General features: G+C 36.0%; 1 long non-coding RNA gene across 1 annotated transcript; it reads right to left on the bottom strand.

The window, feature by feature from the left end:
- Positions 1-6,552: 6,552 nt before the first annotated feature.
- Positions 6,553-16,822, bottom strand: LOC140848181 (uncharacterized). The gene is made up of 3 exons (XR_012128733.1): positions 16,683-16,822; positions 14,806-14,924; positions 6,553-6,952 (listed from the first exon to the last, which is right to left on the bottom strand). It is a non-coding gene; the product is annotated as an uncharacterized lncRNA (long non-coding RNA).
- Positions 16,823-60,948: the final 44,126 nt, after the last annotated feature.

Raw genomic sequence — 60,948 nt, 5'->3', positions numbered from 1 at the left:
TTCTGTACTTCTTTATCTGGCTTTTGATTTGTATCCTTTAATATCCTTTATAATATGCTCATAATCTAGTGAAAACATTGGTTTCCTGAGTTCTCCAAGCTGCTCTAGAAAATTAATCAAACACAAGGCAGTGGGTCATGGAAATCTTTGATTTATAGCCAGTCAGTCAGAAGCACAGATGACAACCTGAGCTTGTGATTGGCTCTGAGGTGGGGCACATCTTATGGGACTGAGCCTTTGGCCTGTGGGATGTGTTGCTGTCTCAAGGTCAATAGTGTCAGATTTGAGTTGAATTGTTGGACCCCCAACTGGTGTTGGAGAACTTCCTGGTGTGGGGAAAAAACTCACACATCAGAATTGAGTGCAGAATCATAAAAGAAGAAAACTAACATTCTGGACTATGTTCCAAAAATTCATACCGTTTCTTTTAATTATCACACTCACTTTTCCAACTTGTGAATCTTTCAAAGCAGGCAATCAATAACAGTAATTTGTTTCTTCCAAGAGAAACCACAGTAAAACTCAAGTTGTTAGAACTCCGGTGTCTCAGACTCTGAAAGTCACATGCTTTAGTATCTCCGTACTGAACAGAGGAGAAAAAGGACTCTTCTGCAACCAGGGAAGGAAAATATTCAATCAGAAAAATCTGTTAACTTTAAACTGCAAAGGTAAAAAAGGTAGCAAAACCTCAACTCAAGACTAGTGACATGAGTAGCTAGGACATACGCTTAGTGACACAGTAACATATAGTTGCTATGAATATCTGACCAAAAATCTCCCTCATGATCCCCAAATCATGTGCACAGCTGCATTTAATGAGTTACATGAATCATTAATATCAAGCTCAACAAAGATCTTGTCTAAATAGTAAGAAAATTATATTATACAGATGACTGTATTCCTCAGGCAGTCTGGTTAAGAATTCAGCTTCCTCAGCGTTAGAAAATATGGCACTGAAAAAATTATGGAAGTTCTTCTAACTTTATGCTCAATGCCATTGGTCATACTTCTTGAGAACCAAATGGGCAGATACTCTGTCAAAGATTTTTGCTCTTCCCCAATTTCCATTTCTGGTTAGATCTGGAATGGGAAAGGCTCAGATAAAATAGCATTTTTTTTTCAGTTTAAAATTTTAAGTCAAAATGGAAGTAATTTTTAAGAAATTTTAAAAATCCAAATCCTAGGATTACAGAATCCTAACTGATAAATTCAATTATCTCTCCCTCATCTATTGGCAATTTTTGTATGTTTCAATTTAGCTCTCTCCCATATACTCCTGTCTTAATTCTACTTGATATCAACCGTGTTTTATCATAGGTGATCCTCTGTATATCCTGACCCCTCAGTTCCTTGATGCCTCTTCTCTTGTGACAGTGCTTTCCACCTGAACTGTTTCTATCCACAACACTTTTGACACCAGATGTTTGTTTTTTTCTCAACCAATGAATTCTCCACTCTCCACACATCAAATGGATGTACGTACTAAAATTCAATTCAATCTTGAAACTATTTACCTTGCAGTTTGTGTCGTATCCCACAAGTGACACAGTCCCACAAGACTGTTCTCCATTCCAGACACCAATGGCAAGTTCAGGGTTTCCTGTACTTCTAACCCATGGGTTGTAAATCAGAGTTCCCGCAAATGCCTCCTGCAGGTTTAATAATGCCCAACCTGGGTGTGTCCTTTTACAGTCATAATGTAGGCATGATTGAGTGAATTGACAATGGCAAAATGATTTGATCTCTGCCCCTCTCTTCCCTCCCCAAAGGTCAGGGTACATGGATGAAAATTCCAGCCCTCTGTTGGTGCCTTGGTCTTTCTGGTGGCCAGCACCCATCCTGAAGCTATATTGGGGCCCTTCGTCACATCAGTCATCATTAGCATAAAGTCATGTACAGCTGAAAAGGGGGGGCTTATTCTGAATAACAAAAGATGTTCCCCTCACTCTTGTCCCTCAGGAAATTATAAGGTTTTAGGAGCTCTGTGACAGGCTCTGGGGACAAAGACCAAGTATCTATTTCTTATGTCACAGTATCACACCACTCTTACCTTGTTCATGTTCTCCTAGAGGACACACGCTAGACCCATGGTTCTAATTACTATGTACAGCAAAAAAACACCTGAAAGTGTGGTAAAATAGAGATGGCTGGGCCCTGCCTTCCTCTGAGTCAGTAACTTGGGGATGCAGCCTAAGGATGTGCAAGCCTAACAGATTTCCAGGTAATGCTCAGGCCACGCTTTCTGGATGACTGAATGAGACACTGTCATTACTTATAACAGCAACTCCTCTGTGCTCACAATTTCATGTACCGCATTCTCTGAGCCACTCCTTTAATCATTTCCTTTAATTTTCTGACTTTACAATCTTTCAGTCTCTCTGGGACCTCCAAACTGTTATCTTCTTACATTAACATTGACCCATACTTTGTTGATGTCCTCATTTTCCTGTTTTCTTGTATTCTGTTGCCAGTCATTCCCTTGCATATATCCTCAACTTCCTTGTTCCCTTTTGCTTTGAAATAATTAACCCTGGTTAGATCCAAATTTCCATCTAAATTTTGTTTATTCCTGAGTAACTGGATGTATGGAGCAAGTGGACTCAAAACATGCTGTCTTCTCCTGCTTTAAAACTGTGACTGAGAATCTCAGTCTGTTTATCAGTTATACTATCTACGCCCCAATCCATTTACTCCCTAAACCATTGAAATTATAATTTTGCATTTTCTCCTGTCTGTTAAACCTTTAACATCTCCCCAGAAATCATTCTCTTTGGTTCCTACTTCCCTGAGGATACCGAATCAACTAGAGGAGAACTTTCAGACTCCTAAAACTATTCATACTCACTTAACAGTATTTGCACCCATGTAGTCTGCCTTTTCTCTTTTACTACCCATAAACTACCTGGCTCCCATCTGTATATTCTCTAATAATCCTTGTTTTATAGGTGAAGAAAAAGAGAATGGAGTTAAAGTTGCTTGCTTCTTATAACATAGTTTAGATTTAAGCCCACAGTCTGTTTCTAGAGCTGGGGCTTGAAATTGCACATTTGGAGTTGAGGGAGCCCAGTAGAAAACCAGGACTGGAAAGATCCTAGATGAAGCTGCTGACTGAATAGATCCATTTATTATTATGAGCCCTTTAAAATAGTTGTTCAGCATTCTCACTTGGACCAAAATCATTCATTTGAGAGAGCTGACTTGGGTTTGAGATTTTGGAAGTCTATGAACAAATACTCTCATGCACCAACTAGAGATAAAAGGCTTAAAGACAAATTATCTTAAGGACATTTAATTGAAAACATTTAATTGGTCAAATGCAACTTTAATAATTGTCTGTTATCTGATCATTTCCAATCTACATGAGTTGGAGCAGTAGGGAGAACCCAGAGCTTTCCCAGATATCTGAACTTAGGGAAGATTTTATATCCCAGAGAAGAAAAGGGCTCAGAAAGGGAAGGTTGGATACATATAAAATAAACCTCAAAAATTTTACCTTTTGGATAAAATATTAATTCTCTGCAAGAAAAACTGTCTCACATCTGTCAGTGTGTTCAGCAATATTTCATGTAATGTGTAAGTTCTTTTTTAGCAGTCAATAGTTCAATAAAAAGGTTAGTTCCTGAGGATTTTTTTTTATCAGAATCTCTAAAAGCATCTGCAAATGCTAAAACTGTCAATTTAAATATCCAGACAATGCTACATAAAATAGCTTTATACAAATGTACATGCTTTGTGACAGCATTGACACTATAGCTATTGGCTGGTGGCTTTGGTCTTATTTCATTTCATAATGACAAATCTAGTAAAATGAAAATTCTGAAATGAATTTCAGGGTAAGTTTCTCAAAGAGATCAATTTCTATGTAATTTAATCTTTAAAAACAAAATCTTCCCTAGTCGCTTCTTAAAATACTACCCATGCTCTGACTTTCACTAAACCCTGAAAAAGTATCTTTATTTATGTGCAGCTATTGCAAAGTGGATGCTCTGAATGTCTACTCTGTTTGGGTGACTCTTTAGTCTAATTGCTATAAAATATTAAATAAAATAGATTGGTGGACAAATGGAAAATTTGAACTTTATGCACTAGATTTTTACTTTGTATTACCAACTTGAAAACTAGATGCATATAGTAGAAGTGACATTCATTTTACTACATCATAATATATTTCAGGCTTTTTATCTTCAGCTACAAAATTACCCCATCCTTTTAATTATGTTAACAGCCCTTTGTCACCCAGCATTGCCTATCCACCTCCACTAATTCACAACTCTATTTTATTTCTCCAGGGGATACATTTCTGTTAGGTAGAAAGATAGACAGGAGCAGCTGGAAAAGGGAAGATAAGATTCAAAGAAAAAGCCCCCCAAAGAGATCCCATTGGGGTACAACCAAATGGAACTAAGGACTGCCCAAATCCAACCTCAGCATGGGGAAGGGCCATGCTCACTGAGAGGGAGGACTGTACAGATGGACCTGTAAATCAAATAACCCCACCTTGTCAGTCAAAGAGGTGCCTCCTAACCAGAATGCTGTATATAGGCCTCCCATCTCAAAGTTACGGGCCTTTGTCTACCTTGACTCTGGCCCACTCCTCCCTTGGATTTATTTATTCAAATAAATATTCAAATAAAACTTTCCCTTTGCTTTACTACCGTGTCTCAGCCTTTTAATTTTTTGTTGCAGGGGGTACAAGAACCAAGGAGAACAAACTCAACCCATAACATATTCATAGTCCTGCCTTGTTACAGGTTTATTTTTTTCTTCCATTTTTTTTTTTGACTGACATCCAAATTTTTTGGCTTTATCTGAGATTTTCACTTTATTGTTTGTCACTTCCCTTTTTCCTAGCTTTTCATAATTTACTGTGGTTCTATCTGCCTAGGCTTTTAGTTCCCTTACAGATTTGTTTTCAAGGCTTTAAACTTTTTCATTTTATTTTTAGCTCATGATACTTGCAAAAGTCTGTACCCTTTTGATTTTCACTTGCTTCATTGACACATTCTTGTATTTTGTTTTCATTTTAAAATACCAGAAAGTAAAATGTCTCAGCAGCTTGGTGAGTGGAAAAGTTTATTTATAATTCAAAAAATTTTACTTTTTGTGAGATATTTGCTAATACATTAAAATCTTGTGTATAAATTGTGGAAAAAAATCTTAAAATTTCTAGGGAGTTGATTGATATTCTTTTATCATTCTATGTAACTGTTGGTACAATATTTTTATTCCCTCATTCAGGGGAAATAATTAACATCTAAATGGTAATGTATTACATATTATTAAAATACTATTAAGCAACTGGACATGAAAAGCATTAAAACAACAAAGTATATAATTTATTTTATTCATATTAGACATTTTTCTTCTCCTGAAAATAAAGAGTAACTAGTGGTATGCTGGCAGACTGACTAGGTAAGAGGGTGGGGAAAAGATAAAAATACCTGATTTGTAGAGCTTTCCAGTTTCTATGGTGTGAATACTATCACCATGGCCAATTTCAGGATATCAACAATTTTAACAACCAGCTCACAAAATTTCTGAAAACTCATATTTTTATATTTCTAATTACTAGTTATCTAGTACGGGACTTCTTTTTTTATTCTATGTTATTTCTATCGTATAGTGTGAATAAAGAACAACTTTTACTTGCTAGTAACTCAAAAAAGCAGGATTTTCTTTTGCTATTTTGATAATTTTGCCAAAGTATAAAACCTTAAGTTAAATTTAGTGAATATCTGAAATTTTCTATTCTATTGTTATAAAAACTTTAGAATTGTCCTTGTAAAGAATAGCAGAAAGAGAATAAGATGATTCTTAATTGCTGTCTCAATCATTCTTGGTTTATAGTGTACCTAAATCAGAGGCAAAACTCTCAATTTCAAGTTTATATATATATCAGTTGTCTGATAGAAACTAAATTCTCTAACGCGTATAATATGAAGTTAAGAAACTTAAAAAAATTACTTTAATTTCATTGCTGGAAAGTTTGTGAATTTAAATCTCAGCTTACTGTGGTGGGCCTATTTACTTTCTGCTGACAGGACAGTATCTTGGGGCTTGTTTTCCAAGTCAGTTCTAAATATGCAGTGTATAAAAGTCTCCTCATTATGCTTGGACGTTATGGTAGATAAATGGTATCTTCACAAAAATACATTCATTCTGATATTGAAAATGCCTACTTAAAATTCTGCATGAATAGTTTTATTGAAAAAAATATGTAGACAAGTCATTAATTATACACGCAGACTTGGAACAAATTCTTATAAGAAGTATAGCATTCCTTCCATTAAATGTGTATATTTTATACAAAAGTTAGTGAAAGTCTTCCTGAGGTTAGAAAATAAATCTTAGAAATATAACCACTCTGCTATCCTAAAGGTAATTTCTTACACTATGACATGCACATACGTTTAGATATTAGCTTAAATAACTAGACAGTATTTCAGTGCATTTTTCTGTTTTTTAAAACTCTAGTCATTAGGAGTAAGTTGCTCAATTATCTTCCTAAATTTCTTTTTGTTTATTTATAATTATTATTCTATTTTGGTTCTCCTTTGGGATTGTGAAATATCTTGAGTCAGAAAATGCAGAGAATATTTAGATGAGTGAGAGTGCATCCCTTCATATATACAAATCTGTAAAGTACTTTGTTGTAGATTTTACCTTGATTTGAAGTACAAATTTTATTCAAAGCACCTGAAGCATTTTCTAGCTCATATATTTCACAGTAGTGTAGGGTTTATTGTTCTTTTGTTTGGAAGGAGATGGCAAACAAATAATTATTTTATTTCTTACAATTTTAACTTTGGTATTGTAAACTTGCCAATTTATGTGGACTAATAAAGAGTCTTTACAGGTAAACTCATAATCCTTTTTTTCTTTTTCCAGTTTCAAAGTACAAACAGGAGATGGGTCCAAGATGGCAGCCGAGAAAAAGCCTGAGAAATTCATCCTGAGGAAGAACAGAAGTCTGAGTGAATACCTTCTGTGTAACAAGGGATGTAATAAAGACAACATAAAAATAAAAATAGTAACTACATATACACAAACAGGTAAAGGAAACTTTAAAAAATACAATTAATTGGCCAAAAAGAAACTCATAAACATGCCATAAAGTCCTTAATATCTTCAGGACCAAAATGGATTGAAAACAAACATTTATAGGAAAAAACTAAAAAGCTAAAATATGTGACAAGTGAATTCTTCTTGCTATCAAATATATGACTAGCATGGCTTTTCAATTAAGTGCTAAATTTTTCTGAAAATGTATTAGATGAAAAAACTTCCAAAGAGCTCTTTCTGCATGTCATTCTTGTGACTGGAATGAGAGAAATGTCCTGTTAATTTATTAGTGGACTCAAATTAAGAAATCAGAGTTAAATCCTTATCAAGAAACATTACAGTAGCTTGTCATATATAAAAATATGAGCCATATTGCTTATTCAAATTCTAATTAGAAAATTCTCTTTACTCCTTTTTCCAACATGAAAAATGCACAGGCAATCTGCAATCTAGTCACATAAATCTTATTTACTATCACTGCAAATACCCAAGACCAGGAATACAGGATTCCCTAGCCAAAATCCTAAAGAAGTTTCTCAGTACAAAGGAATGGACATGAACTGTTTATTGGGGCTGGTACTTTGGATGTATTCTTTTGGCCATTTTACTCTGCCACTGACAAACAAAAGTTAGAGAGCTGTATTAATCACTTACCCTAATTCAGATAGATAGAAAAATGAGTAATCCACAATCTTGACTTCAGTTTGCCTGGAGTTGATCCTTTCTGTCCTGTAGCTAAATCGTTGGTAATTCAGGGGACAGTCCCGACTGACATGAACATTGTCGTCAATATGCCTAGTGCCTGCCTGACTTAATTCTTGGTTCCATTTGTTTACAAACTTGAACTTGTTTTTTTTTAAGTAAATGAACATTGGCTACTCATTAATATTCTCTCATTTTTAAGTTTCTGTGTGGTACCATTTTGCTTGGCTTTTTATGCCTCTAAAGTCACACATTATTCTTTGTAGCTTTCTCTTTCCTCATATTCTCTTTAAATTAATTCTGGTTGCCACCCACCACCTCCGCCAGGAGCTGACCCTTCATTCTTTACTTCTCTATAGTACATTTGAGTGATTTTTATTTACAATCATGGTTCAAAAATAACTGTAATTTATGGCTCTTGAATCTGTGCCCATATAATCAACATCACTTCTCAGCTAGAAACCCATGTGTGACTCCCTCTTGCTCTCAAACTCAGCATGCGCATTACTGAGCTCATCCCCACTTTTTGGCCCATTCATACCCACTGATCCAACTTGCTGCTCTTCTGGTCTTCTTTATGCTGTTATTAAGATCACACACATGGTCATCAGAACCAGACAGTCCAGTGTCATTGTCACCTACCCAGTCATCCCCCACTTGCCCCATTTGCATCTGTCACCCCCTCTTGATCTTACCTCTGAAATCTTTTACCCCTGTGTATCCTCATTTCTCTTGCTATTGGTACATCTTTTATGGCCTCTCACTTGGGCTGTATTATATACTCTTTTAACTGGTCTTCCCTTTAGAATTGTAAAAAATCAAAACTCTTCTTCTGAAAACCAATAGAAAACCAAGGTTCTTATTCTGAAATGCAAGCTCTTTAGGATGTAGGTAGAGCAGCTGTCAGCCTTGGCTTTTCATTGAAAACACCTGAGAAACTTTGTGAAAACACATGCTCCCAGGTTACTCTCCTTGAAATTCTGACTTAATTGGTCTGCGGTAGGATCTATGTGAAAGTATTTCTAAAACACTCAAGGCAATCCAGGTATGCAGGAAGAGCTGAGAAGCTCTGTTTCAGTCTTTTTGTAATCTTTCTTACCTGCTCTTTTTTGGAGCCTGAATGCTCCTCCTCCATTTGCTCAGGTCCCTGTGACTTTGCACACCTGATTTTTGGCTAATTCACTCTTTCTTTTCAGTTATTTCCCACTTCTATTCCCACTTGCTCAGCAATCTGCTTAAACTGTGTTCAAAGCATCTGAACAGTCAGTGCCACTAACACACCTTCAAATGAATGCCTTTGACTTCTGTTTTTTTAAATGTTGAAGCATGCACACTTTGTTGTAGTTGCATTTGTTCTGTCTCCTCTGCTAGGCTTTTAGCTATTTTAACAGGGGAATGTATATTATTTTGCTTGAAGTTCTCACTCTATCCCATTGCTTGGGACAGATGAGGCACTCATTAAAAGAGTCTAAAATTGATGTATTATGTACAAAAGGATTCTATATCTGGTATTATTTAGGGTCAGATGACATCAAAATTATTCAAAGTTCCAACCCATCCTTTACCACCTCCCACCCTCCCTTTCATCTGCCACAGACTTATAACCAGTCTGCTTTCGTATTCTTGTCTCTGCAATCTTTTGACACTGTGGCAGAGTGATCCTTTAAAATGAAACATTACAGAGATGTCCCATAAAGACAGTAAGACTCTACTTTGGCTACTTCCCAAGAGGATTGCCCTTGTTCTTTGAGCTGCAGCCACATTAGCCTCCAATTCTTCATTCTCCCTGTGCTGATTTCACTCCAGGGGCCCTTCTCCCTCCCCCACACATTACATTTTTCTTCCATCTCTTCTGTTGCCTGTGCTTCATTTCTAATCACCTGGTCTCCTTTGCCCTCTGGTTTTCTGTTGAGTTCAGCAAATAAGGGTCAGGGCAAGAGACTGGAGGACTGGTAAGAAGGATCCTGGAGTATCTATCCTCCACCCTTTCTCCCTAATGTTTTTCTGGTATGGTTGGTTTCTTTACAGGCACACCTCCTGGAGGGAACTCTTCTAACACTAATTCTCTCACCAGGTTCCACGACACAGTTTCTTCTTTTTGCCCCATTGGATTTAGGGATGTTAAGTGTTTCTCATGGTTTCTAGTTCCTGGGTGTCCCTTACCAAGTCTTGTTACTTCCAGATAGCCTTTTTATTAAATTCTTTTAAGCTAACCATTTTCTTTTGGTGCCACTTGGTTTCTGCCAGCACATACCAAGTGTGCTTCCTTCTCAATGCCTTTGTACTTGCTGTTCAGGTATCTAAAAGTTGCTGTTCCTAAATATTTTAACTCATCATTTATATCTCTTTTCAGGTGTAATTTCCTCAGAGATGCCTTCCCTGGTCACCCTACTGAAAGTAGCCCCTTAGTCCAACCCCTTTCACTTTATCTCTATTCCGGCACTATTTCCTCTCTGGAATATCTGACTTTATCATCTTATTTGCGTTGTTTGCTTACTTGCTCATTCATTCATTGACTTTACTCTAGAATGTAAGCTGCTTGAGAATGATGCTGACCCCAAAAGAGGTGGCTCAAAAAGTCATTACAAATTCTTTTTTATTAAATCAATAAAACTTGCTTGTATTACTGAAACTTCTGGTACTCAGTCCTTTCACAATTCTAATCAAGTTCCCTATTCAGATTAGTAAGTTCTTCACTCATTTTTATTTGTACTACATTCATTATAATTTTTTTCACTAGCTGGTAAGATTTATATGTTAATATTTGATTTGAAGCAAACAATATTCACATAAATATCAATTGTCTATAGCTCTATTTTTTCAAAATCTATTTCAATGTATTTCATGACACTCAAGGATTAAACACCTTTAACTCCTACAATGTGTCCTTGGGAGGCAGTCATGTTACTTCTTTAGTAGAATAGAAAAAAAATCACAGGTGGAAATAGAATAATTTATGCCATGTGCCTTGTATGATTAACTCCTTTCTTTTGGAAATCCTTAACCTCTGCTTCCTAAGTATTGCATTTTCCTTGTTCTGCACCCTGCTTCCACACATCTATTTTTTTGACAAAACTCTGAGCCATCTTGTTTTGCTACCTCTGAGGATGCTATTGACTTGCATTCACTGTCATCATTTTACAAAATCCTCATCTCTGCTTCCTGAAAAATTCAGTGTCACTCATACCTAGGCACTTTCAATGATACCTAGTAAGTGGATGACTTTTTTCAACCTGAGACTGTCCCACTTGTTGATTCTCACACTTTCTCTGCATTCACTTCACCACCCTTGTGTGCATGGGTTCTGGCGCTGTGGATGCTGAACAAGAACATTGTGTCCGTTTCACCACTTGTTAGTGGCACTGCCACTGTTCTGATTTTTCTGCTTCCTTAGTTAGGTTGCGTGTGTTTGTTTTATTGTTTTTAGTTTTCTTTTCTCTCTTAAACCACAACTTTCAATCATTTTCCTGTTTTCTTTACAGATAGTGTCATTTCTCTTTTTTGTTTCCATGGTCACTATTCACATCTATAGCTTGGTCACCTCTTTTCTGAAGCACAATATTGGTAAGGACAACTAATACTTTATTGAGTACTTACTGTATACCATACAGTAACCTAATAATTTTCCATGTCATTTCAGACTCAATAAAAACTTCATACATTTCTGACCATCTTAAACCAATGAAACTTATCTGCCCTTATTGGGCCTTTAGAAGACCCATGACTTTCCAAAAGCTCCTCCCAACAGCTTTTTAATCACTTTCTCTTACTACATTCATGCTGACTACCTATTGTATCTTCTTTTCACATTTAAGTGCCAAAATTAACCATAGACTGTAGACTGAATTCATTAGGATTCTATATAATTATTCAGATCACAAAATCACATAACTATGAACATCGATTTGGGAGGCCCTTAGAGATCATTCAGTAGAAAACAGATCTACTCTCTGACATTTATAAAAGGTGGTCTACTGGAATTCTATTAAACAAAAAGTACAAAACTTTGTGAAAGAACTGATGTAATTACTGCTAATATTTTTATGAACTGGCATTCTTTGAGGTTCTTTTTATAAAATTTGTAGATCTCTGTAAAAAAAATCTAACATCTGTTCTGGCAGCTTTTATTTTTTCCTTTGAATTAAACATGGAATATCCTAAAGTTATCTACATTTTTCATGAATTCAAAGCACTCTTCATATTTCAAAGTGTATTCTTGAAGTTCTGTATTGTGTTAGCATCTGCCTTGAAATGAGAGGCCCAAATAACAATCATACTGTTCAGCTTGTGGCCTGACAGTATATTATATTAATGTTTTAATTACTCTTTTTATGATGTAATGCTTTTGTCAATCTTACTATAATTTTTACTTGTGTGTTTAGTGTTAACAGAAATTAAGCTTATAGTAGATGAATTCATTCTGATCTTTGCAAAATAAAATTCTTTTAAGTTTCTTGTCCTATATTAATTTATTTCATTAATCCATCTAACATTTACTATTGAACAAATTCTAGGTATGCATTCTATTATAGCTGCTAAAGATAATGAAAAAGACATAAAAATCTTATTATATATAGAGAGAGCAAAACAAATAAACCAAAACTTATATACACATCATGACATGTGTTTCAAGTTTGGGTATCTTAAAAAAAAAGGTTTCATAAGCCTAAATATAGAACTTGATACTTATTTCTACTATATTTGATTTTATTACTTAGGCATTTTACTTTTGAATCTTGGAATAAATAATTCAACAGTTTGCAGTCCGTATCTTTATCCATGTCATTGGTAAAAGTAATGAGTAAGCAAAGTCTAAAGGAAAGTGGCACCCTGAGATATTACTAGAAACCTCTCTCCAAGGTGGAAAAAGGATAAGAACAAGGGTATTAAATACAGATGTCCTCAATAAATAAGAGTTCTCCAGAAAAAATACAAACAATAGGATAAATAAAATAGAATATATTAGATTTATTATGAAGAATTCACTCATATAGTTATGAAAGCTTAGAAGTCCCACCATCTATTGTGTGCAAGCTGGTGATCAAGGAAAACCAGTGGTATAATTCCAGTCTGAGTCTGACGGCCTGAGAAACAGGCACACTGGTGATGTAAATCCCAGTCCAAGTCAGCTCAACCAGACAGGCAGGAAGGGAATTGATCCTCTCTTCCTCTGTTGTTCATTCTGTGGGCCTTCAAGTGTTTGGATGGTGCCCATACACACTGAGGAGGGCAGTCTACTGAGCCCACCCATTTGAATGTTAATCTCATGCAAAAATGACCTCATAGACTCACACAGAAATAATGTTTTAATCTGGGCATCCCATGGCCCAATCAAACTGACACAGAAAATTAATAATCACAGCAGGTAAAATCAGGATGAGCTTGAAATCCTTTCTCTCTGCATAGACCACTTACATCATTCTGCTGCATAGACAAAACCCAAAAATTCCTCTTCAAAACAATATTTACCAAATTTTCCTTTATTATGTTTATGTGATAAAATTATGCCATCTCTCTCCAATCCTGCCTGATATTCAAGGCAATCTGGTATAGTAAACAAGACCGTAAGCCATATTTTGGGGACCCACTAACCTGATAGTTGCCAAGCCAAGTTTTTGGGACACAAAATAAGACAAACAAGACAGCAATAGTTGACCCTGAGAGATAAACATTCAGAATCAATGTGTACCTGAAAGCAAGTTCACAAGTCACAGTTCAAAAACCTGATTCTTTGTCTGCCAATCTGAATTTGGAAAGTAAGGGACACATGAAATTTTACCATCCTCTCTTGACCAGGCACCAAAGATGAGATATGGGAGAATTGACTTTGATAAGAATTCTGAACTTCTGCTGGCTTCTGCCGGTTTTCCCAGGATCCCATCTGTAGGCTGTGGGGCAAGGGGAATGTCCCAGTGTTAGGAATGTTAGGTAGGAAGATAAGACATGAGCAGCCAGGGAAGAGGAAGATAAAGTTCCAGGAAAAAAACTGCCCAAACTGTGTAGATTGGGGTCCCACAAGAAGACGACAAAGGCCTTGCTGGGAGATAATTTATTGCTTATCAGGACCAGGCCAAACCTGTCCCAACCAGGTCTCAACACAGGTGCAATGGGACAAAACTAAGAACAGCTCAAACCTCACCTCATCATAATCTCAGTAAAATAAAATTGTGGTTTTGCTCTCTCACCATGAGCTTTTCTTTGTGCATTTTGGTAAAACATGAGGAGTGGGTAACTAGAGTTGTCAATCAAATAACCTGACCCTGTCAATCAAAGAAGTGCCTCCCAGCTAGGTCGCAATAAATAGCCCTCTTCTAAAAGTTCGGGGCCTTTGTTTACCTTGACTCTGGCCCAAACCTCCTTTGGAATGTATTTAGGTAAAACTTTCGTTCTGTTTTATTACTGTGTCTCTACCGTTCAATTCTTTGTTGCAGGGGAGACAAGAACAGAGAAAAAACTCAGCCCCTAATAACAGTAGGGCCTCATCCTAGTCACCAAAAACTATAGACGAAGAAAAATAATTTTCCCTCTATCCTTGAGTGTGTGGCTAGACAGTTTTTCTCCAGGGCACCTGATTCAATGGGTAAGCCTGCTTAGGTTTAGAGTTTCCTCAGTGGTCACTGTAATTCAAGATTATTTTTGGTAATGTTAACCTGCTGGTACAGCCTTTCAACGGAATTTTATTCACCTCTGTCTTTACACCAGAACCAGTCCAATCCCAGATCCAGTCCGGTTTCTACGCTAGACCCAGAGCGACCCTGGACGTGGTCTGGTTTCCAAGTTGACCCATTCTGACACCAGACTGGTAAGCTTTTCAGACAGATCCATTCTGACGCAGTTCGATTTCTAAGTCAGACCCATTCCACCCTCGACCCAGTTTGGTTTATAAGTCGGACCCCTTGCGTCCCTCGATCTGGTCTGGTTTCTTAATTGCACTTAGTCCTAGTCCAGTGGATTTCCAGACTCAGTCAAAAGAATGCTCAAATTAAGTCTGGAAGCTCGTAACGCGAAAGCTGGGGAGCTGCCATCCACGAGGTTACCCACCTCTTCCAGTCAGTCGGAAAGCAGCGGCAAGCTCCGGGGGCTCGCAGGTATCCGCCTGATGGCTCACTTCTCCTGGAGCCTATCGCGTTTCTTCTCAGTTCCCTCTTCTGAAACCAGAACTGTTCAAAGAAAAACTGAGGCATTTTAAAAATTAAAAGTTTATTTGAGCAAAAAATCAATTCAAACAGGGCAGCATTCAATCTAGCAGATAGCAAGGAGCTCTGAGTTGCTCACAAAGTGAAAGCCAGAACAAGGTTATACTAAACAAAAAAGCAGGTTGGTTATTTACAAGATTCCTTCAGGGGATGGCAGGAGTCTGTCAAGCAGACTACTTAATTAATGCTCATCAGTTGATTACTTATCGACTGGTTTAAGATTCCATTTCTGGGAAAGCTGAAACTCAAACTGAATTATATCTTGGTTTGGTGACATGAGACTTATCAGTATAAGTGTCTCTTATTTGTCTTGTTCTGTGTGTGTATGTGTGTTTTAACAATTATTACTTGCTTAGTCCCTTCAGTGAAGACAAAGCATAGGATAAGTTGAAAGAACAAAAGGCTAGAATGTTGGTGAAGTTCGGTCCTGTGAGGTTAAAGGAAAGAGTCATGATAATTCCTTTGACAAATGAGATCCAAAAGTAGAATCTGGGTCCTCAAAACCTATTTCCAGATCAGAGAGATAATGAAAGCTGGAAATGGCATAAAATGATCCAGGAAGGCAGATGAGTTTTCTAAGTCCATAACTTAAAAATAAAAGGAATTAGTTCTTTTCTTTTTAGGGGTATCTAACTTTGAAGTCAAGCCATTCTGAGTGCAAATTCCTTTGAATTTTGAAGTGATCACCATGATATTTACTCAGTTTGCCTCCAGTTTGACAAAGGCGATTGCTATTCCTCAGACTAAAATCCATGTCAGGAAATATAAAGCAATGTGTTTTTGGTTGCTCAAAAACTAATTTTCAGCATTAAGGAATAAGTAATTGCATATGTGGTCCTCCATATACTTGCTCTTTTGAGTAAAATACCTCATAGTTTGCTTTCTTTTACTTTTCAATCTACTGAAAATTTCCAGCTGCTATCACTGGGTCATGCATAATCAATCAAATAGACCAAAAAGCTATTTGCTGTAATTTTCTATCACTAAGCTGCCTTTTGGGAACTGTGTACTTGGTCTGCTTCACTAAGTAGTCAAATGCATGCAAATGTGTTTGGTGCTCATGACTTTCTTTTAGGTAGTCCCTCAGGTTCAACGACCAATTTTTTTTTGCTTTTGTAGGTAGGTGACTTTATGTCTTTTTAGGCTTTCATTGTAATATTAGAGACAAGAAAAATAAAATTCACCAAGGAGTCAAAGATAATTGCCAGGACAATATTTTAAGTGATAATTAACCACAGGACTCTACTGTCTGGGGTGAGTAGAAAAAATATTTTGAATAATTCCTTTTTCTTTAAGATCACTTTGAAGAGTTGAATGTATTTTTTCATAAGTATCTGTTAAAGTGTATTTTGCATTCCCTCTGATCTTGGGGTTTTTATGTTGTGTTCAATGAACTGAAGCATTGCATTACAAAAATAAATTTTTACACAGTTGACAGTTTGTAGGTCTCTGAGGAACCTATTCGATTAGTGTCATGTCCTGGTTCCCCATAGTATTCAAATTCACACAGAATTGCAGATGTCTTAGAAATTGTATGTAATAAACCAGGAAAAGCATCATAAAATTCTTGAAAGAAGGGGGGAAAAAAAACAGGTTCCTGTATGATCTTATAAAAGTAGCCTAGAACCTGGCATTTAGTTGATTCTCAATGAAGGTGTATTATCTGAATCAGCTAACCTAAGATCACAGGGCTATACTTTTAATTAGATTACCAAAACCTACCTATGACGGACTCGGACAAAGTTACGTTTTTCTTCAAGGACAGCTGGGAAAATCTCACTTCTAGGGAAAGAGAGCTCATCAGTTAGATATTATAGAGCCCAGGATTGTGGTCACTGAGGGGAAGTTGGGGTTCCTATGGCCAGGATCCTCACGGAACTTAAACCACTTGATGATGTAACTGGTCTGTTGCTAGGCTACCACTTTCACACCCGTAGGCAATAAGCTATTATTGCGTTGTGTAGAGAGCTCCGCCCAGTGCTCTGGGCAGAGGCAGAGATGCTAGTGCTCCACCTCCCGCTGGGAGAACAAGCTGGATAATAAGCCCTTTCGCCCCAAGAGCATTTCACTGTCGTTTCTTTGGTGACATTGAATCCATAGTGAGCTTGCCCGGGGCTGAAACCCATTGGCAACACAATTGGCAACAGTTGGCAGGGTTCACTGGTGACCAAGAAAAGAAAAGGCTGTCCTCATGGGAGGGGTGTTTCAGCAGGCTGCACCTATGGACAGGGAGACACTCGAGTGTTCCCCCCCCCGCCCCCGTGGACATGTATTATTGTGAAGGGGTGGAGGACTGGGGTCCACCGCCAAGAGAAAGAAAATTTGCTGATGAAATGGCATCACTAAAAAGCACTGTGGAAATAGTAAAGGATGTTGTGGTGGCCTGAGAGGAAGCAGCGCAGAAAGGAGCAGCGGCACGAGAAAGAGCGGCACGAGAGCGCAGGCTGCCATGTGCCTTGGTGCGGGTGAAGGACGTAGTAGGGCCGTTGGCCCCAGATATGGAGGAGTGGAGGGTGGAGGCCTGCCAGTGCCGGAGGCATCAGCCCCTCCTCGCTTGAGACCCCATCTGGTTGAAAGCTGGTGGAGAGCCCATAAGACTTGGCAACCACAGGTTCTTTCAGGAGAGGAGCAGCCCCCTCCACAGGTCATGGAGCACCCCATGCTCTGCTTTTACCCTCAGGCTCAAGTACAAAAGGAGATGTGGTCTGCTTCTTGAAGGAAGAGTTTGGAGGGTCCCATGAAGGTCACGAGGATCCAGATATGGGTTGATTTGATAAAGGCAGGAGCAGACAAAGAAATTGGATGCGAAGTCAAACAGATTCTTACTGGAGCTGTGGCAACAACTGAGACTGGAGCAGCAGTCCAGCTGCTGAGGATAAAGCAAAAGCCAGAGACAAAGCAACAAGATTGGCCTGTGAGTCTGCAAGACTTTCTGCTGGAGACGCTGGAGAAGGTGGGTGTTGTAAAGCCCACCCATGATTCTTTGGTTAACCCATTTGGGCAGAACTGCTTTGAATACAGCCAGGATGACCACTTGGTGGCAATGGATCTCCTCCGGCTTGAGGGTTATTATAATTTGTTGTAATTTTTGTTATTTGTATATTGTCATAGCCTCTGTTATTGTTATTGAATTTGGTTACAGTGCTCCAGCTTTCTCGCACAGGGACCATTGCAGAGGATTGAGGGCACATAGATTGAGAGGAGAGAATCCTGGAGGGGTGGAGTGTGGTTAAAATGAAAGTTCCTGTGGCCAGGATTCTCTCCTGGCCCTGGTTGGTTAGCTCACTACACACATGTGGGCAATACATTGCTATTGACTCTATATAAAGAGCTCCACCCAGTGTTTTGGGCGACATGGTGACAGGGCTGCAGGGGTGCAGGAGAGCAGAGCAGAGGCTGGAGTCGGGGCAGCGACCGGCTTGCTGCATGCAGACTTGCTCTGAGTGGATGGGATTTTAGTGATTGACCTGCCACCTTGGAAATAAACTTGTGTATAACCCTTTCACCCCAAGAACATTCTACTGTCATTTCTTTGGTCACGCTGAATCCATAGTGAACTTGCCCGGGGCTGAAACCCATTGGCAAGACAGTCACATAGGATGGGACAGATTTCAAGGGAGAATAGGAATGGGTGGAAGCTTCTGGGTGAGAGTCAGCTTCTATCTATGGAAGGCACAGAACTAAAGACTGGAGAAATTGAATCTATTATCAAGGTCAAATGATAAGCAAAGTGTTACAAATTAGATTAAAATCCTATCAAAAAAGAAGGTATGCAGTTAAACACAGGCATATAATAGGGAAGAGGAGCACAAGAGGAACAATCAAGGACATTTCTGTTTTTGAGTACCCCAAATTCACTTTCACTGGTTGCAGATTGTGTGGTATGTGGTTAAAAAGGCTTGGTTATAAAGTTGCCTTCCCAGGTTGCAGTGATCACTTACCTGCTCCCACCTGCTCCATAGAGGCCTCTGCTCTAGCACAATGCAGAGCAGGATGTTGTTGCTTACAGGGCTGTTGAAGCCCAGATGGCCTGAGTGGGTTTAGAGATCTACTTTGATGTATCTGAGCTTTTTAGATCCTTTGGCCTTTCTTTCCCATGCCTGTCCTTCCAGTTTCCTGGACTTCCTTTTTGCCTAATTAGAAACACTTCTTTGTCTTAGCTTTCATTTCTCATATAACCTCCTTTTCTCCAACTGTGTCTCTGTCTGTGCTGTGTATTGGTCCTGACTCTGCCCCTTTTTGGTGGTAACAATTTATCTCAAGCCTCTAACGGCAGAATGTTTCCAAACGTGCCTCACTCTTAGCTCTAAATTCATTTAAAGGATCTCTATGGGCCAATTTTATTTTTATCCTATTCAACTGGAAGTAAATAGTTAAGCAACAGGCATGAAAAACATTCTCTCCCTTTATTGGAGTTTGACCATAGGGAGAGTGACATAATCAAACCTGCTTATGAATATACTAATGTCAGACATCCTGGCAAACAAACTGATGACTTTTGCTGGCAGGAAAGTTCTTATCTTGGGAATGATTTTGTCAAGACTTGCCCGATTGTCTAGAATTGTCAAGAGCAAAATAACAGGGAATCCATTCATTTATAGGGCATAATTATCTGAATATAACATGGTAAGGTTTCATATAAAAAATGGCTCCTCCTCTGTAATTGACATGGGTGTATATATGTTCTGGAGATTACATATTTTCATCTATGCTAGGTGCTTCCTGATGTGATAAAAAAAAGGCCTGAACAGTTGTTTTGGTGGCTGAGACCTCTATTCATTTGGTCTTTGCCTCATGATCAGCCGTTTCCTTGAGATTATTAGTATATCTTGAAATGGATAAGCTCTCTGATTCATATAAGACTGAATATATAATCTAATTATTTTTGCATTACTTTACTTACCCAATATTCTTTTGCTATTATTCACCAGTACCCACGTTTCTAGGGCTGGAAATATATTTAAAATGTCAAGGTGTGAGAGATTTTCACTGTTTAGTTTCTGTCATGAGAAAACAAAGAAATCACTAGGTACTTAAGAAATTATTTGAAACACAAAGTCAGATCATGGTTCTTATTTAATATTATTTTTAAGAAATATAAATTTTAGAATCTCTCTCTCATGAACATTCATCTAGAAAAACCACCTGTTATTTTAATATAGTTCTTAAAAAGCTACCTTTCCTTATTCTAGAAACATAGGAAAGTTGTAAGACAAAATTATTAAATTTTTTTATTTATATATAATGAAACCTATGGTAAACATTTAAATATATCTTACTCCAAAATAAGTTGGTTGTCTAATAATTATTGAATATCAACTAAGTATTAGGACCATGCTCACATTCTACATGTGCTAATTAAATTTCATATACCTCATGTTTTTTTCAAGTAGCAATTATTACTTATAGATGAGGAAACAGGTTAAGAGAAATTCAGTTGTATTCCTCAGGTTATATTCAGTAAATGGGAGAGGTCAAATTCAAAATCAGGGCTTTCGAATTCAATAGCTATGCTTTTACTACAGTGCATTACCTAATGTAACACTGATAGAAGTATACATTATCATGGAATTAAGTTGGAAAGATTTTCCTTTGGATTATATACCATTATTAGGACATTTAATAATATTAGTATCTGACATTATTCATTTCTAGTTTAAAATTCAAAATGATCATTCCACTTTTAATATTCTGAATGAATGTAGTTTGTCTTTATTCATGAATCAAACATTTTCAAATTAGTTTCAGTAAAGCAACATTTTCAGCATATTCAACTTACATTTTTAAATTTATTACCTAGTTATGTATATTGAATACTTTTTATAATTCCATAAGAGTTAAAAGCATAAAGAGTTTGATGGTGTTATGTTTGGACACCTAAAAGAATTTAAGTCAACACTAGAAGCCTATGCAAATTTTATCTTTTCCTTTTAGAAGGATTGAAACATTGAAAATTTTTAGAAACTGAGAGATGGAAATTCCTTGTGCTTTGACATTGTGTTGGCCAAATCTATGTGGTTATGATTTGGAAGGGAACAGAGTGCTCAGGCATGATGTTTCTCTTATGGTGGTTGTTTCTCAAAGAAAATCAATAATTTTGCCATTACAGCATTTTTTCCAAATTTGCATATGTATTTGTTGGTGTGAGTTTCTTAAGGCTGATTAGCTTTGGGCCCTTATTTGAAAAGTAAAAGATCTGATAATGGAAAATAATCACCTGTTATTACTATTAATAGTCCATGTTCAACTTCACCTTGTAATATATGCAGAAAGTAAAAAGAAAAAATTAGTTTATATTCTTTTAAATGAGAAATTGAGGCATAAAAATTTTCTTTACCATGATCAGGACATATGGCGTAAAGTGAAGACCAGCTTCGTGTGTGGGGAAAGCAGAAAGAGATGTGGGCCCTCCTACATTCCCAAACAGAAGAATGTATCTTAAGATCTGACCTGGAGATGGGAATGATATTTAACAAATGGGATTCTTAATTCAGTGCCTTTAACTAGTAAGAGTTAGTCAGCTATTGATTGGATTCAACTGCATTCAATATTTCTTCCTGTTTCACTTGCATGTTTTATCTATCAGAATTAATTAGTCTGGGGGAAGTTACTATCATTCAAAGTTATCATTTTAATACTAATTTCATTAATAGCTAACTTACTAGCAGTACTTAAAAAGTTTTACTTTTTTAACTCTATGTAATATTACGTGTTTCAGAGAGGTAGGGGCTGAAGTTATGCCCATAATACAGATGTAGAAGTAGAAGACTAGAGGGACTATATAATAAGAAAACAGGCATAGGGCCAGATTTAAGCCCAGGCAATCTAACTCTAGTGTAGATAGGTGTTCTTAGCTGATGCATTGTATAGCCTCTTGATAGCCTGGTAAGTGACCTTTACTATAAAGTGCACAGTTGTGGCCTTTTATAAAAGCCTCATTATCAAACATATTTATGTATGGTTTAGATGAAGACATGAAATCTGTAATGGTTGCTATTCAGGAGAATTGACTGTCAGATGCCTGTGTCATAGCCAACGCTTAATCAGCAGCTAAAGCTGGTCTATGATGCCAAGGATTGAGAAAATAGTGCAAGTCTACTAGTGACCAATGTATAATACTATTCTTAGGATTGTACATAAATATTTCATGCTCTGTTATATTTTTTTGGTCAATGTGTGATGAGATATTTTATCTCTAGTATATTGTAAGTTAAACTTAACTTTTCTTTATGTTGAAGACATTTTAAATTGTGTTTTAAGGCTTGCACTTTTTAGATTAAAATGCTACAGTAATGATGATGAGTAAAAATGAAGACTAATTTGAAGTTGAGTAGAATAATTGAGTACATGTATGTACACACAGGCAGCTTTACCCTCAATATTATAATAAATTAGTTGACAGAGTTAGCTTTTGGCATGATTGACAGTGTTAGCACCAGTTTAAGTGTTGACTAAATCTGCATTCTTATTATGATTAAAAACGGACTGTGTATGAAATCCAGTTGTCTTACCAAAGGGTTTCAGCCTTGGGCAAGTTCGCTATGGATTCAGTGTGACCAAAGGAATTGACAGCAAAACGTTCTTGGGGTGAAAGGGTTTATTATCTGGCTTGTTCTCCGGTGGTAAGTCGAGCACTAGCGTCTCTGTCTCCACACAGAGCACTGGGCTGATCTCTCTATATAGTGCAATAATAGCTCATTGCCTAAAGGTGTGGAAGCAGTAGCCTAGCAACAGGCCAGTTACATCATCAGGTGGTTTAAGTTCAGTGAGGATCATGGCCATAGGAACCCCAACTTCCCCACACCAGTTTACTATGGAAATCTAGTCACGTTGTAATTTTCTTACATATTTTATTTTGATTTGATTTACATTTATAATTTTATCAACTCGTGCTACTTAAAAATGATTACCATATTCCTTAACTAATATGAAAGTAGAAGTCCAATAATCATGTTAATTATAGTTTCTAGTGATATTTCAAAGCATTTTGTCATTGTTTTTGACAGATACTTAAATATGCCTGTATATTCTTTACCTATTAATTTTCATGATAGGGTCATCAAGTTATGCTTCTTTCTATTGAGTTTCTTATTTGTGGTAGGTAGCCAGATGTATCTTTTTCAATTGGTTGAATAGCAGGAGATAGATTCACCCACACTCCTTCTGCTAACATGATGATATAGCAAGAAGAAAGTTTACAAAAAGCAGCATGTGTAGTATCCTGATCAGATTCTTGAAAAAATTATCCTGCCAGTGAAATACTCAATGAAACTTAAAAATGTCCTCACATTTAATATATTTCCAAATGCAAGTACATTTCATTCCTCAAGTGTCATATCATGACTATGTTTTCACCACACCAATAGCTGGCAAACATTTACTTTTGGGTAAACTCATAGTCCCATCTGTAGCCAGTTATTTCTCTATCAGCTGTTTGGTTGTTAAAATTACTTAGCTGATGTTGAAACATTATGTTTCTCATTCTGGTAAATCAATTAATACACATAAAGGGTTTCAACCAGTGCCTGGCAAACAGTAAGCAATATAGAGTGTGATGTGTAGTTTTTTCCTGCAAATTTAATCTGGGTCCCTTGGCAGATTTTAGGATGAGACCATGTAGCTAACTTTCTAGATTTAAAATATTATGCACACACTAAAATACATCACTTAAATGTTTTGTCAAAGTGATGATCATGAATTTATTCCAAGTTTCAACAAAGCTGTTTACATACATTTTTAAAACACTGCTTCCTAGGAAAATCTTACTATAAATTTTACTCCTTATACTAGGAATAAATATGTGTGGTATCACCTTGTATAAATTGTATAGACCATAATTGTGTACTTCAAGTACAGCTACTTGTGTTGCCCCGACAGTACACTTTCAGGGGATGGGGGTGGGAGGAACAGTTTGCCTTGTGAATCTATGAAATAACTTTGAAAACTTTGTATAGTTATACTTTCCAGATGTCTACCTTATGAAGAGTACCTCAGATATTTTTATATAACTGTGGGTAAAATTGCAATATTTCCAGAATCTCTCCCCTGGCTTTAGTGCATCTCCATACAATAGTTGTTTGGTGGGGGTGCTGGTGGAGAGTAGTAGTCCATCTCCATATGCAAGAGACATAGGGCAGCCGGAGTGGATGACTGCTTTTAAGAAATAAACTTTATTTCTCCCTTTGACTGATTTTGGTTTCAAAGGTATTTGCCCGGGGTTCACCTCCCCCACCCCCACCCTGTGTTGCGATCACGTTTCTCTTTTTCTGACAATAATCTTTCTCCAATGTAGATATGATTTAAGGTGTGTGTGTATATATATATGTGTTCTAACTCTACACGTCATAATATATGGGAATTTGAAGAGACCCGTGTGGAAGCTTTGAATACTGATGAATTGAAGGGGTCCTGCTTTGTGTTAATCAACATGAGCTGTGGCCCAAGCAGCTAAGAGAAGGACTATATGCAAATTTTGACTAACCCCTAAATTGGACATATAATGGAATGACCACTAAACTTTATGGCTGGAGAAACCACCTCTAATTTTTGTTAATTTTTTTTCCTAAAACCGTCCCTATTTTTCAGATTAACATTTAAGCCTCAAAATAATTTTAAAAGTCAGGTCCTAGTATACCTTGATTAGTACCACTAAAGTCAATTAAACTATTAAAACATACAAAAAAAATAGCATAGCATTTTAGTCTTCATCCTTATTGAAAACAATGCTGTTTTACAGCCACAGGGCTTCAGTAATGTAAGGTTAGGATGCCCTTGTTTATTGCTAATCCAGTCTATGCTTTTAAAGTAAATGACTCATTTGCCATTTGGAACCATTTTAAGGGAGGCTGGGCTTCAATAATACATGCTAATAAACAAAAAGCCATTACAGCTAAATTTACTTTTACCTTTTTTCTTCCTATCAACATATTATAATACATGAAATTATAAGATTAACAAACTGCAGTATAGAATTTATTGTTAATGGGTAGACTTCTATAGGCCCAGAGCAGATTTTAAGATCTAAAAACAAAAGAAATCAATATGTAAGGAAAAAGACATGAAGATATGAGCATACCAAACTCAGCTCTCTATTTTAAGTCTGCTAAAGATCTACCACTTGGGATGGGATTTGTTGACCTTAAGAAAATATCTCCTGAGTGGAAACTGAATGTAACTATTATTTAACATGTTGTCAATAAATTAAGGTAACTTCGTAAAGGTTCCCAGGTAACAGGCAACCTAAAGAGCAATCAATCAGATAAAGTCAAATTGTAAACTCTGAAAATTGACATGTGCTAAGTGTGTTAAAATGAAGCAGGGGAATGATGTCACTGAGGAGAAAGAAAAGTGCTGATGTTAGTACAATTGTTAAAAACTGTAATTCAGGGAGATTTGCTGTGCAACTTCCTACCTGTGTGACATTGACCAAGTTTCTAAACCTCTCTGAGCCTGAGTTTCCACAGTTGTAAAACTGAGCTAATAAAATTCACCTTACTGTGCTGGTATAAGAAACAAATGAGAAGTACTTAGATAAATCTTTGGCACATAGATTTTATTCAATAAACCAAAGTTGTTATTGTTGGTTTTATTATTACAACAAAGTAAGTTGCCCATTGAACACTTTTTTCATGGTGACTTTAATATCCAGATTTCTCTGACAGTGGTTAAAGCTGCAGTAATTTAAGTGATGAATTTTATATAATCTTTTTGTCTGTGGAGATAGGCTGTTCTTTATCTGCTTCTCCTTAAACCTACACTTCAGCTCTCAGTGTAACTCTTGCCTGGGTCTCTTAGGTCTCCCTGTATCCTCTCTGGTTTCTTTTTAAACTGTTCCCTCATTGAAAAAGATCGTTGTTGAAGAATTTCTTCAGTGGTGTCCCCTTATTACAAGGGTATAGATGACTGTGTTTATCATAGGGACAAGGCACCCCAGTGTTCTCTAGCATGTGATCCCTGCCCCGGACTCATGAGGTGTTGTTTCCTGTCTGGAGCTCTTTTCCCCTCTCCCTTTCCCCATTGGGACTAACACATATGGCTGTGTATTTTATGCAGATTTCAGATCTCTTTCCAAATTACATATTTTGAAAATAATATTTAAAAATATTTATTTGTTCCATGGTACACAATGTCTTTTTTGAGATAACATAGTTGATAAGATATAAAACTAGGAATTTCAGGTCTTCAGAATCCAAATTCCATCTCTCCATTGTACTCCACTTCATTTTTGGCAAATTCTAGTTCCTTTTATACCTGATATTTCAAAGTTACTATCTATAACCAGTTCCCAAATGCTATCAATGGGTCTAATAGATTTTATTTTAAGCTTTTATTTCGACTTCCATATACTTGATTATTGCATTTCAGGACTTATCCATGACCCTACATTCCAAATTCCCATCAGTGCATAGCACATGTTTCTAGGATAATCTTTCTAGCTTTCAGATCTGATATTATCTCTTCCTGCTGTTCAAAAAATCCTTACATTTACCTGACATATCTCTGTCTACAGTTAGACTAATCTGCTACTCGATGTCCTCTATATCCCTGTCTCCCTCCCATCATACAGCACTGAAGGGCAGGGACTGAATCTTTTTCACTTTTGAACCAACCACCCATACACAAACACACAATCACGCAGCCCAGCAAAGTGATACTTACTGAATGTTGCTGATTCTTAACTTTGTGATCACATAGAGCTGTGGCATATAACAGGTAGCTGTGGTCAAATTCCAAGGAGAAAGTTTGATGTACATTAAAAAATAATTTTTGTAGTATTTTAGCCTTTAGAAAAATGTATCTATATTTTAACTGACATACAAGTTATAAGCCATGGTTTTCAAAAAAGCAAAATCAGAACTGTTAATAGAAACAGAAGAAAAAGAATCTGAATGGGAGCAGTTCCTGTATTTTCTGTCTGGAAGAACATAGGGAATGAAACACCAGATCAGATGCCATTTTTAAAGTAGCAGGTTGAGTCAGAATAAATGAATACTTAAAGAAAACATATCTTTATATCTTTAGTGGAGCATTAAGATCTAGGTACCCTTCATTGCTGCCCACAGCCTCACTCACCTTCAACAACAAAGTTCTGTATCAAAGTGATTAGCTGCTGGACATTTCAGCATATTAATATGACATTCTAATTAATCCAAATAAGGAGCACCATTGCTCTTAGGAGCTAATGATCACAAGAGAGTCATGATTAGTCATGTCAACTTAGGAAATTTCATCAGTTCTCATGCTACTTATAGAAATAAATTGTCAGAAAGCAGCAGTCCTTGAAAAAGGAGACAACTGTTTATCACCATTTCAGATAGAATCAAAACAAATTGCAATGGCACAAAACAAAGAGAGATGAAAAAGATGAGCAGGAGTCAAATCAGAAGGAAGGGATTATTAGCCTCTACTTTGTATCCTGTGGTAGCAGCTTTATATTCCAACTGTCATATGGTCTGAGGTGTCCAAAAGTACTCCTCACCATTGGCAGCTCCGCACATCTGCCGTATGCTCATCATCTGAGCTTTTCCTGTCACTTGAGAGGAAGGTGAAACTAGCTGGTCACCCCAGATGTGCTTTTTAGGATGTTATCTAATTCACCAAGATAGAAAAGTGAACATAGTTAAAGGGTAATCAAATGAATATCAAAAATTTTCAAATTATACTTTATAAAAAAGATAACAGTAAGAACTTTATGCTAAACAGTGTTTTTAGTAACTTTTAAGTTATGAAAGCCTCATATTCTCAAAAAAAATTGATGTGTATTATACATGAAATGTATAATTTATTGTGCTAACTGAATTTTTAAAGTTTAGAAATGTGTTCCATGTTTTAACGTAATATATGGCTTTTTAACATGGTGGACATTAAATCAGTGAAATTCAGAGTGCAGTACTTAATTTCATTTTCTTAGGCTTTTCTTTAAATTAAGGTATGATTGATATACACTCTTATGAAGGTTTCACATGAAAAAACAATGTGGTTACTACATTTACCAATATTATCAAGTCCCCACCCATACCCCAATGCAGTCACTGTCCATCAGTGCAGTAAGATGCCACAGATCCACTATGTGCCTTCTCTGTGCTACCCTGTTCTCCCCATGATCCCCCACACCATGAGTACTAAGCATAATACCCCACAATCCCCTTCTCCCTCTCTGCCACCTGCCCTCCCACACCCCTCCCCTTTTGTAACCACTAATTCATTCTTGGAGTCTCTGAGTCTGCTGCTATTTTGTTTCTTCAGTTTTGCTTCAGTGTTATACTCCACAAATGAGGGAAATCATTTGGCATTTGTCTTTCTCCACTTGGCTTATTTCACTGAGCATAATGTCCTCCAGCTCCATCCATGTTATTGCAAATGGTAGGATTTGTTTCTTTCTTATGGCCGAATAGTATTCCATTGTGTATATGGAGCACATCTTCTTTATCCATTAATCTACTGATAGACACTTAGGTTGCTTCCATATCTTGGCTATTGTAAAAAGTGCTGTGATAAACATAGGGGTGCATATGCCTTTTTGAATCAGAGAAGTTGTATTCTTTAGGTAAATTCCACAGAGTGGGATTCCTGGGTCAAATGGTATTTCTCTTTTTAGTTTTTTGAGGAACCTTCATATTGCTTCCCACAATGGTTGAACTAGCATCAGTGTAGGAGGGCTCCCCTTTCTCCTCATCCTCACCAGCATTTGTTGTTCTTAGTCTTTTCGATGTTGGACATCCTTACTGGTGTGAGGTGATATCTCATTGTGGTTTTAATTTGCATTTCCCTGATGATTAGTGATGTGGAGCATCTTTTCATGTGTCTGTTGGCCATCTGAATTTCTTCTTTGGAGAACTGTCTCTTCATATCCTCTGCTCATTTGTTAAATGGGTTACTTGCTTTTTGGGTGTTGAGGCATGTAAGTTCTTTATATATTTTGGATGTTAACCCTTTGTCAGATATGTCATTTACAAATATATTCTCCCATACTGTAGGATGCCTTTTTGTTCTGTTGATGGTGTCCTTTGCCATACAGAAAATTTTTAGTTTGATGTAGTCCCTTAAGTTCATTTTTGCTTTTGTTTCCCTTGCTTGAGGAGATTCATTCAGGAAGAAGTTGCTCATGCTTATATTCAGGAGATGTTTGCCTATGTTCGTCTTCTAAGAGTTTTATGGTTTCATGACTTACATTCAAGTCTTTAATCCATTTCAAGTTTACTTTTGTGTATGGGGATAAACAATAATCCAGTTTCATTCTCTTGCATGTAGCTGTCTAGTTTTGCCAACACCAACTGTTGAAGAGGCTGTCATTTCCCCATTGTATATCCATAGCCCCTTTATCCTATATTAATTGACCATATATGCTTGGGTTTATATCAGGGCTCTCTAGTCTGTTCCATTTGTCTATGGGTCTGTTCTTGTGCCAGTACCAAATTGTCTTGATTACTGTGGCTTTGTAGTAAAGCTTGAAGTTGGGAAGTGTAATGCCCCCAGCTTTATTATTCCTTTTCAGAATTGCTTTGGCTATTTGAGGTCTTTTGTGGTTCCCTATGAATTTTAGAATTATTTTCTCTAGTTCATCAAAGAATCCTGTTGGTATTTTGATAGGAATTGCATTGAATCTATAGATTGCTTTAGGCAGGATGGCCAGTTTGACAATATTAATTCTTCCTATCTATGAGCATGGGATGAGTTTCCATTTATTGGAATTTTCTTTAATTTCTCTTAAGAGTGTCTTGTAGTTTTCAGGGTATAGGTCTTTCACTTCTTTGGTTAGGTTTATTCCTAGGTATTTTATTCTTTATGATGCAACTGTGAATGTAGTTTTCCTGATTTCTCTCTCTGCTAGTTCATTGTTAGTGTATAGGAATGCCACAGATTTCTGTGTATTAATTTTGTATCCTGCAACTTTGCTGAATTCAGATATTAGATATAGTAGTTTTGGAATGGATTCTTTAGGGTTTTTTATGTACAATATTATGTCATCTGCAAACAGGGATAGTTTAACTTCTTCCTTGCCAGTCTGGATGCCTTTTATTTCTTTGTGTTTTCTGATTGCCATGTCTAGGACCTCCAGTACTATGTTGAATAGCAGTGGGGAAAGTGGGCATCCTTGTCTTCTTCCCAATCTTAAAGGAAAAGCCTTCAGCTTCTTGCTGTTATGTATGATGTTGGCTGTGGGTTTGTCATATACGGCTTTATTATGTTGAAGTACTTGCCCTCTATACCCATTTTGTTGAGAGTTTTTATCATGAATGGTTGTTGAATTTTGTCAAATGCTTTTTCAGCATCTATGGAGATTATCATGTGGTTTTTGTCCTTCTTTTTGTTGATGTGGTAGATGATGTTGATGGATTTTTGAATGTTGTACCATCCTTGCATCCCTGGAATAAATCCTGCTTGATCATGATGGATGATCTTTTTGATGTATTTTTGAATTCAGTTTGCTAATATTTTGTTGAGTATTTTTGTGTTTCTGTTCATCAGAGATACTGGTGTGTAATTTTCTTTTTTTGTGGTGTCTTTACCTGGTTTTGTTATTAAAGTGATGCTGGCCTCATAGAATGAGTTTGGAAGTACTCCCTCTTCTTCTACTCTTTGGAAAACTTTAAGGAGGATGGGTATTAGTTCTTCACTAAATGTTTGATAAAATTCAGCAGTGCAGCCATCTGGTCCATGGATTTTGTTCTTAGGTAGTTTTTTGATTACCAATTCAATTTCGTTGCTGGTAATTGGTCTGTTCAGATTTTCTGTTTCTTCCTTGGTCAGCCTTGGAAGGTTGTATTTTTCTAGAAAGTTGTCCATTTCTTCTAGGTTTTCCACTTTGTTAGCATATAATTTTTTATAGTATTGTCTAATAATTCTTTGTATTTCTGTTGTGTCCTTAGTGATTTTTCCTTTCTCATTTCTGATTCTGTTCATGTGTGTAGACTCTTTTTTCTTGATAAGTCTGGCTAGACATTTATCTATTTTGTTTATTTTCTCAAAGAACCAGCTCTTGCTTTCATTGATTCTTAGTACTTAATTTCTTAAAAATTCTTCTTTATAAAAATATGCATGGTGGATTTTTAAAAACTCTATAAAATACATGTAATGTGACTGGACATAAGTTTCACTAATTTACAGAGAAAGAAAGTATTCACTGAAGAAAAAATTAAAACATCTCCTCTTAAAGAGTAAACAAGTCCCTTCTCAAAGTGATTTGAATCCCAACTGGCTCAAAATCAGGAATCACATATCCTAGGACTGACTTGGTCAAACTTTTTCTGATAGCTTGGCTGAAAAGATGTGCTCCTCTGTTGCAAATGCTTCTAAGCAGTGATTCGAGCAAACACTGACAATAATGAAGCTTTTTGATCTATGGTGGAGAATGGGAACTGTGGCAGCTTTATAAATTGACCACTGTAAATTCTCTGAAATTTTCTCATGAATAAGTGGGGGTCCATGTCCCCCATCCAGAGAAATCTTAGGGGACTTGTGACAACTCAGAAGGAAGAGGTACTGTGCATCTTCTGCGGCTGGGTTTCAGACAGCCATGTAGTTTCTACCTGGTTTTCCTGGAGTCTTGCACTTGGTACATTTTGCCTTGGGTGTACCCTCTTGGGACCTAGCTCTCATGCTGTGGGAAGCCCTTGCCACATGGAGAATACACACATGGGTGCTCCAGTGTATAGTTTCAGTCTGTGTGTGATTCTGATCAGGTGCCAAACATATGGTGAAGATGACTCCATGATTCCAGCCACTTGGGCCTTTCCAGTTGAGGACTCAGATCTTGTGGCCAGAGACAAGTCTTCCTCTCGTCTCTGTTCTCACTCCTGAACCACAGAACCATGAACATCATAAAATATTTTCTATTTTGTGCCACTAACATTAATCTATTATACAGCCAAAGATAACCTAAAAATATCATAGAGAGAATTCCTCATATTAATGTATTTATAATTTTGTGTATAGTTCACTTTACCTTCACTGCTTACACACGGAGAACTAGAGTTCAGAAAAATTAAATAACTTTCCTGAGATCACTCTCCTTTTAACTGGAGGAACTAAAATTTAAAACCAGGTTTGCCCGTATTTGAAGGCCATTTTTAAAGTATTGACTTTTCTCAGTTGTGTTTATAAAAGTTGAAAAAAGGAGCCATCCTCTTTAATGGTTATTTTAATGTTTCTGAAGCTCAGTATCCTAGACACTGTCAAACATGATTCAAATGAACATTCCATCACTTCAGTCAAAAAATACTTTTGTCTATTCTAGAGAGAGGGGAAGTTGCTGAGTTAATATTTCACTTAGTCTGGTATCTGACTTTTAGTAGATGCTTATGACGTGCTTGTTGAAAGGATAAATAAATTAATTAATTAATTAACCAGCACCTATCAACATAGTAGCAGAGTTCCTTGAGGAACTTTGTAAGAAACTGACTGATGCCTTCATAGAACAATCTAATAACCTTTCATTATATTTGCTTATTTTCTGCTCTACTTATTGTAAGATAAGAAGGATATATAATTCTTTCATTACTTCAAACTAGTAAGGTTCCTTATTTAAGTGGACATTTAATGCTTTTTGATGATGCCTTAGCCTAGAAAGCATAGAATGGAGGTGCAGAATGAATCAGGATTCATAAGCCATTTACACAAAATGAACTTGAAATTACTGCACAGTAAGAATAAGTGTCTTTCAAGTTTCATAAGACTACTGGAACATTAAGAAAAGGCAAGATACAGGAAGTGTTAGAAGTTAAATTTCTTTATAAGAAAAGAGTCTCTTTGTTAATGTTATTATCATTACAATATTGCCACCTCTAAAGAAACAGTATTAATGTATTGATAGATTTTCAACACTGATGTTTCTCTCTGATACTAAAAGTCAGATAAACAAAAATAAAAGTATAAACCAATACAACCAGTTTAATACACCTTATAATATCAATAGCTAAATTATTAGGCAAATGATGCTTTTAAGTGAAAAGTAGGCTCAGGAAGTCATAGGGGATAGTAAGGTTAAGCATTTAACTTACAGGAACCTGACCTATTCATCTCAGATTCATGATTAATCAAACTCATATTGATTTTATTTCATAATGGATTACCTTGGCATTCTGAGATTTCATAGGGGAAATTCTTTCTTAAAGAAATGGGCAAAACAATTATTTTAAAAAATTTTGGTCTAGAAAAGAAAGGTCTTTAATTTCTGTTACTGGAATGTGCAGTTTGATGTTTTCTGAAGACCCTTTGCTAATTATAAGTATTACTTGCAAATATAGTCTATCAAACAAATATTAGCACATTAATTAGGTAGCTCTGGCAAAGTTTCAGCTCTCATTTTTTTTCTCTAAAAAGCATTTATAAAAACATGGTTGTTTTATGATATGACTATGTGGCAATACATCTTCAAATATTTTTCATATATTTTTCAAGAGTCTACTATATGGTTGGCGCTGGATCTATAATGGTATGCAAAGTAGAAATCCTGACCCTGACATCATTTTGGTTATAGTCTGAGGTTATAGTCTGAGTCCCAGACATTAGTCATTCAAACAAAGCTATAAAAAAAGCTTGGAAGGGAGGTGAGAGTATTATTTAGTAGGAGTGTTTTACTCATTAAGAGAGGGCAGAGAATGCTTCACAAGAAATTCTGTATGTAATTAAAATACTGCTTCATGTGGCAGGGTCCAGGTTAACTCCACAACCATAAGGCTTGAAATTCTTGAAGCATTACAATTTGAACCCAAGTGAGGTTGAAAGTCTGTTTTTCCGCCAGTCTAAGTCCTTCCTCCCCTATTCTCATCTTCTATCTGGGGATCTGTCTTTTCTCAGTAGGATTTAAAGAAGGAAGCATAACCAGTCTTTAAGAAAGATCTTCCTTTACCTGCTACCACCACACCCAACTCATTGTAGTGGTGGGTCCCAGCTGCCACGAGAACAAATTCATCAAGTCACACTCTAATGAGAACACGTTTTGGGTGTCTGCGGTCCAGGCCTAGTTGAGTTTTGTTCTGTTTCTTATAGTCCTTACCTGGGAATGAAGGTCAGAGCTGTGTGTCTTTTCTGCAGTACTCTTTCTCGTGGTTCTTTATTTCTCATGGGTGGCTTCATTAGTATCTAAGAAGAATAATCCTACATGGAGAACAGAAATATCTTCTGTGAAGCTACAGTATCTTCAGAACTATAGCTTGGCTACAGCAATTGCAGAGCAATTTCAATTATTCTAAATATCTAGATATTTAGACTAAAGTATCTGCAATCAGGATATTCTAGTTTCTCCCAAAATAATGGGTCATATTTGCTTCATATATACATGTGTGTATATATATATATATGTATACACACATGTATATATGTGTACATCAGAAAGGATTGATTAATAGACTTCTCATAAAACAAACTTTTCCTTTAATTTGAATTTGGGTCCATCTTTTACTAAACTGAAATTAAATATGGCTTTTTAAATGATTGTTTCTCCAAGTTCCCACTCATCATGATTCAGAAGTCTCAATGCTATGTTTGAGCCAAGGTACCCATTGTCATTCGCAAAATTATAAATTCTGGTTACCATCTTGAAGAAGAGGAGATACTGATGGACATGTTAAAAAATTGAGTTCCAGGTAACAATACATATTAAACTCTAAAATGCAGACCTTTAAGTTCCTGCATGTACATGCTATCTTTGCATATTTATGGTGGGAAAAATATGACTCAAGTAATTTAGGTAAAAATTCTTCTTTCATTCTTTCCATATTTTTATGTAGGCCATGTAAATAAATGAATAACATTATATTTTTTTAAGGAGTTTATGTAGACAGATATTTTAAAAAAGAAGTACATGGTATTACAGGTGCTAGGAAAGAAGAATGTAGAGTTTATGGTGAGAGTACCAAGGAGAGAGCTGATAATTCTACTAGGGATCAAAATTTTAGGACCATGACAAGTTAATTGAGGAGATATTTTTAAATTAAACATGATTTTAAAAAGATGAACATTATCAAGTTTGTTTTTCAATATTGGAAGTAAATATCAAATGCCTATTTGATATTTTAATCCCTCACTGGCTTCCCCCTGCTACCTGCACATATCAGCAGCCCTTCCCACAACAAACATTTTCTGCCCTACACAGTGAACCTTGTCTCAATTTTAGCATGAATAAAAGAAAATAGAGATGATGAATCAACCACCAGAAGGTCACATCAAGGTATTCTAGAAACAAATGAAAGTGACATTTATTTAATAAACTTTTATATTCATGCACTGGCTTTCCTCCATTAAAAGTAAATATTCAGAACGATTATGATTTAACTAAAAAGTAATAATAACATTTTGAGTTTTCCCAATTTATTTTTGATTAATGTCTGAAGACATTAGGTTTCATATTTTCCTTAATTCCAATAAAAACTATTTTCCTTACTTTCTGACAATGTCTTTTCATAAGATACAAGATAGATTACAAATGATTTTCTGTTGTGCTGTGTAATTTTAAAAAATGATATTCAGTTTTCCAAGTAAAAAACATGGGTTTTTAATATTTTTTTCCACATAACTGTGTCACTCATAATTTTAGTACTTGCTGTGACAGTTCGTCAAAAAAAAAAGGGGTGTGGATTTTGCTTCTGTGGGGAAGTTGGGGTTCCTATGGCCAGGATCCTCACTGAACTTAAACCACCTGATGATGTAACTGGCCTGTTGCTAGGCTACCACTTCCACACCTTCAGGCAATAAGCTATTATTGCGCTACATAGAGAGCTTGGCCCAGTGCTCTGGGCGGAGGCAGAGACGCTAGTGCTCAACCTACCGCCAGAGAACAAGCCAGGCAATAAACCCTTTCACCTCAAGAACGTTTTGCTGTCAATTCCTTTGGTCACACTGAATCCATAGCGAACTTGCCCAGGGCTGAAACCCATTGGCAAAACAGCTTCCTAGGAAAAGTTTTAGTTAGAAGAGACGAGTCCACTTGGATTTCAATCAACAGCTGTGCTTTGTACCTGTACCTATTACTGTCCAGTGTTTCTGTCCAGGCACAGTGGTTGGAAAGGAGGAATGTTTCTTCAGTTATGTTATTAAGGGGGCTCCATGTCACAGCTGAGCTCCCAGTGTTACCTAATTGTGGATAAAGTGAAGGATCCTGTGGCTAGGATTCTCACCTGGCCTTGTTTGGCTAGCTCACTACATACATGTGGGCAGTATGTCGTTATTGACTTTATGTAAAGAGCACTGCCCAGTGGTCTGGGCAACACGGTGGCAGGGCTGCAAGGCTGCAGGAAAGCAGAGCAGAGGCTGGAGTGGTGGCAGCACCAAGGACAGAGGCCTAGAGGATGACTGTGGCTGTGCAGAGAGGCCTAGAGGCAGAGACCCCCTTGTTTCATGCAGACTCACTCTGAGTGAACAAGATTTTAGTGATTGACCTGCCACCATGAAAATAAAGTTCACCCCAAGAATGTTCTGCTGTCATTTCTTTGGTCACATTGAATCCATAGTGAACTTGCCCAGGGCTGAAACCTATTGACAAGATAATTGGTGACAGTCGGCAGGGTTCATTGGTCACCAAGGAAAAGAACAGGCTGACCTCATGGAAGGAGTGCTTCAGCGGGCTGCACCTGTGGACAGGAGACACTCGAGTGTCCCCCTGTGGACATGTGGTACTGTGAAGGGGTGGAGGACTGGGGTCCACCCCAAGAGAAAGAATTTGTTGCTGACTGAAATGGCATCACTACAAAGTGCTCTGGAAGTAGTAAAGGATGTCATGGCAGCCCAAGAGAAAGCAGCACGAGAAGGAGCAGTATGGGAGCTCAGGCTGCCAGGTGCCGTGGGGCAGATGAAGGAAGAGGCCCGAGAAGCAGCAGCACGCAGGCTGCCAGGTGCCATGGGGCAACAGAAGGCTGCAGTGGAGCCATCAGGCCCAGAAATGGAGGAGTGGAGGAGTGGAGGTTTGACGAACAGGTGGGGGTAGAGGCCCCTCCTTGGTTGAGACCCCACCTGGTAGAGAGCTGGTGGAGAGCCCTAAGGATTCGGCAACCACCGGTTCTTTCAAAAGAGGTGCAGCCCCCTCACCAGGTTGTGGAGCACTATATGCTCTGCTTCTATCCTCAGGCTCAAACACAAAAGGAGATGAGGTCTGCTTCTTGAAGGAAGAATTTAAAAGGCCCCGAGAAGGTCGTGAGGACCCAGATGTGGGTTGGATTGAAAAGGCAGGAGCAGACAGAAAGAAATTGGATGTCTGGAGCTGTGGCAGCGATTGGGACTGGAGTGGTGGTTCCAGCTGCTGAGGACAAAGCAGAGGCAGAGATTAAGCAACAAGATTGGCCTGTGTGTCTGCAAGACTTTTACTGGAGAAGGTGGGTATTGTAAGGCCCACCCATGGTCCTTTTGGTTAACTCATTTGTTAGAACTGGTTTGAATCTATCCAGGATGACCACTTGGTGGCAATGGATTTCCTCAGGCTTGAGGGTTATTATAATTGGTTGTAATTTTTGTTATTTGCATATTGTGGATTATAGAATTTGGTTACAATATTCCAGCTTCCTTGCACAGGGACCATTGCAGAGGATTGAGGGCACATAGATTGAGAGCTAATTTTAGTGATTGACCTACCACCGTGGAAATAAAGTTGGGTATAACCCTTTCACCCAAGAACGTTCTACTGTCATTTCTTTGGTCACATTGAATCCATAGTGAACTTGCCTGGGGCTGAAACCCATTGGCAAGACACTAATATAGTTGAAGTCTTTGAATTCACTTGGCATCTATTTCCCTGGCACACAACCCATATCAATAGGACAGTTGGACTGCAGGAGATTGTGGGTCAGTTGCTTTATATATATCAAACTAGAGTTTCCTCTCCAACCAGGGTTTGGGGCAGAGAAGCCAGGAGGCTTTCTCCTCCCAAGTAAATTTGTGGGCACGGACAGAAATGTGCTTTAACTACTGAACCATAATTCTGTATTTTCTACACATGTGCTCAACAAGGAGAACTTATTGATGTTTTCTTTGTGGCTCCATAAGGGGTAATTTCATAGTAATACTATTGGCACTTGGAAAAAAGTTGTACGTCATATAAAACATAGAGTTTAGTTTATAGCTATGTAATTATGCTTATTAATGTCATTATTCAGGGATCCTTTCTGACTTTCCTACTTAATATGTCAAAAGGTTATGTTACATTTCTCTATACTCATGTTTTTTATTTCTCTTTGTACTTCTGGAATTTTTAAAAATGTATTTCAACACTATCTTATTTGGAACATAAAGATTGTTAACTATTATATATTATTGATTTTATCTTTCAACATTATAGATTTTCTGAGTTAGCTCTTTCTGATACTGTTTCAGTCCCTGCTTGCTTTCTTTATTTCCCAGGTTGCATCCTTGACCATCATCTTATTTTTTGCTTTAGTTACCCTTATCGGGTCATAGGATATAGTTTTGATGTGTTTTTGTGTTTTTTATAATTCATTTCAATGGTCTGTTTTCTCATAAGTTTTTTTTTCTCCATTTTTATAATAGTTTGTCAAATTTCTGGCGTATGAGTTTTCTATTTTTAATGATTTCTGTTTTGACTCCCATCTATGCCATATTATTTCATTGCTAAGTCCTTTTTTTAACCATTTTCTTGTAATTTTAAAGGATATAAGATTTTAAAAATGATTTCAATGATTAAGTTTATATTTTAAAATCATATTTCTCAAATTTCAACATAAGGATGAAACAGTATTTTCTAAAATGAAGAATGCTTACACATATACCTCTGCTCCTTCCTTAGAGGTAAATATATATTGAAATCTGACCATAGATTAGTGACTGTTAAACTGCATCCTGTTCTATTTTTCTAATATAATCTTTTTTTAAAAAAAAGACAATTCTAAATACTAATATAATGCTAATATGAATACTTTTTCCCTAAAACATTTATTTGTGAATTCTTTGTTTTGGTCTCTCATCTTCAAGTGGACTTTTTAGAGGAAATGGATATGTATGTAATATGTTTTCTGATTTGTATTCTTATTAAGCAATGCTTTTCTTTGACCTAAGAATACATAAATGAAAATTGCACTGGGTATTCACTTTTTTTGTTTTCAGATTAAAACTTGGTAGAGATCTTTTCAATTGCCTTTTGACATTAAGGATTCAGAGATGAAATCTAACAAACAGCTACTATAACAAATGCTTCTAAATTTATTAAATGTCAGGGTTAAATAAAGAATCCTGAAAATAATCTAAAACATCCAGGGAGAAAAATGAGGTTTTAGCATCCATTTTTTGCTTTTGCATTTGCTTATAATTTTTGGAGTTTATATGAGATTATTTGCTTCCCTTGTTTCTGAGTGAAATTGTTTTCTTGATTTGGTGAGTATTTCAGTTCATTTTAGTGCTACTCAGAGAAAGATGCTCTATAAGTAAAAAAATAACACTCTTTTTCTCAAGATTGTTTTCCCACATTACCAGTCCACAAAATAGAAAAGCGACAAACACAATACGGCAATGAAGAGGAGATAACAATCTGACTAAGTCTACAGCAGTGTCTTCCAAACTTGAATTCAAGTGACTAAAATTCAGCTTGTGATCTCCTGGGTTTTTTAGATGGGTAAATAGATTCAGGAATTTGTGTATTACATTTATCCCCTAAATATTTAGTGTCAACTCCAAGAATATATAACATGGTTTTCCTACTATCACCCAGAATTTTATCAACTACTTTTTGTTGTTTCTCAAATGTATTTGTGAGTTAATGTGGGTGGTAGAAAAAAAAATCTTATTTAGTTACAAATCAAATAAAAATATTTTGCATTCAATGTCATTCATAAATGATGTCCTTCAGCCTTCTAGAGTTTCCTTGGCTGTAAAGAGCTGCCTCACCCATGGCCATGTCTGCTTACGGGGCAGCCTCACCAGGACTGGCTGATGTATGGGGTCTGAAGCTCCAGTCTCCTAGCCCGCATCCGTGCCCTCGGAGGGGCCATCTCAGCTCCAGAGTTCCCTGTGAATTTGACTGTGGGACTTGCTGAGATTGGATCACTGCTCATTTCACCCTTTGTCCAGTGTTGCTTCCTTTTGTTCTTCTACAGGTTTTAATCTCAAAGACTTCCTATATTCCTAACTTCATTTCAGATTCCTGGATAACCCAACCTGACTTGGGATAAGGATTAAAAAAATAACCCTCTTTGGTGCTAATATAGTTGGATATATTTTTCTTATGTAACCTGAATCTATTTTCAGCTTAAGCATAAGCGTACGAAAGAATATGCCAACAACCCTAAGGTTTATTTGATTTTATCTTTGTGAAGCTCATTGTCCAGCCAATAAGCATTTGTTCTGTATCCTGTTTCAACTGCTGGACTGAGTAGTTAGGACAAGGTTGTAGAACCCTGACTTACCAAAATATTATTGAAAAGGTTCTCCTATGTGAAAATCAATAATCACCTAAATAGACAAAATATTTACATTAAGTACTATGAATGGAAATATAAAGATTAATAAGGGGTTGAAGATAGAATATAATAAGCTAGGGTCAAGAAAGGCCACCATGACACAATATAAGCCAAGATGAAAAGATGACAAGAGAATTTCAGGGAATGGGAATAGCATATGTCAAAGTCCTGTGACCGAGAGTACTTTGTATGGAACTTAAGTTCGTTGTAGCTAGAGTATGAAAAACAAGGGTGGAATGCATGATGTGAAGTTGTAGATATAGTTAGGGTCAGTGGCTCAGATCTGGGGTATAAGTTTTCTACCATAAGCATCAGGAAGTTTCAGAAAGGTTTCCCCGTGACAGTGCCATGATGTATTTACTTGAAAAATAAATTATTTGCCATGTAGAGGATAGATAGTAGAGGGAGAAAAATAGAACTATGCAGATATGTTAGGGGTCCACTGGAATACTGACTTAGGAGTTGACAGTGGTTTGGACTACAGTGGTTAGTGTAGAGATAAATTTGAATAGATGCATTAGAGATATGTTTTCAGGTTTGAAATCATAAGACCATCGATTGGATACAGGTAGGAAGATGGTGAATCATGGGATGACAATAGTTATATTCAGAGTTTGAGGTTGAGAAACTGGGTGCATGGTGAGGCCATATGACAAGAGTCCAGGAGAGCAGGGGACTGATTTCGGATTGTCTGAATAAGTTAGAGAGGCTGTGCTCTGGATCCCATGTGAAGGGGCATACAGTAGAAACAGGGACACACTGTATGGAGTAAGGTGGAGAAGAGTACTAAAGCAATTTTGTTAAATAGCTTTACAGACTTCGAAAGAACATGAGGTAATACCTCTTCCTGTCTTTGCATTATAGAGATGAGCAAACTGAGACTCATGAAAACCTGTATAATGTAAAACCTAAATCAAAAATTATATTGAAATTGAGCTACTCAAATTTATTCTAAACAGTATATCCCAACTGAAAAATTCCAAATGATGAATATGTAGAAAAAAAATCTGTTGATAATTTTAATTAATTGAAAATTCAAAGTTTTACACTATTTACAAATAAATACTATTTTTGAAATAAAACTCATTTAAATTATATCTGCTGCCAGAGCTCTTATAATTGTGTGTGTATGTGTGTGTGTATGTGTGTATATATATATGTATATATATATATATATAATGGAAATATTAAGTGAGGTGAAATTGGAAAGTTTAGCATTAGGTGAACAAACTCAATCGTCTTGTGAAGGATTCCTTTATCGTCTGACAGTTTTAGGTGAAAAGTTAAATAGACATCAACATGATTAGCAAATGTGTACTCAGAAATAATGGTTGGAATATCACTACCTTTGTAAGGCTTATTCTTTTCTTCCATATTTATGTAACTTTGTCATCTACATAAAGATTATAGGAATTTTAAAAATAGCTGATAGATAAGAATACAACCATAACTTTACTGAATACATAATGAAACATTTCCATCCGCTCTAAAAGCCTTTTCAAATATGTACCATTATCAGTATAGCTAGGTGAGGACACTTCCCATGGTCAAATTCTCCTGGTTCTTTAGGTTGAGAATTCTTTTATGATCTCCTGAGGATGACAATGTGGTATTGCTTTAACCTGATGTTTTTCACTTACTCTTTTCATTCCTCAGCTTTGTATATACATTTTACATATCAAAAAGTTCTTTTCATCAAACATGTTACACACAAATGTACAAGTTACAACTAAGAAAAAATGAAAATAAATTGTCATTAATATCACATGGAAGTTTAAATACAATTTTACTCTATCTGGTATTTATATTTTAGTTCTGAGGTTCTAATCATTGATATTTCACATCGTTTTTCCAAGTGTATCTCAAAATATCCAAATGCTAATTATTTCTTGTAATATTCCTAAGGGGTACCGATTAACTGGAGATTTGCAGAGTAAACTAGTCCCCTGAATTGGAGATTATGTCCCCACTATGGGCTAGAAACACACTGAGATGATTAAAAAAAAAGAAAAGGTATCACAAGGCAAAAAAGATCTTCTGCAGCCTAGCTAGCTGTGTAACCTCAGGCATATTCCACATTGTGCCCAGATCTCATCTCCTTCATCTCTAATAAGAGACCTTTGACAAATCCCATTTTTTTTCAGGACTTTTAAGGCCTTTCATTTTTTTAGATTCTAAAAAATTTTAGTTAATAGCAGTATTTTTATTTACCTATTGAATTCCATGTGAAAACAACTAACAATATGGAATTCTGCTGCTCTGAGTAATACTTTGCATTTTTCTCAGTTTCCTTTGGGAATTTTATGCAGTTTCCTCAGAAACCAACTGATAGATTGGGGGAGAGGTCATGTGGTAGGAGCCAGGGATTATTGAAAAACAGCACAAGGGTGCTTTGGGAAAATTACAGTGAGGATGGGGAATACTTCTCTCCAACAGATTAGAAGTCAATCTACCCTTTAAAATATCTAGCTGCACAGAAGTCCCACTCATCGCTGGATTTAAAGTAAATCCTTGTCATGTGGACCTTCTGAAGGAAAGAGGAATATTGGGGGAAGTGCGGTCTAAGGAGTGAGTAAGAATATGCAGTAGACTTTCCTAGACTGTAAATCTTTACATATCTCTGAGCCTAATGAGGTGATTTATTGTCCCATAATGTACAGTGAATTGTACAGACACTTCTTTGTGATAATACTGCATAATAATGGAACTAAATACTAAATACCTAATAGAATTCCCATGATGCATCTAGATGTCATTCTATAGGTGGCATATTTATGTTCATTTTTTTCTTATATAGCAATTCTTATTCTTAGCTTTTAGGCTGTTTATGAAATCCTTTCTGTCATTTTAATAATATTTCATTTGAGAAATTTAAGGTAGAAATATTAAGTAGAATGACTATCTTGTTTTATACTAAATTTTTTGCAATAAAAAATTTGGGGAAAAGAAACTGATTCTTTTTAGTATTTGAATATTTTTGGAGCTACTGTCATCACAGTTTCTCATGGATGATATTTGGTATTCCCCTTATTAATCTGTAATACACTGTGTTCCAAAAATTATTGGAGAGGCTTAAAAAATCAGTCATGCATAAATAAAGTTAATGAAATAGAAAGGAAACCACAGTCATGAATTAGAAGGTAGAAGTAAATGTATTACCCATGAGTTAAACAGAGCTTGGGCTTTGGAGAGAGGCAGCCAGAGTTTAAAAATCTTCTGTGATTTATTAGTTCTGTAACCTTGGGAAAGTTACCGAAAATTTTTGAGTCTCCGTTTAGTAGGTGCCATTAATGATAACTTCATAGCGTTATAACAAATACTATATTAAAGACTTCACTTAGTCTCTGGAAGAGCAAGATTATAAGATTCATAAAATTATTGTGTTACGTTTTTGTTAATGTTACTATGATTATCATAATTATGGTATATACTTTCATTGACAAAGCAATTTGGATAGAAAGGGAATTATAAAACAGTGCTTCTCAAGCTAAGATGCATATGTGAGTCATTTGGGTGTTGTCAAAGTACAAATTCTGATTCAATGGTGTGGTTTCTGAGAAGTCCCAGGGGATGCTGATGCTTGGTCTACAAACAATATATATGGATGTATGTGGTATCACACCCATATATATATGTGAATCTCATGAGTTCATCAGAAGTAAAAGTATGTCATTTCTCAAATACAACAGAATTAAAGATTTAAATACTATTCCCTATGTTCTCACCATTGATCATTTCTCTCTTACCACTAATGGCAAAATTCAGACCAAAGAATCAGCAAAGAAAAAAATTGAAATAATCTTCCTATGTTTATTCTTTCAAGAAATGTGGGGTTACTATTTACTGGATTGATTACATGCTGTTGGAGATAGAAAGAAGACTTTGACATAGCCGCTTAAGAATCTATTCCACTATAAGGTTATTTTTATAGGAATCAAAAATTTATTTAAGTATCATAATTCAAGAGAGAAAGGGAAAGTGCAATAAAACATCTAGGCAAGGTGCTAAGAAAGTCAGGACAGGGGGAAATGATCTCAAAATACTATGTACATGTAATGTTGATTTACCTATCCTTTCTAGGCAGCCCTCAGCCAAATGCCAAAGTCAACTTTGAGCCTTCCTTGTATTTTGCCTTTAGTTGCCTTATCTTCATCTTTTTGGAAGTACTGTTTCTTCATATAATAATGGGAAACAATGCTTAACATGTATGAGGAACTATTCTGTGCGCTTTGTTCACATAGGTTAATTAATCCTCATAATGAGCTATGAAGTAGTTAGCATTATTTTCTTCATTTTACTTATGAGGAAACTGAGATTCAAAGTTATCAAATTAACTCAGGTTTCTAAAATATCATTGCTCATCACGCTTGTTTACCTCTCCCAATTGTAATGACTCATTTGAGCCTGTTCTTGACACCCCCTGCTGCTTTGCTCTCATCTTTTCATACTTACCAGCACAGTTGACCTCTCAACTCCAGTTCTTCAACTAGCCTCTCTTTTGCATGATGATCCACCTTTTCTTGTGCAAACCAGATCCTCAGTAAATGGATAAATATATAAATGCGTGCTAATTTTTAAATTAGATGTAATAGTCTAAAGATGTATCTACCCCACTGCCAAGATATTTACGTTTAGTAGCAGTCCTCTGCCACATTCACAGACATGAACCCATGGGTAAAAATGTTAGCCTTTGGGTGAAGAGGATATCAAGCCATGATATGTTCTAGTGACAACTCACTTTTATAGCCCTGAGGAATGCTCCTTTTTTCACCTACATATTGATCAACACATTTTATTTTCTGATGCAAAAATGAATGCCTCTTTTATTTAAAAAAAATGTGGGAACTTCAAGGACTAGATTCAGTAGAAATCCTTTGCTGTTATCTGTTTGTTTTTATGTGTGCTATAAGCCTATGGAAAATGCATAGTTATGAATTAGAAGCTTTTTAAAAGCCATTAAGAAAAGGCAGTTTGTTTATTCCTGTTTTAGAACTTTTATTTTTGTGGAATATTTTTTTCTCCTAACTGTTTACTAGTTTATACTCCCATAAGTCTACTTCATGAATATCTATACGCAATTAAATTATAATTTAAAAATTAGGACCATTTTAGGAGACCATTTTGGTCATAAAAAAATGATCAGGTATGAGTTGCCCGAGTCATCACAGGGCCTGTCAGTCCCTTTTCTAGTATTTAAAAAAGATACTGATCTGAGGCACTGTGATAGCCCTTTGGGTAGTCTTCCAAGCATCTTTTCCCCTGTTCCCTCTTAATTTCCTTTTCCTGATATAAATAAACATTTGCAAACTCAAATCCAATCAAATGTGGATGCATGTGCACTCTGTGATGGTTACCAATAAAAGTAGTTAAGGGATTTTAAACTAAAGGCAGTGGGCATCAGAGAAATGAGCTAGAGCATGGCTTATGCTAAGCAAGCTTCACTGGTTAGTTGCTCAGTACAAGATATTTTCATGAAAAAATCCATTAGACTCAACTGGAAATTTAAGTCACTTTATTAAGAGAATAACAGAATGAAGTATGTGAAAATGGTATACTTGCACCAAGATTAATACTATTCATGGTGTTGAAAGGTTTGTGGTCTTGCCTTTGAGGAAGCTAAAAGGTCAGAAACCACAAAGATGCATGTGTGCTGTCATTTGCACAGTTACTAATTGTTCTCATTATTTCCATAATGAGATGTACTATTTCAAGAGAGGCACCCTCTTGAGAATTACATTTAGTGTTTTCAGACAGGCAGCTCTTTTGCTTTCATGTTATGGCCTTGGCCAAGGAGTTCAGATAGACTTTTCATTTATTCAGCAAGAATGTATAAATTTGTTATTATTTCTTCATTACTCTCCATTACTACATTATACACTCCATGAGGTCAAGAACTCTATCAAGCTTTAACACTATTGCTCACCCCACATCTTGCACAGGGTATAGAAAAGATTAACATGACACATATTTTTTGAATAAGTAAAGGAACAAATAAATCAGGTTTAACCAAATACTTTGCTCTCCACTCTGGTTCGGGGCTGTGGATTGATAATGTATGAAAAACATAAAACTCATAGACCAAATTCATGTCCTTCAGAAGCTTATTGTGTAGTTGAAGAGATGAAATATATGTGCATAAAATTTTAAGAAAATATAGCCTTTGTAAGTGTATGAAAATTTAGTGTAAATCTGTCCATGTATTCATATTTTATAAAAAACACTCTTATTTAATACTGATTGGCAGGAGAGATTATATTTGGACAGAATTATAAAAAATAAGAGTAAGTATTGCAAAGGGACAAATAGAGTGTTATTAACATTCAAAGGAAGAAAACATATCGGCTAGGTAAATCAGAGAAAGATTTATGGGTGTATGTACATTGAGTATTGTACATAGACATGGTATTATGCCAAAATCAATAAATATTTTAGGTAGGGGACAAATATGTGTATTACCTTGTGTATTCAATTAGAAGGAGTAGTAATATTAATAAAGTAGAAAGCAGTTAGTCATACCTTGATCATAGACTTTTATGATTGTTTATGAGAAAATTTAATCTTAATTAGTTAAGTAATGGTTGGCATTGATGTAGATGCTTTAAAATTGCTCACCTCCTGTGGACCAATTGCCTCTCTTTTTATTCCTGAATTGCCTGAAAACAAGGGCCCTTGAATATTAAGCCCTCCTTGAGTATTTTCTGGAGTGAAATATAGGATAAATAATCAGGATAGATTTAGTTACAAAAAGTGTGACTGTACTTCTTTTCTTAATACTTCTATCTTTACAAAAAAAATATAAAACTATTATAGTATTTCATACCATAGAAAGAATGCTTATTCTTTGCCTGAAGAAGACATACATCATGACACATTAGTAAAGAATCCATTGAATTACTTAATTAATTGTGTCTATTTCTATAGGTTTAAGTAAATTTGATTTCCAGGGCTTTTTAGTATCATTCTGGGAGCTTGAGTGGGTAATGAACTTTTCACATAAGGTTAGTTGAAATAAATGACTACTGATAGTTTTTAAAATTTTAATATTAAGTAGTGGTTTCATATTTTTAATGGGAAACAAGTGTGTTGTTGGTTTACTAGGACCATGCTGATTTTAGACTTCTTGGAAGAGCCAGTATTTGGCCTTTTTTTTAGAGTGGGGAATTCAATTCACTTGTGGTTGAAAATTGATTCTGAAAATTTTGAACATTATTTGCCTTTCCTAATTCAGACTGTTGCTCATTCATAAGTAATCTCTATTGTTAGTATGCATCTGAACTGTTGTTACTTGGAGTGCTTGACTACTCACAAGTCTATGATTCTAGGTATTTATTTGGCTCCTGGGGTGTATGGCATATACATTACTGTTATTGGTTCAGTTTCACAGTGTCATCTAAGATGCCGCAAGGCATTGTATACAGGGTATGGATTGTAGGACGTACAAATTTCAGTTGTTTAGGTTCAGAAACTTAGCATCTCTGTGACCTTGAGCAAATTATTCAGTCAATACTTTTTAAAATATAGAGTTGTTACTACTGTTTCACAGAACTGTGGTAAAGATTAATTACGGGAAGAAAGGAGGCTACTATCAAACAGACTGACATTTAATAAACATCAGTTGTCTTCTCCTAAGAATCTGTATTGCCTGACTGGGGGATTGAGATTGCTTGTTTAGGTTAAACCCCCAAGTGACCCCAGATGTGTCAGAATAACCACACAGAATGGTATACCACTCCTTGTACTTTTCAGTCCTAGAATCTAGCCAAGTTACTGTCGCTGTACAGAAAATAATATTAATACAGATGAGCCTTCAACCCCCTCATTTACTTTTTGGCACTTGTGAATTACTGGAGTTTTTTAGGAAGAAGTCTGGGGTTATCTATTATTAAAACGACAAGGGTGTATTAGATGCTAGTGGGGTACAGCTGGTCGCCTCTTCCAGCCTATTTCTCCATTGGTCGCGAAAGGCTTACCCGCTCTGCTCCTGGGACTTAGGTGCAGCGCGAGGGACTTGCGCGCACCGCCGCCCGGGAGGAGCCCGGAGCCGCCTCATCAGCACCACGGACAGCTCGTGTGCCTGGAGGAGTGAGGCTGGGATTCTGCTCTTCGCGCCACCGCCGGAAGAGCCAGTGCCGCGGCGGCAGGCGGGGGAGGAAAACCAGAGCAAGGGAAGAACGGCTCCGAGTGGGGAGTAGAATAAATCTGGGAGTAGCCAGAGCAGCAAGTCGGGGGAGCTGCTTAGCTGCGCTGCCCTCTTTATTCAGACGGACTCTGGTGAGCTCCCAGGGCTTTTTCCCAGTCCTTCTGGCGGAGGTTGCCATCTAGACCTGACTCCAGGTGAGTTAAGCAGACAGATGTACTGAGGGGTCTTGAACTAGAGGCTTGGAATCGTCCAGGTTGTTCCGTTCCTCAAGCGCGGCTGGTTTTGCAGTATTTCCCAAAGTCATGGACAGACTGGTCTTGACGGTGGCTGCACAGGCTGGGGGTGGGTGGATGGGCGGTGGGCGGTTGCGATCCTCACAGCAAAAATGAGGGAATTCGGATGGAATTTAGCTGAAATGACTGGATTTTTTAAGGAAATGTCCCCAAGTGCATGCATTATATATGTGTTTATATATAAGCTTATAGACAGTCATTTGTTTTTCTGGCAGCCTGTTTTGACATTCTGTCCCTCTTTCTTCCTGGCTCATGCCTAATTTCCCAAACCTAGTCAAAGGATCTGAAAGGTGTGGAAGCAGGGAGTTTGGGTACATTGTGGGACAGGGCAACGTTCTTCTTTAAGTGGGGACTAGTATTCTTTTCATCCTGATTTACCAGAGGGTTACCTTCCTCTGAGGAACTGGGTTTTTTTTTTTTTTTTCTTTCTGTACCCTCCATAAGCTTATTGAAAGGCAGGGGACTTCAGGCTGTCTATACAGACTCTGAAATGCGATAGCAATTTAGCTTAAAAGCCACATTGTTCCTCTTCATCCTTTGTTCCAAAAGTATTGACAGTTTGGATTTCTTTAGCAGTACAACTTTAAGGTGTTTCATTGACGAGAAATTCATTTCATTCTGAAAATGCTCTGGGAAAAGTGATGAGTTCACATTAAGAGGAAGGCAACTTTATATTCCTGGAAGGACTTTGGGGAAAGGGATTGATGAAGAAATTTGGGGAATGATGTCATGGATGTTTCCACAGAATGTTCTGAATTTAATTTTTCACATTTGCTTCAATTTTTAAAAAATATAATGTGTGTGTGAGAGGAAGACAAAATTCCTAAGGTGTGTTATGAGTTTATTTAGTTTAGAATTTACTTTCTTGTTAGTAGCACCAACTTAGAATTATCATGGTCAGAAAAGTTTCCTGAATGTTTTTCTGTAGGTAGTTGGAGCAGATAGTTTGTTTTTAGATTCAGTACTTCAGGGGCCTTGCAGGATAATTTTCAGCAGAATTTGTGGGCACACAATCAGTGATTTAAGCTACCATGCATTTTAAAAGTAGTAAAGTTTACAAATTATATATTTATTAAATAAATATATGAACCCAAATTAGGGAATGAAATTTATATATCTTTGAAATATTTACTAAATTCTCTACAAAGGTTCAGTGTCATTTTATGCTTAAGAGTTCTTGCTGGTTTTTCAAATTGAGATATACTTTTGGCAATTAAAATGTAATATTTTACTTTCCCTCTTCTATCTTTACTGTCAGGTTGGATTTAACAAAGTCTCCTTGAGTGTCTACTACTGTAAGCCAGGTTCTTTAAGTTATCTTCCCTTCTATTTCCTCACAGAAGTTTAGAAAGAATAAGTAATATTCCATTTTTCAGGTGAAGCAATTGTGACATAGAGGGATTTACTTTCCTTGATTTCTACAATTCTTATGCTATAAATCAGGGATTTAAGTCTAGGCTATTTAAAGTTCAGTTCTTTTCCCAAAAAGTGCTTAGCTGCTTGATGTTGAGACTATTGCAATAATGATATGTGACTATGCCTTATGTAAAAATACCTTAAAAGTCATTTTTTTCTTATTTTTTATTAAGACTGGTTTTACTCTTTCATATAAAAGATAAGTTAATATAATTGTGCGGCTGTTGTCATATGCTCCTCACTTTTGAATAACTCCTAAACTGGTTGCAGCAGATCTTATATCCTCCTTAATAAGAGTGGATTTGAAAGACAGAGTCAGTATTTACTAAAAATAATCTTGGGAACAATTTATGTTTTATAATCAAGATAGAAGGCAGCCCACATTTAGATGCATTTTAAAACTACTTAGTGTGGACTTGAAACACAACTACAACTTGCTTTCAGAGTTAACTGACAGACTTTACCATGAATAGTTTTTAAGATTCCTTGAGAACATTGTCAGGTAATGTATGTCTGTGTAGGATTTATAAGAAGAGGAGAGTTAGGAACTGGATGGTTTTATTTTTTAATATGTGACCATATTCATAAAAATGTGTCCAAGTTTTATATATGTCATGAGTACTTTGTCTGATAAGGACAGGTTACATGTAAGCTCATTATAACTCTTAAGAGAGAAAAAAAGCCTATAACCTTATTTCAGTTTTCTATTCCTTCTCACTCTTAAGTGGTAATAATCTCCTGTACACAGGCTTTTAAAGAGCCTGTTTGTGTTTCAAAGACAGTTTATGATTTTTTGGAAGATAGGAGATGTATTCGTGTGTGTATGCATACTCAGCAGAGAGTTTAGGTGTGTGAGAAGTGGTGAGCAATGGCAATAAATGCCAGATAAAGAATGTCTTGGAGTTTCATATACTTTGAAATTCTTTTTTTCCTGTGATATACCTAACACATAGTTAGACTTGGGACCTTTGCATCTGACTTGAGGATTACATATACATTCATGGTTCTGGTTTTCTTGAATGAATCAAGATAATAAATTTTATGGCTCTTGTCCATCTGACTAGTTGCATTCAGGTCCTGGTATTAAAAGGATGGTTAAGATCTCAGAACCTCCTCTTTTCAGAGATACTATAAAGTAGCTCAAACAGGGTGTGTGTGAATCTCACCATTGTTTTAACATCTCTGAGAGAAGGGGTCCTCTTGTGGGTGCTGAGCCTAACCTTGTTTCTCTTCCTTTGCAATTCTTCCAAAGAGATGGTTAGCCAGGTGAGGAAGGAGGGACAGAGGAGGTTAAGAAAAGATACATAATTTTCTTCCTTATGAAAGAATATTTATCTAGAAATACTTATTTATAAACATTCCTGAACAAGAGTGATTTGCATCATTGATTGGGGCTCCTCCAGGGACTGGGAACATTAATAATCTAGAATTTCCAGACAACCCTGTGTGTAGGCTGAGACAGCTCTGGTTACCCAGAGAAAAGTCTTTCAGTAGGATCACTGCTTAGCTTTGGATGTTGTCTGACCCACATGCACGAGCATAGTAGTGCTGAGGAGGTGAGGTGGGCAGTGGCAGTTCCTGTTACAGGAGTATTGCTAACATTCATTTGATGAAAGTGAGTACTTTCACATGAATAATGCCATTGGGTCGTGCTTCCTTGGATAAAGATTTGCAGAAGTAGGAACTGAATTTGGACATTGCTTTCTTAAAAGTGCCATGTTTACTTAGTTCTCATTTTAATGTAAGTTGTTCAGAGGTGGTATGACATACTAGGGAGTTGACTGAACAACTTACATTTTACATTAAGAGATTCATTCCTTTATACCCTTCGTAATGACGCTAATGGCATAGGGAGTAGAGAAGATTCAGTTCAGAAAATGTGGATACATAGGAATGGTGGGCCTGATGGCAATCACAATTTTCACTGCATTGTTTCAATGCCAAGGCAACTTTGAATAAACACATCTTATTCATAACCTAAGGGTAACTAAGAAAGGTAGAGGAATTGGCAGGAACCTAGAATTAACACAAGTTTTTGATTCCTAAAATGAAAATTTTTTACATTATAGGAAAGAAAAAGCAGAAATCATTGAACAAAAAATTTGCTGTATATTAATGGATTATTCTTATTGTTGAACGCAAGTCCTTACATATTTTTTAAGCATAGGAAGAGTTATAGAAAATTCTGCTTTTTATACAGATATACACCTAATGAACTGTACTGTAGATATAGGAATGAACAATCCAATTATTTTTTGCTGGGTGAAAAATTTCCCTTCATTCCAAACTAAAGTAGCAGTTTAATGTGATGTGTGATGTATTACTTGAGCTCCAAAGTTTGCAACCAAAAAAGGATGCATATGTTGAACTTTATTTTTCATGGAGAACTACAATATGAATTAGAAGTGAAATTGCAAAAGACAAGTGAAACAATTCAATAATTCACATACTAAGTAAGAGTAAAGATATATTAAAGCACACATTAATTGTCACTCACTTAGGGTTAACAAAAGTATACCAAATAACCTTGGAAAAATGCATATGCATCTTGCAGTAACAAAATGTCTTAGAGACCTGGGTTTGAATTGCTTCTTGCTAAGCTATATGGTCTTGAAACAAGTAGTGTAGGCTCTCTTCAACTCAGTTGCTTTTACTATGAAATGGGGAGATTCATACTATCTAACTCATATGTACTTTGTTCATGTTTTTTTTTTTTTGCTTGTTAGTGCAGTTCCAGGTCCAATTAGGGTGAAGTTGCTATTTTTATTATTGCTATTAGATTTACCCTGGTTCTGCATTTTATTAGTTGTGTGCCCATTGATCAAATTCCTTTCCATAATCTTATTTATCTATAAACTATGAATAAAATTCCTGTTTTGAAGAACTATTATTACATTAAAGAGATTTGATAAAATCATTTATGTAGGAGACTTAGCAAATGGAGGCATTCAATAAGTATTTTTTCTTCCTCTCCTTCACAGTCCTGTGGAGAGGTTCTACATATTATTTCTAAGGTTTGATTTCCCTCTAATTCAACATCAGTCTTGCACAAAACATTCTCATCTCCTACTTGTCTTCTTATGTTCTGTAACCATTAAACTCTAGAAGAGTAGGAGTATTTTTTATGAAGTTTACTGTGTTTAAGAATGTGAAGAGAAGCGTGCTAGGTCTCAGGACAAGTTTGATAAGGAAAGAGAAATATTTACCTCAGAAGGCACCCATTCGTTCCTTCACTTGACAGTTTTGTACTGTTATTTTGTCAGCAATAAGTGAGATTTTTCTGTTTAAATGTTTTTCTATTTGTGGTAGCATAATTCATGTCTGGACTTCATCCAATTAACATAAATACTGTGGATAGTTGTTATTTTTAACAAGAGAAAAAATGAACACATGGTTTTTATTATTGCTTTGAAAGTCTTTCAAATTAACTTTGATTTTATTGGTGAAGGTAGTCTACAAACTCAGTCCTAGTGGGGTTCTTGAAAAGTATTGTTTGTATATTCTAGGTATTGTACCCAGACTGGTTAATAGGATTTAATTTCAGATGTAACCTCTCATTCTTACATGGAAATATTAGCTCCATCAGATATGGCATGGCTCAAGGCCATTTGTATGGGATTACAGGAAGGGTGAAATAGAAAATTTTCAACTCACATTAGACATACTAGTGTATTTATATTGATTGGTGGGCATGATAATGGTATTAATAACATGGTTCAAGGGGTAAACAAGTAATATAATACAGTTGCCAAGATAAAACCTGTTACTGAGTTTTAACAGTCTATTTTTTCTCCCCCAGGATCTCTCAAGTTCATCACTATTTCATTTTCTTATTGTAAGAAGTTTTTATTATAGCAGTGTAAAACAATTCACTTTGTTTATTATAATTGTGTATTAGTTTCCTGTGGCTGCTCTATCAAATTATCACAGACACATGGCTTAAAACAACACAAATTTATTTTCTTACACTTTTGGAGGTCAGAATTCTAAAATAAGTTTCACTGGGCTGAAGTAAAGATGTGTGCCGGGCTGGTTTCTTCTGGATGCTCTGAGTGGCAAATCCATTTTCTTGCCTTTTTCTGCTTCTGGTGAACCTCTGAATTCATTCTGAGGTGAGGACACTTTTCTTGGAACATGGAGGCCTCTTGCTCCATTTTCAAGGTGCATTGGCTCTTACTTATTTCTGTTTCCCTCTCCACATTGCCTCTTCCTTTAACCCTGAAAGCTCCTCTTTCAAGGATTATTCTTGTGATTTCGTTGGGCTTACATGGATGATCCAGGATAATTTCCCCATATCAATAACTCTAACTTAATTCATATATCAATGTTCCTTTGATTATGTAAGGTTAATACATTCTCAGGGTCTGCAGATTAGGCTGTATACATCTTTGGGGGTCATTATGCAGCCTAACATAAATGGTAGTATTATTTTTGTGTCTTGATATCCTAAAATGCTTGCTTCCTTATGGGGTGGAGGGGAATGTGTCTTTGAGGGGTATTAGAACTTTTTAGATCCATTAGATGTTGATGGAGAATTTTCCTGAGAACAGATGCTAATCAATCAAGCACCCTTACATTTATTAAATCGAATTTTAGTAAAACATATGTGAAATAATTTGTACTTCTAGCATAAAAATATGAATTAAGCCCATTATCTATCAAGACCAACACTTGGATTAGTTAGGTTTAAATTATGTAAAGCAGCATCAATGATACTTCTTGTTTATCAAGTTTAGCTCTTGTTTACAAAGCCAACTCCATATAAGGAACTACAGAAATCTTGATTCTCATTTTAAACTTCTCAGGACATAATTTTCTAGTGGATGTTAGGCAGTGGCTTCATAATAATTGGTACTCTTTACAAATGTGCATTGTCAATATTTTATCTCCAGAGTTATATATACTAATTGTAGACTTCCAGCATAAATTTAATGATGGTCATGTCAGCTTTTCAAGTCTTTCTGTAACCCAAAAGAGGACAGTTGTATTAGATGGATTCATTTTCCCCCATACCATTGTTGCCAAAGGGGACTTGGAATGCCCTGTTGAAATTAATTTAATGCAAATGAATTCTTACTACCTCACAAGTTTGTCCTTCATTTTTCTTAAAATTATATTGTAAATGAATGTGACATGTTTTACTGGTTGTTGTGCAGGGAGCACTGTCCTTCCTAAAAGCTCTCTCATTTGTCAGAAAGAAGCCATTAAGAGAAAAGTAAATTATCTTATCTGATCACAGTATTAAGAATGACCTTAAAACTATAAATTTTATTATCAGTACAAAAGCTGAATTGTCTTTGCAGTTGTGGAAATTCCAAAGGAAACCGTTGTTGAGATACAAAGCTGTTATGATCATACAAAAATCCATGTTTTTCTTTTACCTTGTAAAAAGTAATGTGTGTGGAATGCATTTTTGCCTTATTGCTAACTTCCTACTTTCCAAAAGTTAATTCAAATAACTCTGTTTTTAAGTGTTTTCTATTTTTGTTAATATTTTTAATGTCAAATAAACAATATAATTTTTATAAAGATGCAACTAAACTAGAGGTTTGTATAAGATGGAATTAAATGAGGATGATTACAAATGGCTATTTTTTGATAAGGGTCTACACATCTGTCCATTTGCACATAAATGTAAAACCCTTTAGTGAGAAAAGGTGAAATTCTAGTGGATGAAGGAACTGTGTTGATACTTAAGTAAGTCTTAATGAGAAGAGTAATGTACAAGCATATTTTTAGCTTCCATATCCAACATATAATATACAATAAATGAAGCATCTTCTCCAGCCCTGCTTTTTATCAGAACAAGGACTTCAACTAAGCTCTCAGCAACCATAAGTAAAACGGATGGTATGATAGGCTGCCTGTACATACTGCCCTCTTTAGCAAGCCAACTGTTACTTTTGCCCACCCACATCAGTGAGGACATATGGCATTACTTCGGCTGTGGAAGCAAGTATGTGTGGACATGTCTCAGTGTGGGTATAAGACTGCTGGTTGTCTTCCTCTTGTTGCTCATGTAACAAACTGTCTTTGGGTACAAAACTTAATTATCCATAGCACAAGATTTGGAAATGGTAAATGGTGTTATTGCTAACTGATATGAAAATGGTATGATTAATTTTCTCTGTACTTTCATTGCCAGACCTAATGGATATTTGCCACTATAAAGCTTGTAGGAAGAAATGATGACTTTCTTCCTTTCCTTGATGAAAAAGTCAAAGCCTTTTCAGTCAAAAACTAATTCTTCAAAAGTACAGGGATTATATAGAACCAGAATAACAGAACATCAGAAATGCTTTGAGATCTTTTATTGTGGAATAACCCATTAATACAATTTAATGAAAATCTGTTATTGTTGTGACTGTGGAAAAATTATGAAAAAATATGAGATAGGCTGGAATGAAGAGGTTTATCTAATCCTAGCATAATTTATTTCATAGAGTTTACAGTGTTCTAAAATAACTTTAAAAAGTTAAATTCATCTTTTTCAGTATTCTGAGGTCTGAATTTTCAGTGAGACATTTTAAGACTTGCAACAAGTGTGTATTTTTTAGTGGTGGCACTAAGACTCCTACATAGAAAGGCTTTTGAGCACATTTTGATTGGAAGGCAAAACTAGAGGGTGTGTGTCCAAGCACCAGGTGCTCAGGACTTGATTTTAGTAATTGTACATCTCTTGTCTAGAGACAGGTGGATGATGCTGCTCAAGATGATGAGGAAGACCAGGACACTGCAGGACACCTTTTGTTGCCACTGTTAGCAAATTTGTACAATCAAATTGTTGTAGATTTGTTTTATAATCATACAGTAATTCCACACACTATATTCAGCTAATCTAAAAATTGTTCACTAAAACTACATTTCAAAAATTAGGTAAACAGGATCAAGATTTGTTTAGGTAACCTTGATAAAAACAGTAATTCCAGGAGAAATGGTAAGTTTTCAAAATGCTTTTGAATATCACTTGTACAAAAGCCTCATTTCAGTTTCAGTACTTTGGTACATCTATTAATCACCATTAAGTTTGTACATGAAATATTTGACAATACAGGCATCAAAGATTTGTGGTAATGGTGATTGATGCACAGACTACAGCTGACTGTGAGAGTTTTGGTTTTCATACTTTTTCACCTTACTGTACCACTGAGTGACAACTTTGAGTTATTTGATCTATCAAATAATGTATTTTCTTGGAATTCATAGATTTATTTACTTACTTAATTTTTTTGGTAACTCTATATTTACTGTGGTGAAATATCAAATTTTCAGTGTATTATACCAATGTAGCTGTTCAAGGGAAGCAAAATGAAAATAAACAGGTTTAATACCAAGATATATACTACATTGCTTTTATTAACAGAAAAAAAGTATAGATGATTTCACTCAGAGATTTTATATTAAATCCTTTTGATATGTGTATATATATATATGTGTGTGTGTGTGTGTTTACAGTTGACCTTACTTTGTTAAGTGTGTGGTTGTATACACACACATAATCACATAAAATCTATCTTACAGATCTTAGCCAAAGGGTGAATTTCTTAAAGTAACTGTTTCAAATATATATAAATTATGGCAAAATAGTCACAAAATGGTAATATAAGGAACCACAAAAATGAGAATAAAAGGGAGAAAATGGTTAAAAATACTTCTAAATGAATAATCAATTTTGATTTAAGTTCTCTATTTCTTAGCTGAAGTCACTAGAAATGAAATTATTATGCAAATCATTCATATTTGTTATATATATACACATATATATGTGTACTATAAACACAAAAAAGATGGTATATAATTTGGTATATATATTCACACTCATCTGTATACAGATATCCATCATGAAAATGAGTACATGTGATACATATTGTGTACTTTGATTTTTATATCTATTACTTTTCTTCATTATCAACAAACTAAGAAAAATGAGAAATTTTCATTTGGTTATTTTATCTTCCATATTCTGTTCCTTCCCTCATATTTCTGGTTTTTTATTATTATTGTGTTTGTGACCAGACCCTCAGAATGAAAAGTCTTATCAGCTGTGTTGATATTTTGAAAGCAGTGTACTTCTGCAAAAGATGCATGTGCATATATATGAGCAACACTGTGTGAATGGAGTTTTATCCTTGACAGAGAAAAAGCCAGTTAAAATGATTCAGAGCATGGTAACATCACTAGCATGGAAAAATCATATATCTATCAACCTAACCATTAATCATGTTTTTGGAGCACCTTCTCAGTACTTGACACAATTTTAAGTAGTAGAAACATAGCCATGGCAAAATTCAGTCTCTGCCCTCAAAGGTAAGTGTGCAGACAGATTGGTCAATCTGAGACACTGTTCAAAACCAGCAATTACAGTTTTTATTGTAGCTCAAATGTCATTTAAACCATGTTGCGTTACTCACATATACTGTAAGAAAGCAATTCCTCCATCCATCTCTTCAGGGGATAATGAAGAAGAAAGACTTGATGTTATGCTTGAATTTTCATAATTCCATTTCACATAATTTCAATAAACTTAAAATCTGATATATGATAAAGGCAGTCTTACAAATCAGTAGACAAATAATAATTCATAAAATGGTGTTCAATTAATTGGCTATTTCATACTTGAAAAGTAATTGTGTTTTATAGTTGCAAAAATATAAAATTCACTATTCCTAAAAATTCCAGAGTAGATATCAAGTAAAATACTCAGAATATAAAGAAAAAAACCAATAGATAAATATCATTTGTTATATTAGGGCAAAATTAACTTTCCTAAGTACAGCCTAACCAAAGACAGAAATAATAAAGAAAGGATTGATGGATTGGACTTTGTTAACTTAGAAAACTTTAATATTTTAAAAGATACCACAAGTAGGTGTAAAATATCAAATCGGAAAAAGTGTTTCCAATTCATTTAACATATTTGGCATATAAATAGTTCCAACAAATCAATAAGAAAAGATTAGTAGTCTAATAGAAAAAAGGGCAAAGTACATTAGCAGGAAATATTAAGAAACTCATATGAATACTAAATGTATTAGAATCTTCACTGTTAATATAAAAATTCATAAAACAATGGAGAAAATAGCTATTTTTAATATTTTAATATAGTATGAATTTATTCATGGTATAAATAAATATATCTATATAACTATATGCAGGTTCATATCTGTGTAGCTTTTCTTTTAGCTCTCTTTAAGTTCTGCATTTTCAAAAGTGTATTCAAACCTCAGAACACACCCTTTGCTGTTGAAAGCAGCCTTTCAAATATAAACTCACGCACTACTTTCTCTAAATTTTTATATAGGGTAGGGACCAAGATGCACTATATTTCAATAATGATTTCTTTATTGTTTTTAGTATAGAATAGTTTTTATTCTGGGCTTAAATGATAAAGGAAGATCTTTGTTTTAAACAAAAATGTCTGGTGTACTTTTTTTATTGGAAAGAGCTTTTATTTCCTTAAGTGTTCTGTTGCCTAAGTGTCATGAGTATACAGCAGCGGAACAGATGCTTATTGTGATACATGAGATTAAGTTGCTTCCCTAAGCACACATAGACATGAAATGCATCTGGCTTCTGTATATAAAAGTCAGTTATGTTCCCAGATGTGTTTCTGTGCATCACCTAGACTTTTAGGGGCAGAAACCCTACTAAATGGGGCTTTGCTTAATTATGAAGTTTAAGTTAGACTAAGAATTGAAAGATATTAAATTCCAGTGTGGAAACAGAGCCTGAGCAGGAGATGTTACTCTGTGTACTAAGGAAGGAGGTCCCACAGACAAAGCAACTTAGGTGGGGCTGGTGGGGGGTGGGGAAGTGTACGCAAAAATCAAGAGAATGTTGTAAAGCAGAGCATAATCAAGTATGTGAGCATGTGAAATACATAAGTAATAAAATTGAGATCAGAGGAGAAAAATAAGAGGAGGCTGAGGAAAGAAAGACTAATATAGGCAAGGTTTAAACAATAGGACTTAATGTTAGTCATAAGAAAAAAGGCATTTGCTAAGCATGGAAGAAATAGCATACAGGCTGTGTCAGAAAGGGATTTGGCATATGTGCTTATTGCCAGGAGAATGCTACACAGAAACCAGGCCTGTTGAGGCATAGCAACTACAAATCTTTTGCTGTTGCCCAGATAGCCATGAATATTCTTTCATAATCTTAAAAAGACTATCTGTGTATGATGAGTTAACATGAGATTTTTCAAGAATATACCAAAACATTTATCATTAGTCTAGTAGCTGAAACATTTTAAAATAATTTGTAATAGAAATCGTTATGTAATGTAATATTTAATTGCCAGAGCGAGCTGTGCATTATGTGTAATTTTACTTTTTTCTGGTAATTTATTATGGTAAGTAGAATAATTTCCTCCCCAAAATGTCCAATCCCAGAACCTATAGATATATTATACTACACAGCAAGCAGGGGTTAAGGTTGTAGGTGGAATTAAAGTTGTTAATTATCTGAACTTAAAATGGGGAAATTATTGTGTATTGTGATTTACCAATGTAATCACAAGGAAGCTTATAAGAGGGAAGCCAACAGGTCATACTAGGAGGGGTGGAACAACTGAAACAGATTGGAGTAATGAGCTTTGTAGATGGATGCAAGGGTTAGGAGCCAAGGAATATATTCCACCTCTAGAGTGATTCTCTCTCAGAGTCTCCAGGAGGAATATAGTCCTGATGATGACTTGATTTGAGTTCAGTAAGATCATTTTGGACTTCTGATCTTTAGAACCA

Source organism: Manis javanica, chromosome 3, assembly GCF_040802235.1.
Source record: "Manis javanica isolate MJ-LG chromosome 3, MJ_LKY, whole genome shotgun sequence".
Taxonomy (NCBI): Eukaryota; Metazoa; Chordata; class Mammalia; order Pholidota; family Manidae; genus Manis; species Manis javanica.
This window is presented reverse-complemented; position numbering and strand designations above follow the sequence as displayed.